At 50.8% G+C, this 53,255-nt stretch overlaps 1 protein-coding gene and 1 long non-coding RNA gene across 6 annotated transcripts; both read right to left on the minus strand.

The window, feature by feature from the left end:
• Positions 1–525: 525 nt before the first annotated feature.
• LOC135179731 (uncharacterized) lies at positions 526–2,944 on the minus strand. 5 transcript variants are annotated; one of them, XR_010304090.1, is made up of 4 exons: positions 2,907–2,943; positions 2,499–2,676; positions 2,174–2,363; positions 526–1,583 (listed from the first exon to the last, which is right to left on the minus strand). It is a non-coding gene; the product is annotated as an uncharacterized LOC135179731 (long non-coding RNA). The 5 variants fall into 5 exon arrangements; XR_010304091.1 differs by having other exon boundaries at positions 2,174–2,358; positions 2,473–2,676; XR_010304089.1 differs by having other exon boundaries at positions 2,473–2,676.
• Positions 2,945–12,124: 9,180 nt separating this feature from the next.
• On the minus strand, positions 12,125–43,804 carry LOC135179393 (myosin-3-like). Its single transcript, XM_064151155.1, has 41 exons — positions 43,733–43,804; positions 43,610–43,662; positions 42,893–43,104; positions 40,002–40,145; positions 39,762–39,918; positions 38,464–38,491; positions 38,274–38,382; positions 37,648–37,740; positions 36,954–37,017; positions 36,765–36,863; positions 35,390–35,493; positions 34,433–34,571; positions 33,812–33,930; positions 33,493–33,642; positions 32,887–33,057; positions 32,089–32,398; positions 31,841–31,917; positions 30,737–30,824; positions 29,679–29,796; positions 26,214–26,337; positions 25,990–26,126; positions 25,657–25,912; positions 24,648–24,890; positions 24,099–24,275; positions 23,873–24,018; positions 23,695–23,785; positions 22,746–23,135; positions 22,513–22,639; positions 21,599–21,717; positions 20,388–20,584; positions 19,456–19,639; positions 18,293–18,458; positions 17,142–17,266; positions 16,645–16,950; positions 16,356–16,559; positions 16,094–16,219; positions 14,630–14,800; positions 14,434–14,538; positions 14,266–14,361; positions 14,006–14,143; positions 12,125–13,267 (listed from the first exon to the last, which is right to left on the minus strand). Exons 3-41 carry the CDS (start codon positions 43,094–43,096, stop codon positions 13,244–13,246), a joined length of 5,826 nt encoding a protein of 1,941 aa, XP_064007225.1. The 5' UTR covers positions 43,097–43,104; positions 43,610–43,662; positions 43,733–43,804; the 3' UTR covers positions 12,125–13,243.
• Positions 43,805–53,255: the final 9,451 nt, after the last annotated feature.

The raw sequence follows: 53,255 nt of genomic DNA on the forward strand, positions 1-53,255 counted from the left end.
CTGGAGCCCAAACCCAGAGCTCACAGGGCTTGAGGAGGCTGCTGGAAACACTCTGAACCCTGTTCAGGAGAAACCCAGAGCCAGATGGTGGGAAATGATGTCCACAGAGGCACATTTGAAGTCTTGCCTCTCTGGGGAGAGGGTACCAAGGAGGAGTGCCCCCAGTGGGACTTAGAGAATAGCTGTGTTCCCCAGCAGAGGGGGATCTTGCCAGTCAGTCTCTGGGGTGCCAGGATGCCTTTGTGGTGTCCACCAGCTCAGTGGCTGTCAGTCATGGCTAACACAGGGACAGAAAGATCTGGCAGTGACAAACTCAGCCTTCTCAAGAGAGCTCCTCTAGGTTTTTGCTGTTGTGCAGGATGTGGATCCAGGAGCAAGGCATGTGGCCATGCAGTCAGCCAGTGAAAGGTCTAATTTGAAAGAGAGGTGGTCAGTAAGTTGAAGTGTCTCCAGTTGTGAACAGACACTCAGTAGTGCATAGGGGATTGAATTTAACATCAGTCGATTCTCATAAGCCGGCATCAGAGACCTTAAGTGGGGTTTTTTTCGGTATGTGGTCCAAGTCCCAGGGTTGTGAAGCACTCCTCAGTATGAAAGAGGCTTTTGTCTGGGTTTTGAACTTCTCCAAGGGTGGAGAGTTCACAATGGCTCCAGGAAGTGTCCCAGTGCTTGGTCACTCTCACAGCAGAATGTTTTCTTAGTTTTCAGAGGGGAAGCTCTGTGTGTCAGTTTGTGCTCTCTCTCTTGAGGTGGCACTGGGCACCAGTGAAAGAAGCCTGACTCCACCCTCCCTTCAGCTCTTCACACACACTGATGAAGTGTTTATAAGCCACAGGGCACCACACAGCTCAGGGCCCGGGCCACAGCCATTTAAAGGCATTTCCATTAACATTTTTGCATCCAAAGATGTGGTGGAGGTTCCATCCCTGGAGATATTCAAGGTCAAAGTTGATGGGGCCCTGAGCAACCTGATCTACTTGAAGATGTCACTGCAGGAGGGCTGGACAAGATGACTTTCAAGGGTCTCTTTCAACTCAATGCGTCCTGTAATTCAGTGAATCCCCAGCCTGGATGCCTTTGGACCACACCATGTGGTTTAGCATTGCAAGGAGCTCCTCCCCATGCTGCCACTCAACTTGGACCTAGCCACAGGCTGCAGTTTCTTAGGGGTGTACCTGCTCTAAGTGGAGCTTTAGCTATGAGCCACAGCCTCCCCAGGGGTGTACCTGCTGTAACACAGCCTTACCCACAGCCAGTCACTTGGAGCTGCACCTGTTCCAGCGTGCCTTCAGAGATACACCTGCTGAAGTGTGGCTGTACCCACAGGCACAGACCCTTCAGAAGTAAACCTGCTCCAAGGTGACCTTACCCATGGCTACAGTCCCTCCAGGGGGGTACCTGCTCTATTCTGGGCTTACTCATGGCCACACACTTCGAGATCTCCAGCATGACCTCATGCACAGCCATTCATGCTTTGAAGGGTACTTGCAGCATGGACAAATCCACAGCCACAGATGCTTTGAGGTGTACTTTCTCCAGTCTGGATTTATCCTTGGGCCATGGTCCCTGCAGAGGTACACCTGCTACAGCACAGACATAACGAGTCAGAGACAACGCAGGATCACAGGATGTTAGGGGCTGGAACGGAGCTCTGGAGAGCTTCTAGTCCAACCCCCCTGCCAGAGCAGGGCCATACAATCCTGCACAGGTCACACAGGAACACATCCAGACAGGGCTGGAAAGGCTCCAGAGAAGGAGACTTCACAATCTCTCTGGGCAGACTCTTTCACTGTAACAGTCACTGCTCTGGGACCCTTACAGTGAAAGATACTTTTCTCCTGTTGAGGTGGAACTCACTGTGCTGTAGCTTCCATCCATTGCCTCTTGTCCTATCTCAGGACACAGGTGAGCAGAGGCTGACCCTGTCCCTTCTTTCCTGACCCCCAGCCCTCAGGCATTTATAGATACTTATTAAATCCCCTCTCAGTCTTCTACCAGGGCTCCTAGGACTGTTTTGCAGAGCTACTTTCCACTCAGTTATCAGCCAGCACACAGTGGTGCAAGAGGCTGTTCTGCCCCAGGTTCAGAGCTTTGCACTGCTGGACCCAGTATTGACCTCTGGGTTTTGATCCATGGTGACTGAATGAGGGAAGGGCTTGGGGATGTTTGATACCTGGACTCCAGGAAGCCTTTGATGCCATCTTCTACAGCATCCTCTTGGAGAAACTCATGGCTCAGGTGGGTAAAAAACTACCTGATGGCCAGGCTTGAAGAGCAGTGGGGATGGAGTGAAATCCAGTTGGCAGCTGGTCACCAGTGGTGTTTCCCAGGGCTCAGCACTGGGCCCACTCCTGTTTTCTATACTTTGAAACAGAAGCACACACAGTTTGAGATAACAATTTGTAAAAGCCTCTGGCTGACAAACAGCTCAATAAAGTCAAATCCCACATCTCATCATAGCCATCTACTGACCTGGCTTAACAGAGTCAGGATCTCACCTGGTACTGAATGAAGCCAGTTTTAACTTACAGCACAACACAAGACAGAGTTTTAGCCACTCTGACATAAAAGAGTGTCGATGAAATTTGAGTTTCACTCCATTTTCTTTGCTAGGGATTCTCAGACGTTCCCTCCGTGGCCACTCAGTGCTTCTCCGGACCTCTCGCAGATTCGTTCCTGGAATGGTCAGTGTTTCACAAGCAAGCAGAAAGAAACGGCTGAACAGAGAGGAGCTCAGCCTGAGTGAGGAGGCACAGCCAACACCCGTGCTTACAATGGTACAATGAGCATCAAGTCGAGCATCAAGTCAAGCCCTGCATAGCCCTACCTAGCCGGGGGGCCCACCAGGCCCCCCGGCCTTTGAATCCCCTCCACCATTCACCCAGTGATGCACCACAAGGACTCACCGGTGATGATCCGAGGAGGATCCCTCTGCCCACAATGGGCAAGCTTGGGGCTTGCCTCTCCTAGGGCTCATTAAATAGGGGAGTGGGCAGGGAGGGCAAAGTGGTCACACCTGGGATGGGAGGAGACTTCAACTGAACCCAGGTGCTCTGAGTTTGGGGAGATTCCAACTGAACCCAGGTGCTCTGGGTTTGGAGAGACTCCAGCTGAACCCAGGTGTGCTGGGTTTGGGGAAAATTGATGGGAAAGTGACATATATGGTGGAAAAAGGGAGGTTGTGCTGAAAGGAGGGAGATAAAAAGGGGAAGATGGGGGGGGGGGAAGGAAAGAGATGGAGAGGAAAAGAGGGAGATGGGGAAAGCAACATCAAAATAATAACAAGAATGCAAACTGGACTGCAGTGTTTGCACTGGAAGGAGCCTTCTCATCACCTACCCTTTGTCATTTCTGCTGGGAGTGGCAGTCAGACATCTTCACCAGCTCACTGTGTTGGCTGGAGAAGAGCAAGTCACAGCTGTCTGAGAGGAAAGAATGGGGAAATAAAGAGGAAAACTAAGAAATAAAAAAGGGAAATAAAACCAAATCATAGATATAAGTATATGTATGTATACAAAGTGTGAGGTCTTTCAGCAAGTTCTCCATGGGACAGCAACGTGCTCTTGTGGCACCTCAAAGGCCAGAAGATCAGTGTGCCAGGTGGCAGGATGCAAGGCAGTGAATGCTCGAGGGGAGTACTCTGGGGTTTTTGGGGTTTGGGGTTTTTTGGCAAGTGGACTGCCCCAAAACCAAAATGCTGAATTTGTGTACACCTGAAGCTTGATGGTCTCTTTCTGTTTGGTGAGATACTGGAACAGGTTGCCCAGAGAGGCTGTGGCTGCTCCCTCCCTAGAGGTGTTCGAGGTCAGGTTGGTGAGGCCTCGAGTGACCTGTTCTAGTGGGAGGTGTCCCTGCCCATAGCCGGGGGAACGTCTTCCTAACATCCAGCCTGAACCTGCCCTGGCACAGCTTGAGACTGTGTCCTCTTGTTCTGTCCCTGGGTGCCTGGCAGAAGAGATCAACCTCACCTGACTACAGCCTCCCTGCAGGCAGTTGTAGAGAGCAGTGAGGTCTGCCCTGAGCCTCCCCTTCTGCAGGCTGCACACCCCCAACTCCCTCAGCCTCTCCTCACAGGGCTGTGCTCCAGGCCCCTCCCCAGCCTTGGTGTCCTTCTCTGGACACGTTCAAGCACCTCAGCATCTCTCTTGAATTGAGGGGCCCAGAACTGGACACAGTACTCAAGGTGTAGCCTAAGCAGTGCTGAGTCCAGGGGCAGAAGGACTGCACAAAACAAGGTCCTGCACAAAACATGGCTGGGAGAGTGATCCAGAGCACAGTGTTGTGATGCAAGACACAAAGCTCATGAAAGGAAAGCTGACCTGTTTGGTCAGCTGGCCTAAGCACTCCTGAAAAGGACTCTAAGCCACTGAGCTTCTGCTTTGGGTTTGTTCTGATTTCCAGAGCTCGTGGGTCACACCCAGGCATCCATCACTTACATGGCACTGGCACAGTGGCTTCCTAACAGCTCCTAACAAAGACACCATCTCTAATCTGACATTTCACTGCAGTTTGCCTGTGCAGACCCCAGTAAATCACATCAGGGGAGGCTTTGCCCTGCTTGTTGTGTCCAGGCACAGCCAAGAAGAAAGCTGTCCAGGGAAGGACCTGTTGAAAGAAGTGCAAATGGCTCAATGCAGAAAGAGGAATTTGACATTCCCTGCCAGCTGTTAATTTTCTGTCAACCCTGTTTCCATCTCGACAGGACTGGACTCCACTGGGACGAGAAGCAAACCACAGCAGAATTAAAAGTGGAGTGAAAGCCATCTCTGGAAGTGGACTGTCCTGCACAGCAATGCAGTGTGGGCAGTGCACACTTTCCCCGTGGAGGAGAAAGGATTCAGCTGTGTTCAAAATAGATCCTTCTGCAGACAGAGATCAGGCAGCTGCCTCCTTGTCTGGCAGCCCCTGAGGTGTGTTTTCTTCTCCTGCCCCCCTGGTTAGCTGAGAAGGAAGGGGTGAGAGGGTGGTTTGGCAGCACAGCCAGGCTGCAGAGCAGAAATGGAAGGCCTGCAGGCCGGTGGGAACCTCCCTCTCCTGTGTGTTCAGGGCCATCAGGCTCATCAGCTGGAAACGTGAGTATGTGCCTTCGTGGCAGGAGGTTTTGCAGTAGGAAAGCTGTAACCCAGTGATCCCAAAGCTCCTAGCCTGGGCACTGCTCCCAGGCTCTCTGCTGCTCTGCCTAGAACTGCTCTCCCAGACAGTGTCCCAGGCAGGACTCTGCTCCAGTGGGTACGAAGATGAGTGTGCTCACTGCAGACAGGGTGAGACGAGGGCACGAGGTGTTGGAAGTGTGGCCAGCTGGCTGTGGGAAGCTCTTAGCCCCTTTGCTTAGCACTGAGGAGTCCTCATCTGACCCAGTTTGTCCAGTTTTAAGCTCCCCAGTTGAAAATGGAAGCCAGCTAACAGAAGAGGGTCCAGCAGAAGGCCAGCAAGATAGAAGAAGGTCTAAGCAACCCGTGCTATGAAGGGGGTTTGGGGGCATGTAAACAGGGAAATGAGCTGCAGTACACGAGGGGCAACTAAAGACAATGTGCTGAGCTGAGTGGCAGGCACTGCAACAAGGGACAAGCACCACAAACTGTGGTTAGACATGAGCAGAATTCCTGGCTATTGAGTAATGCAGGAATGGCACAGGCTGCCCGGAGAGGTGGTGGAGCCTCTGTCTGAAAATCCTGGCTGATGGAAGCCATCACTGGTCTGACACAATAGATCTGCCTGAAGTGGGAGGCTGAACTGAATGAAGCCTTCCAGGTGTTCCTTCACAGCAGCATTTCCATGGCTTTCACATGGAGGTTCCCTTTACCTATCCAAAGCAGACAACTCTTCTAAGCTAAACAGAGAAGGCATCTGCTGCTTGGTGTCTTGTACAAAGAAGCTGACTCTGGTGGTTCAGCACGAGGGTTAAGCTGCCTGCTCCCCCAGCACAGGAGTGAGGGCAAAGATAACACACACAACTTGGGCTGAGATAAAAAGGCAAGGAAAGAGTTTGATGTAACGTAAGATTTCACAGTCACAATGCATAATTACCTTAGCTAATAATCTAATTAATAATACAAGTTTAGCTTAGCCTATTTGCAGAAGCAGCACAGCAAAATGCAGGGGTTAAAACAAAAGCAGCATCAAGGAACCCCAGCAGCTGCTCAGCTCCCACTCATCTTGCTGCCATCCCTGCAGAATAGAGCAAAACCCAAGAATCCAGGAGCAGCAACTGGAACAAGAAGCCTCCCATGTTACAATCTGAACTCCAAACCTCATCATACTTTCCTCCAGCCAGCACTTCCAGTTTTGAGGCTGGCCTGGCTGCAGTGTGGTGTGGATAACAGCAGCAAGCTCAGCTCAACCCATGACACAGACATTTTCCTGGAGTCCTGAAAAGCAGCTTTGCTTGGGTGGACTAATGGGCATGGATCTGTGATCTCACTGCAGTTAATTGCCAAACCATGGCCTTCCAAAATGCCACTTCTCATCTCTGTCATCCAGAAATGTCCTCAGCAGAAGTAGGGTTCAGTGTCATTCAGTCCTTAAAGAACAACAGCAGTGACCTGTAGGCTGAGTAAGAACCGTGGAGCTCCTGGGGCAGCAGAGTGCATCACATCAGAGTGAAGTTCCCAAGGTGAGGAGCAGCAGGGCAGGCAGAGTGATGCAGGAAGCTCCTCTTGTTGTCACAGGCTGGACACACTCACAGTGGTACTGCTATGCTTGTAAACACTTCCCCAGGTACAGGAAGTTAGGAATGTGATAAAAGCTTTTTCCATTCTGAGTCACTGGGTCCAGCAGATGGGAACTGGATTCAGGAGCTGGACTCTGGAAGTGGATTCAGGAACACAGGGATGGGAGGCAGAAGGGACAGAGTCCTGCTGGGACACTGGCCAGGGAAGCAGAGGCTGGAGCCTGGGGATCCCTCAGCTTGCTCCTGAAGATGCCCTCCATGGGCTGCAATCCCTTGTTGGGCAGTTGAGGGTCCCCGTCCTGCCCGCTCCCTCCTGCAGGCGACACCTCTGCCTTCCTGCCTTCCAAGGTGTGGCACAAGCTGTGGCAGTGCCCTTAGTCTGCACAGGAGCAAGTCCAAAGCAGAGCCTTTCTGCATCCCAGCCCTTGTCAGGAACTGTCCCCACTGGATTCTCCCTGCTAGCAGCAGCCCCTGGCTGTGCCAAGCTGGCCTGAGCTGCAAAAGTGCCTCAGTGAGCAGAGCCTGAGCTGGGCAGGGATAGCTTTGAGCAGAACTGGTTCTGCTCCAGCTCACAGCAGGACAGTCAAAAAGTACCTGTAGGACGCAGTGTACAGCAAGCATCACCTCTGTGGCTGTTCCTGACCATAACACAGCACTCCAGAAAAAGAGCTTGCAGGATGTTCCTGCTAACTGCAGGGGGTTGGAGTGGATGGGTCTAAAGGTTTGTTCCATCCTAAACCATTCTGTGACTTTACATCACTCTATGAGTGGCTGTGCTGGGTCAGAGAAGCAGATGGACTCTTACACTTGGGACTTCCTCATCATCCCAAACTCCACAGATTCCCACTCTCTGCACCATGTCATGTGCCAAAGCCATCTAGAGCACAGACCACTTCAAGCTAATGAAAAATGTCTGCCTGGATGTGCTGCTCCTCTGAGCACAGCTCAGAGCCATGGAGAAATGAAGTAGACCCTGCAGTTAATTACTGGTGATTATTACATCCTGCTTCAACTTAGCTTGCTGTGTGGACTGGGCTCCAGACCCTCCTAAACCACTGTACCTATCCCATAACACAGGGGTTAGATACCAGTGTCTATGTGTTACCAGCTGTCTCTAAACACTGTGTCCAACAGGTGACAGACCTGGTGACAAGCAGCTTCCTTGGACGTGCCTCTGAAGCCAGGTTCCTCTCATTTATAATCACAGAATTAAGCAGGTTGGAAAAGACCTCTGAGATCATCAAGTCCAACCTAACACCTTCTAATTAACTAAACCCTGGCACTAAGTGCCTCATCCAGCCTCCTCTTAAACACCTCCAGGGATGGGGACTCCACCACCTCCCTGGCAGCCCACTCCAATGCCAATCTCTCTTGCTGTGAAGAACTTCTTCCTAACATCCAGCTTGAACCTGCCCTGGCACAGCTTGAGGCTGTGTCCTCTTGTTCTGTCCCTGGCAGCAGAGCCCAACCCCCACCTGGCTACAACCTCCCTTCAGGTAGTTGTAGACAGCAGTGAGGTCTGCCCTGAGCCTCCTCTTCTGCAGGCTGCACACCCCCAGCTCCCTCAGCCTCTCCTCACAGGGCTGTGCTCCAGCCCCTCCACAGCCTTGCTGCCCTTCTCTGGAAACGTTCAGCACCTCAACATCTCTCTTAAACTGAGGGGCCCAGAACTGGACACAGTACTCAAGGTGTGGCCTGACTAGTGCTGAGTACAGGGGCAGAAGGACTGCCCTGGACCTGCTGGTCACACTACTGATACAGGCCAGGATGCCATCAGCCTTCTTGGCCACCTTGGAGCCCTGCTGGTTCATGTTGAGCTTAGTGGTTTCCAGCAGGAGTGAGGAGGCTCCAGAGCAGCCCAGCCCAGCCAGCAGAGCAGTGGAAACAGGTCCAGCACAAACTCTTATCTGGGGGTGCAGAGATCCTGATGAGTACTAGGGCTGTGCTGCTACTCAGACTCCTCATGTTCCCAGAAGAGCTGGCCAAGGATGTGACATTCAGGATGTCCTTCCTGTCACCCACCAAAGCAGCTGAGGAGCTCCTGTTACAGAGCAGGGCTGTGGGGTGGGCAGGCCAAGACACCTCCGGGTAAGACAAAGAAAAAAAGAGAGCAAATGGCAAAAGGGGGAGGGAAGGGGAGGAAAATCAGGATTAGAGGCATAATATTAGCAGTGGTGGCAACTGCATCCTAAAGAGGGCAATGAGGTGATACCTTCCCAGGCTGCCACTCATCTGGGACAGATCTGGGCAGATTCCAGGGCTGTAAATGGAAATGCACTGCTGTGGAATTTGTGTCAGCCCCTTCGCTTTAAGCATCAGGCTCCTCAAGGGTAAGAGAGCCCTCTGGAGTGCCCCAGAGCTCAGAAAGCAGCAGTGTCACTGCAGTGAAGGTGCCCGCAGGGCACAGCACTTCTCCAGGGACACTTTCCGAACTGACTTCTGCAGAAACCTTCCTTTTGCACGCTGAGGAAATCTGTCCTCACTGGTTTTCCTTGGCAGACAGATTGCCTTGGCTCGCAGCCTAAATCTTCCCTTCTGAGATGCTGAGGGAAAGGTACAAGTCCCTGCTCCTCCTGAAGGACAAATGAGCTGTGTAAGGCGGCACAGCTCCAGCAGGAGCCAGCAGCCTGCCTGCTCCGCGCCTCAAACAGCTCCGTGGCCTGAGAAAACATATCCTAAACCTGCTGCCAGCTCTGGCACAGCCTTCCTGTGTGCTCAGCTGCCTTTCTGCCAGCAGCACTGTGCCGACACCGCGGCTGTGAGCTCTGAGACCACAGCCATGAGACCCTAACAGCAGGGCTCAAAGGCTTCCTCCTGCCCTGGGGCTCCTGACAGGAGCTCGCAGTGTGAGCTGCTGAATTCGAGCTTAGTGCCCAGGAGGTTCTGAAGGAGAATGTTCTCAGCCACCTGCTCTGCTATTACTGGAAGGCTGCGTGTGAGCTGAGGAGACCCCTGGCTGTCCGTGTGGGACAGCAGCTCTATATGAACCCATCGGCTGCATCTATTTAAAACTGCCCCTCAGAGATGCTCATTTATGGCCTCTCCGGGCTGCTGTTTTCCTTAAGACCTCTGCACAAGTGCTTATCAGGTGACAGGCAGCCTCGCTCCCAGGCAAGCTGATCCTCCTTCTCCATGAAGCAGTGACCAATTCATCCCCCTCGCATCAGTGCCCCACTTTAACCCTGATAATCCAACAGGCTTTAGAGCAGCGGCTGTCAGTGGCGACTCTTCACAGCTTCTGCCCTCTCTGGGTACATCCTCCCCTGGTTCAGAACCGCTGATTTGCTGTCTTCCCCCTTACATATCTGCTCCCTCCTTCCAGCACAGGCAGGAGCAGATAGCACCACCCAGAGACACTTCACTTCTGCTCCCATCTCCTCCTCCCCTTCTAAGTTAGTTGTGTTTTCTCTTGGAAGATCCTTCAAAACCCCTGTGCCTGGGTAGTAGCCAGAGGCTGGGCTCACAGAGTAACAGCTTCTGTCACTGTGGGGTGGGGCAGCAGCAGCAGATCAAAACCTGGGCCACTCTGCAATCACACCCCTGCCAGGGAGACCAAGAGCTCCTGCGACTGGTTGAGCCCGACCCAGGCTGGCTTCCCTGACTGAGGAGCAGGATGGGGCAGCTGAGGTCTGGCCATGTTTAGAGGCTTCCAGACTGCATCAGAGGACTGTCAGTAGTCCCTGCAGTCTTCAGCCCTCTGGATGTGTGGCTTTTCATTGCCAGCTCCCAACACACCACATGCCCCTGGGTTGGGAATCACCTCAGGATGCTCCAGGTGCAGTCCAGGCAGATCCTCACAGCACAGCAGCAGGCATGAGCCACAGGCCATGTGCAGTTGCAATGAAACAACAGGTCCCTTCACAGATTAAATGCACTGAATTGCTCACAACTTAATTAAGCTTTACAAACCCCTCTGTAGGCAGACTACGAGGTAAGCTCTCATTTGCAGACTTTCATTGCAGTGGGTATCTCCTGACCTCTCGTCCCCAGAGCTGACCCAGTGCTGGCATCTTTTCCACCTCCGCATCCTCTGCCACTTTATCCCTTATCCTCACAAACATCCCTAGCACTTCCCTCCTCCCAGACTCCTCCCTGCACTCCCAGCACAGCTTCGGCCCCAGCTCAGCACTGTAGTCACCCTCCCTTCAACCAGCACATTGATTGCTTCCACAGCAGCAGTTACACCAAGGTGAGTTTGGCAGTTCACAACACATGACACACTTGGGCCTCAGCTCTGTGTCTGATCTGAAGATGGTCACAGGCTGCCTCTGCTCCACCTGACTGGAAGAGGAGACAGAATCACAGAATCACCAAATCAACAAGGCTGGAAAAAAGCTCCAAGATCAAGTCCAGACTTGGCTTTCTGCAATGCTGCTGGTCCTGAAGCAAGATCAGAGTAGTCCTTCCTCTGACTTCCTCAGCAGGGAAGGGATTCATGGACTGGGGCTTCTACTGATCAGCACAAATAAGTCTTCAGGTCCACAGGCATTGTTTTAATTTTTCAGGTTGCAAGAGAAGTGGTGCCCCCATCCACCCCAGACTGAGCCCCAGATGATCCCTGGATGCATCAGGGCAGCTGCTGTGCTCCCCAGGGGACAGCACATACCAGCAGAGCATGGTGAGCACCCAGGAGCTGGGCTGGCACACATCATGGCATGCCCTTCAAAGGGGCCCCTCCTGATGGAGACCCTTCCCAGGGAGAAGTCCCTCAGGCCTGCTTCTGCTGGAGAACATTTCAGCTGAGCAAGGAGCTGTGTGGGGCAAGTCTCTGTGGGGCAAGAGCAGCATCTGCTGTCTTGGCTCACAAGGCAGCTGCCAGCTGCTCCGTGGCAGCAGGTTGTGCTGAGCTATAGAAGGCAACCTGCCCGCCCAGGAATGTCTTCCAGAGCTATTAGTGGCAGCCTGGCAGCTCCACAAGCAGGCACGACCCCGTGCAGGAGTCTTGCAAGAGCACAGCTATTTTGAGCTGAGACACTGAGGAGGGAGGCAGACACATGGCAGCCTGAGCCTCATGCTGGGGGCCACCTCCAAGGGTCTCTGTGCCCTGTCCCCTCCTCTGGGAGTGACTCTTGTGCAGGCTGATGGGGCACTGGGCTGGGCCTCAGAGCCCTAAAGGTAGGAGCCAGGAGGGAGCTGTGAATTTGCCCAGGACACAAGGCCAGGTCCCACTGCCACCAGCAGTGCCTGGTGGTGTTCATGGTGAGTTGTGCCTGAGGGTGGGCACCAGTCCCTGAGCTTTGGGCACACAGCTCCAGCTGTACATTCAGCCCCATCCCAGAGAGCGAGAAGATCCCAGAGTGTCTGTCACTGCCTGCAAGTGGAACACAAACCCTTTGCACCTCTCACCACCTTTATCTCCAAGTGGTTCTTTGAGTCCTTTTCCTCCTCTCAGCCATCACAAATCTCCTCCTCCATTTATTCCCATTCCTTTAACATCACTTTCCTCGCTGTAGATTTCTTACATTCCACTTTATTTTTGTATCTCATTTATTTTTTATTTCTGTTTCATTTTCATTCATTCAGAGAAACCTGATCTGGACATTAAGAACTCTGGGGGACAAAAACTCTCACTCTTCTGGAAAAGCTTTCCAGCTGGAACAACTAGTCACCAGTCTCCCCTGGGAGTCCACGCTCAGCTGGAGCGATGCACAGCAGCAGCAGTAGCAAGCAGGAGCAAGTGGTCAGGGATTGACAGTACATTAGGTAGCTGATAAAGTGTGGCCACTAAATGCAATCCCTCACCCTCAGGGGATGGATCTGATGCTAGTTCTTGGAAGAAGGCCCTTTGGCATCACCCCAGCCTTCTGTGCCGTTCCCTGGCACGTCCAGCACGGTGCAGATGAAGACTCAGCTGGTTCAGCAGGCAGAGCAGAGGCACAACTCCGCATTCATGCAGACGTTATTGTTCCAAAGGCTATTGTTGCAAGCAGATCACTTGGTAACTGTTCCCAGTGTGACAGGCATGTGAGACATCCAAGTTCAAGTCCTCATCGACTGGATGGGTAGCACACTGGATAGCTCAGAAGTGTGCCACCTTCCTGAGCTGTGGTTTGACTACAAAGAGGTTAGAAATGCTTGATTCATAACAGAGGTGGCTCCCAGGCTGGGCTAGCCTCGTTGTCCCTTGCAGAGATACAGCAATGCAACAGCATGAATGGTGCAGTTCTGTTCACACTGCACGTCTGATGTCCCACAGCTGCTCATGCTTACTCTCAGCCTCATTTACCAAGGTCAGGATACTTGCTTTCAAGCAGAAGGACTGAAGGAAGCATGCCAGACACCTAGACTTTGATGTAGAACAAAAATGGCTCAAACACAATCACAGCACCAGTAAGACTCCAAACCACAGTTTTGACTATGCTTAACTTAGCAAGAAAATTAGTCTCTCATGAATATCAACATGTGGAGCATCTGAAGTTGTAGATGTCTACTTTATTGATGCTGGCACAGCAGCAGTGCGGTACAAACTGTGTCCAGAAGCAAATGGAAGATTACTTCCTACCAGTGTAGCTCTAACTACTGCAAATCAACCGCTGGAAGGAGACTGTAAATTGTGCTTAGCCCAGAAGAAGCTCATTTTTCACCTCCTAACACCACCTGGAAAGAAGAGGCTTTGTTTAGTCCGCACACATCAAGCTGAGTCTTTCAGTCCCTAAAAACTTCTGTCTCAATGCACCATCCCCTGAGGGTGTGCAGGTGGAACTGACTGGTCAGAAAGGACAGATCTCTCTGCTGGCTCTTCTGCAACGGTGCTTAAACAGCCCACACCCTCATCCTCTAGCACAAAGAGTATCCCAGCACCTCCAAAAGTGAGCATAAAGCATAAAAGAGAGTGAAATGATGCATTCATCCACTGAGGCAGGCATCACAATGCTCAATTTTAGCCTTTCCAGAACAGAATCCAGAACTTGTGCCAGGTGCCCAGGCCCCACATATACTGCACAGTATCTGGCTTCTCAAAACAGGGTCAGGATCTGTCCTTTCTGAATGATGGCTGTACCCAACTAGCAAAGCACAGAATCACAGAAGGTTAGAAGTTGGAAGGGACCTCCAGAGATCAAGTCCAACCCCTCTGCCAAAAGCAGGATCACCCAGGGTTGTCTGAACAGGAATGCATCCAGACTCCACAACCTCTCTGGGCAGCCTGCTCCAGGGCTCTGTCACCCTCAATGTAAAGAAGTTTCTCTCACGTTGAGGTGAAACTTTCTCTGTTCAAGGTTGCATCCATTGTTCCCTGTCTTATTACTGTGCACCCCGAACCGAGATTGACTACTGCCTGCCTTGCTTAAGCAAACAGCCCAGCCTGCAGCCCTGCCTCTTGCAGGGGACACCTACCTTAGTGGAGGGGACTTGTCGGGTTTTAGCTCTGAGCTTGTTTGCTTGACTCTCAGCAACATCTGCCCTTTCCTCAGCCTCTTCTAGCTTATGCTGCACTTGTCTGAACTTGGAGAGATTAGTATTTGCTTGTTCATCCTGAAATGGCAAAACAAAAGGAGCTACAATCACCTGTCAAGATGCTGGGGCACAGAGCCAAATTCTAAACTGCCAGCCCTAGAGAATGGCAACTCAGCATTTGCTGCAGGGGAGTGACTCACAGCTTCCTCAGCCTGCCTTTTGTAAGACTTGATTTTCATCTGCAGTTTATCTACCAGATCTTGTAACCTCATCATATTCTTCCTGTATTCTTCACTCTGTGGAAAGGGAAGGTGCAGTTATCCACCCTTGGGAGACAAAACATGAGGAGAGTCTCTTTCTGTACCCACCTGGAGCGTCAGCTCTCTAACGCGCCGCTCATGTCTGCGGATGCTTTTCATTGCCTCCATGGACTGTTTGTGCTCTTCCTCCAGCTCAGCTTCCAGCTCTCGGATCTGGTGGGTCAATCAACAGCTGTCTTGAGGCCTCACACAGGACTCAGGGCAGAAAGGCAACTTCCATACCCGTGGTCATGCTGGTACCCACCCTGGCCTCAATCTTCAGGAGCTGTTTTTTGCCTCCCTTCAGGGCCAGCTGCTCAGCTTCATCCAGACGGTGCTGCAGGTTCTTCACTGTCAGGTCCAGGTTCTTCTTCATCCTCTCCAGGTGGGTGCTGGTATCATGCTCCTTCTTCAGCTCTTCTGCCATCACTGCTGCCTTGAAAAGGAAACAAGACAAGAAACTGGAAGAATGTGAAAGAACAGTGCATGCATGTGAGGACTTAGTCCTGGCTCCTTCTGACCATTCCTGCCACCACATTTCCTGCTTCATTTTTTCCTGTGGCATGATAGTGGCAGAGATACAGTAGGAAAAAGGATGGGGAAAACTCTGCCTCGCTGCACACATGGAGCTTGGAACACCAGATAGGGTAAAAGCTCTGACCCACTGTGTGGTCATTACTGTGACCTTCACTGACCGCAGGTGCCATGGGGTACAGCAGCAGCTACAACAAAGCCTGGGAGCAAGGCATGGCACAGGTGGAAATCTCTGCACAGGAGATCTGAAGTCTGCACTCCTGTGTGTCCTGGGATTGCCACAGCAGCCTGCAGGGATAGTGCTACAAGGGGTGAAACTGCTACAAGGTGTGAAACAATCTATGTCATTTAAGACAAAGCTGGGACGTGTGTAACACTCGAATGTTGGATTCCCACACAACCTAATGAAGCATTTTGGTGAACCATCAAGGGACAGGAGTTACAAATCATGTAAAATTCAACAAATTGCTTTGGCAGCCAAACAGCTGAACAAGTCTGAATTGAAAAATGTCAGAATAAAATAATGACATTAGAAATGTTGTATATATTTAAATATATCTCTGTGTGTGCTTCATTGCAATGCTGTTTCTGTTTCATTCAGACTGAACATAAACGGGCAGTAGTAGCAGTACCAGTAGTAGTTGCTGTTGTTTTATAAGCAGCTGGAGAGGTTTTCCCTCTATTTTACCTCCAAATAATGGTCTTAAGTGTTAAGATTTTGTTTTGATCTTATACATTATAAATCATTGGCAGGTTAGGCCCCACAACACCCCAGCTGAGCTTCACTGGCTGACCTTGCACAGGAGGATGAGGTAGCAGTTTGGAATTGAAACACACAGTTCTCATTTGAAAAGATCTGAAGCAGGATTTTGGGTTAATAAATATTTCAATAGGTGTCAGTACTGCAGGAGGGTTTGTGGTTCACACCTGCAGGCAGCACTGGAGGAAGCTGCTCCTTTTATCCTGGCTAACTGGGGGGTTAGTTCATTACAATTCTGACAGCCTCAGTAGCTCATCTGTCAGCAGCACAAGGTCCCTGGTGCTCCAGTCCACCTCTGACATGTAACTTCTTCATCCAGACCCACAGAACAGCTCTTTGGGCAGCTTGTGACATGAGTATTTCCCCCAGCTCCCAGCAGCAATGCTGTTGGGAAGCCCTGACAGGTCAAAGATAACCACAGAGTAACATCCTCACATCTGTCACTGCCTTCTTTGCCCGTTCCTCAGCACTTCTTGCTTCATTGCTAACATCTTCCATCTCAGTCTGGATTTGTGCCATCTCAGCTTCCAGCTTCTTCTTTGCATTAGAAATGCTGGTGTTCTGCCAAGGAGAAAACCAAAGGCTTTGAGTGTCTGCCTCTGCTCTCCTACAAACACACACCATGAATTCATTAATTCATTCTTACTCTGTGAACCTCTGGACCCAACACCACATCTGTCTTAGCACAGCAAAGTACCTGGGTATGGAGTTGCTGCAGACGTTCAGTGGCATCCACAAGCTCCTGCTCAGCCACTTTCCTCAACCGCTCTGTTTGCTCCAGGGCTGCCTTTAGATCCTCAACTTCAGCCTGCAGCAGGTTTGCTCTGCGCTCCACTGTGGCTACCTGCTCCTTCAGGTCCTCCTGTGCTCGGACAGCATCCTCCAGGTTCAGCTGAGTGTCCTAGGGATGAAAAGCCAATTTTGTCCCAATTCATTTCTTGGATACTGTGCTTAAAAATTAATCAATCAGAAAGGCAAAACAAGACCTTAAGTATTCCCTGGATACTGAGCAGGTGTTTCTGTGCCTCTGCAGCCTGGCAGTTGGCATGGCTCAGCTGGATCTCCATTTCATTCAGGTCTCCCTCCATCTTCTTCTTCAGCCTTAAGGATTCACTTCTGCTCCTCATCTCAGCATCTAAAACACCTTGCATTGTCTCCACAGTCCTTTGATGGTTCTTTTTCAACTGGCTGATCTCCTCATCTTTCTCAGCTACCCTGCTGTTTTCTGATTTAATCTGAGCCAGCTCTTGGTTGAGACCAAGGATTTTGACCTCTTCACGCTCAAGAGCTGCCTTTAAAAAGAAAAGAAGAAAAGTGAGCACAAAAGTAACATTTCAGAGAGCATAATCATGGTGATGTAACTCAGTGACTCCACAGAAACTCCCAAGGTTTGTGGCAGCCACCCTTGAACACAGGCACTGCAAGGAGAGAGAACTCTTCAGATTGTTCTCTCTTTTTTCCAGTAATAGTTAAACTAACTCACCTCTGCCTCTTCCAGAGCTAACTGCAGCTGGGATTTTTCTACTTCGGCTTGCTTTTTTGCTTTCTCGAGGTCTCTGATCATTTTGCCCTTCTCAGTAATTTGTTCAGTCAGATCAGCTACTTCCTCTGTGAGATAAGAACGACATCAGCCTGTGGAATCCAAAAGTGCTGAGCGCCATGCTTTGGGACTGTCAACCCCTCTCTTGTACACCTGCACATATACATCTGCATGCACACACACATCTGGAGAAGAGAAGGCTCTGAGAAGACCTTATTGTGGCCTTCCAGTATTTGAAGTGGGACATTTTAAGCTGTCAGGCAGTGATAGGACTTGGGGGGAATGGATCTAAGCTAGTAGAGGGGAGATTCAGATTAGATGCTAGGAAGAAGTTCTTCACCACAAGGATGATGAGACACTGGAACAGGTTGCCCAAGGAGGTGGTGGAAGCCTCATTCCTGGATGTTTTTAAGGCCAGGCTAGATGTGGTTCTGGGCAACCTGATCTACTGTGAGGTGTGCTTGTCCACAGCAAGGAGGTTGGGACTGGATGATCCTTGAGGTCCCTTCCAACCCTGACAATTCTATGATATGTTTACAAGGTTGCGTGTATGTGTACAGACAAAACCAGATACAGCCATCTGGTACAGGATGCCACAAGCACCAGGGGCATCAATGTGATTTCATAGCCCTCCTCGCAGACAGCCTGGAAGACATCTGCATGTGTTTATGTCTCTGGATGCACCAGTTACACTACATATCTTGTCATTATATGCTCAGAGTGTACCTATAAAATTCACTGTCACGAGCTGTACAGGCTCTTGAGGGCATCACTCTTGCTCACTCTCACTCATTCAGATGTGAGATCACTTAGTCTGTGAGTGGCACTTGGACACTGTTGATCCCTGCAGCAGATAATGCAGAGCAGGACATTTGCTTTCTTAGCTTAGTCACTTCACAAACTTGCTCAGCAGATAATGCAGAGCAGGACATTTGCTTTCTTAGCTTAGTCACTTCACAAACTTGCTCAGCAGCTTCTGGCTGTAAGTTCTCCACTAACATGGAGACAGTGGTGTGGGCAGAGTGCTGTGACAGTGCATGCCTGGCTGTGGCAGGGCTGAGAGCAGCTATGGGGCAGCCAGAGCCAACACTTACGCTTCAGGGTCTTGTTTTCCCGCCTGGCTGTTTCCAGCTGATCCAAGCTGTTCTCGTAGGCATTCTTCACCTTGAAAAGCTCCGAGTGCAGCGAACGTGAGTCCTTAGAGGAAGTCTCCCACTCCAGCTGGCTCTTCTCATACTTTCCCTTCCATTCTGCCACCACCTGGAAGAGAGGCTCCATGTGCCAGTTCCTGTGGCTGTGGTGGTTTTAGAGTTAACACTCTAGCTGCACTTGACAAGTCAAATAAAGAATTGGATCAGATACAGAGGGACAATGACAGGTAAGTCTGGACCACTCCATTTGCTCTTTAGGATAAAGTCTGCTGTATAAACCATTTTTTCCCCTTCCTGCTCTTGCCCCTCACTCCTCCACCCTGACTCCTGCTGGTTGATCTTGCATGGCTGACTGACTTCTGCTGGACGTTGACGATTCATGATGGATGCACGATAAATTCAGACTGGATGTTAGGAGGAATTTCTTCACCATGAGGGCGGTGAGACCCTGGAATGGGTTGCCCAAGAAGGTGGTCAAAGACCCATTCCAGGAGGTGTTTAAGGTCAGTCTCAATGAAGCTCTGGACAGCCTGATCTAGTGTGAGCTGTCCCTGCCCATGGCAGGGGAGTTGGAACTAGATGATCCTTGTGGTCCCTTCCAACTCTGACTGATTCTATGATTCTGCTGTTTGATCCTGCATGGCTGCACTAACCTTGGCTGAGTAGACAGCAGTGGGCCTGATTTCCCTCTGGAAGAACTATTCCTTTGTTCCTCTGCCCACAGGGCTGGGTGGAATGATTCAAGAGGTTTTCTGCTGTTATTTTCTGGCTTGTAAATAGTTGTAAATAATAGTAAAGACATGTAAATATCTTTTGTACATGTGCATTGCATTCTATGCTTTTAGGTTTTATCTTGCTGTAAATACATAGCTTTATCTTACTTCTGAACCCTCTGAGCTACTCTGGTGGTTTTATTTTGCAAGGTAATTTTAACCCTCCCACAGTGGCTGTCTGTAGTAGATAAATGCTGCAAAGTCCTATTGCCATGCTTTAGAGGGCCTGATAAATGTTAGACGCAGCTTGATTTCAGCATTGACTTAAGTAGGGAGTATTAGTTTGGCCTTCTAGGAAGGCTGAACCTAAAAGATGCTGTGCTCACTTCTCACCTTATCGAAGTTCTGCTGCTTCCTGTTCAGGGCAGCTGCTAATGTGTTTGCTCTCTCTACGTCCACTGTCAGATCCTCCACCTCCCCCTGCAACTTCAGCTTCTCCTTCTCCAAGGTGGCGCACTTTGAATTCACAGTCTCTGCCTGCCGCTCTGCTTCTTGGAGATGCTGAGACAGCTTCTTCCTTAAGGAATATAAATAAACCAAGCATGTGGTGAACAGAATCAGTGCATTGCAGACTTCATGGAAAGAGTGTGGTACCAGAAGTAAATTTTTACAGAATCACAGAAACATTCAGGTTGGCAAAGCCCCTCAGGACCACCAAGTCCAACGGAGAGCCCTTCTCTGAAAGGTTCACCCTAAGCTATATCCTCAAGCACCACATCCAGATGACTTTTAAACACATCCAGGGTTGGTAACTCCATCATCTCCCTGGGAAGCTCATTCTAATGCCTGAACACTTTTGCTGGGAAAACAATGTTCCTAGTATCTAGTCTGAACCTACTCAGTGGCAGCTTGAGGCCGTTCTCTCTTGTTCTATCACTAATTACCTGTAAGAAGAGACCAGCACCAATCTCTCCACAACCTTCTTTCAGCTAACTGTAGATAGAGATGAGGTCTCCCCTCAGCCTCCTCTTTTCCAAACTAACCATCCCCAGCTCCTTCAGTCACTCGTCACAAGATTTATTCCCCAGGCCCTTCCCCAGCTTCCTTGCCCTCCTCTGCACTCACTCCAGCACTTCCACAACTCTCTTGTAATGAGGTGCCCAAAACTGAACACAATACTCGAGGTGTGGTCTCACCAGAGCACAGTAAGATTAAGTTAATTAACCCCAGCAAAATAATCATGGTCAGGCTACTAAAAGTAGGTCTGTGTCCCTGACAATGCACACAACTCCTGCACTGATCAGCTCTGTTCATCTACCACCTACTTGGCCTCCTCCAGCTCCTCCGTGCGCTGAATGGCGTCCGTCTCATATTTGGTTCTCCACTGGGCCACTTCGCTGTTGGCCTTGGACAGGGCCCTCTGCAGCTCCCCCTTGGCTTCCTGCTCCTCCTCATACTGCTCCCGCAGCAGGTCACAGTCGTGGCGAGCAGACTGCAAGGCGTGGGCCAGGGCGTTCTTGGCCTAAAAAGGAGCCATAACATCTTGTGCTTATGCTAGCTGTGACCAGCAGGTGACACACTGAAAATATGGTCCGTGCAGCTCAGGCAGAAGATGAAGGACCAGAGCCTCTACATGTTTAGGCAGCTACCTTCAGCTGCAAACAACTTCTCTCAACAATACCTCTGGAAAAGCCCCAAAGCAGTGCTTTCACCTAGATATGTGCTGCAGCTGTTCTTCCCCAGGGATGAAGAAGCAAAACCAATCACACAGATCACAGAATCACACAATTGTGGAGGCTGGAACAGACCTCTGAGACCATCAAGTCCCGTCTATGACCTGACACCACCACACCAACCAGACCATGACACTGAGTGCCACATGCAAGCTTGCCTTAAACACCTCTAGGGACAGCAACTCCACCACCTCCCTGGGCAGTCCATTCTAGTGTCTAATTACCCTTCATGTGAAGAAGTGCTTCCTAACATATAACCCCGAGGAAGTGCTTCCTAACATCCAACCTAACCCTAAGGAAGTGCTTCCTAACATCCAACCTAAACCTCCCATGGCACAGCTTCAGGCCATGCCCTCTCATCTTGTCACAAGTTGCCTGGGAGAAGAGCCTGACCCCCACCTTATTACAGCTTCCCTTCAGGCAATTTTAAAGCATAGTAAGGTCCTACCTGAGCCTTCTCCAGTCTAAACCACTCCATCTCCCTCAGTCTCTCCTCATCAGATTTTCACTCCAGTCCCTTCCCCGGTCTCACTGCTCTCCTCTGGACCCACTCCAGATCATGGCTTTTGAGTTAAAAGGCAATGAAAGTGTTCACCAAAAGCCAATCCCACATTAAGCCAATGCATACCACCTGTCAGAGCCCTCCTTAGCAAAGCTCAGCACTCTGAGATGCCCTGCCCAGAAGCCATGCTGTTGGGTTAGGCTGCAGCAACAATGCTTAGAAACTTCCCAAAGTGTATTCTAATGGAACTGAGGCCCTGGCAGGTTTTGAAGCCTTAGCAGATGCTCAGAGTCCACACTACCTTGCTCTCTTCCTCCAGCTGCCTTTTAAGTTCTTCTATTTGTTGTGCAATCCCCTGCTTGCTCCTGGACAGTTGCAATGCTACAGCTTCTTTCTCCTCCAGCTGATGGCTCAGCTCTCCTGTGACAAGAGAAGACAAGCTGGCAGCACTGTCTGGATTGAACAGCAGTCAGTAACAAGTGCAATCACACAGTGGTGTTTAGCACAGCACTTTTTACCTTCATGTATATATTTCTACCACTCTCATTGCATAGCTGGTTTTTACCATGTCATCTTTACTCTTGGAATGACAGTGGTAGAGGCTGGAAGGGACCTCCAGAGATCATCAAGTTACAGGATCATAGAATCATAGAATAGTTTGGGTTGGAAGAGACCTCCAAAGCTCACCCAGTCCAACCCCCCTGCATTCAGCAGGGACATCCTTAACTAGATCAGGCTGCCCAGAGACCTGTTGAGTCCCACCTTGAATATCTCCAGGGATGGGATCCCAACCACCTCTCTAGGCATCCTGTTGCAGTGTTCCACTACCTTCATGGTGCAGAACCTGTTCCTAACCTGTTTCTGCATTCTTGGAGAGAATGTGCAGGTCTGACAGGCTGCCCAAATCACTTGGGACTCTCCCAGGTTTCCAGTCCCTCCAGCATGGAATCAACAAGCCATGTTACACCATTCTGGGAATTAGTTACCTAAGCAGATCCTGCTTGCCACTGGCAAGTGGCTCACGGACTTTAAAGTGTCACTCATGAACTCATCTCCTTTGATTTACTCCTAACGTTGTCTGTGCCTCTGCGATGAGTCTGGAAGTAGCCACCCACCTTGGGAACACTTAGGTCTCACTCACACTACACACCAGAGGATGTGTCTGCTACTGCAGAAAGCAACCACTCCCTCACTGGCCCCCTGTGTCTTCCTTACCTGACTCTGCCTGGAGCTGGGCTTTCTGCATCGCCACCTCATGCACGTTTCTCTGGTTGTCCTCAAATTTGGCTTTTATATCTCTCAGCTGATCCTCCAGGGTGCGGTGCATCTTCTCCAGATGAGCCTGAAAGAGAAGGAAGTGTGGCTGGGGCCTGTGCTGCGCCCGTGGGCACACACTGTGCGCGGGCAGGAACCGGCACCCCCCCGGCACTGCGCTCACTAAGAAGCACCTTGGACCTAGCGATGGTCTCTGTCCTACTGGCCAGGTCATCAACCTCCATCTTGAGCTCACTCTTCTCCTTCTCCAGCTTCTGCTTCACTCTCTGCAGGTTGTCGATCTGCTCCCCAAGCTCAGCGGTGCTGTCCGCGTGCTTCTTGCGCAGGGCGGCAGCCGTGGCCTCGTGCTGCAGCGTGGCCTCTTCCAGGTCACGACGCAGCTTCTGGAACTCTGCCTCTCGCTTCTTGTTCAGCTCCACCTGAGCAGTGCTGGCTCCTCCAGCCTCCTCCAGCCTTGCACTGATCCCCTCCAGGTCACGAGCCAGCTCGTCACAGTGCTTCTGCGCTTTTACCCGCGTGGCCTTCTCGCTCACAGCCTCCTCCTCCAGCTCTGCGACGCGGGCCTGTGTGGTGAGGAATCACAGCATCACAGCGTGTCAGGGGCTGGAAGGGACCTCCAAACTCATCCAGCCCAACTCCCTGCCAGAGCAGGAGCACCTAGAGCAGATCACACAGGAACACATCCAGGTGGGTTTTGAATATCTCCAGAGAGGGAGACTCCACAACCCCCCTGGGCAGCCTGTTCCAGGGTTCTGTCACCTTCACACAGAAAAAAAATCCTCCTCATGTTTCCACGGAACTTCCTATGCCTCAGCTTCCACCCATTGCCCCTTGTCCTGGCACTGGGCATCACCCAGCAGAGCCTGGCTCCAGCCTCCTGCCACTCATCCTGCACATCTTTATAAACACTGCTGAGGTCACCTCTCAGGCTCCTCCTCTCCAGCAGCACAGCCCCAGCTCCCTCAGGCCCTCCTCCTAACAGAGATGTTCCATTCCCTTCAGTATATTGCAAGGTGTGGAGGCAGTGGCTGTGGCTGGTTACCAGCTATGGACAAGCATTGGCTGTGCTACCACAGATTAAGCGAGGAACAGCACTGGTGAAGCCAACATAAAGTCTCTTGCCTGCAGTTCTCTGATCTTCTTCTGCAGTCGAGCACCTGAATTCTGCTGCTCCTCGGCTTTGTTTTGCATCTGGTGGAAATCCAAGTCCTTCCTGTGGAGGAGATGTTCTTTCAATAAACACAAAGCACACCCAGCTCAGCACAAGCAGCGAGTTTGTCACTAATGGCTTTTCTCATACTTCCTTAATTTTTCATCCAAGTGCTGCTTAGCATTCTCCAGATCCTCGATGGTTTCCTGGGCAAGCTTCAAGTCTCCCTCAAGCTTTCTCTTTGCATGTTCAAGATCCATACAACCTTTTCTTTCCTGTTCTAAAAGTCCTTCAGCCTGTAAGACAGACAGATGGAAAGGTGACTGGTGGAGCAACTGAAGCATCTCCCCTTTCTCCGTGTGAGAAGCACACTCACTTGGTTCACTTGCTGCTCCAGCTTCATTCTGGCTTTGGTGAGGGTGTTAACTTTGTCCTCCTCCATTTGCAGGTCATCAAGTGCCTGCTGGTGGGCTTCTTGCAGGACCTTCTTCTCCTTGACTAACTTTGCAATGGTCTCATCCAAACCTGTCATTTCTTCTGTTAGATTTTTAACCTATTGTAAAGCAAAATGCCTTAAGTTCATTGATCATTTATGCAGGCCAGTGATCATTCACAGCCAACGAACCCACTGCTGGACTACCAAAGAAACTTCAGGAGCTGCACTATCTGGTCAAACTGCACAACTTCTCTGCTTATGCATCAACCTCTCTGAAGTCACAAAGCAATTCTGAGCTTTCATTTAGATGCATTTTTGTGTGCACACTACAGATGGCCAAATTGAACACCAGGCCCACAGAGCTCCTTACACGGCATCATGTTCCTGTCCAAGCTGACTGCACCTTGGTATCCTACGCCTGGATAGAGCAAGCACTGCTAAATGTGCACAAGCACTGTTAAATGTGCAGAGAGCAGAAACAAAAAGCACCTTGTTTTCTGTGGCATGCTTTTCCTTTTCACCCTTGCCCAGAGTTAACTCAAGATCATCAATGTCTTTCTTCAGCTCAGAGCACTCATCCTCCAGTTTCCTCTTTCTGGCTGCCAGATCAGCATTTATCTCCTCTTCATCCTCCAGTTTTTCCATGATCTCCTTTATCCTTGCCTCCAGCTGGAACTTCACTTTGATCAGCTGGTCACATCCTTCTTCTGCGTCAGCCAAATTTTCAGTTTCCTTCACAGAGGAAGCAGAAATGTGTTTCATTGTCACCTGGGAGCTGACAACTGCAGAAGTCACCTGCTCACATTGCAATTGAAACATCAAATAGCAGAATTCCCATTCCAAAAATTGTTTGGGTTGGAAAAGTCTCCCAAGAGACAACCATGAACCCTACACCACCATGCCCACTAAACCGCATTCTGAAGTGCCACAGCCACATGTTTTTTAAACACCTCCAGGGATGGGAACTCCACCACCTCCCTGGGCAGCCTGTGCCAATTCCTGACCACTCCTGCAGTGAAGACATTTTCCCTCATCTCCAACCTAACCCTCTTCTGGCACAATTTCAGGACATTTCTTCTCCTTCTATCGCCTGAGACTAGGGAGAAGAGACTAACCCCTACTTGCCTGCAACCTCCTTTCAGGGAGCTGTAGAGATCAATGAGGTCTCCCCTCAGTCTCCTCTTCTTCACACTAAACACCCCTAGATCCCCAACCCTGTTCTCCAGACCTTTCACCAGCTTTGCTGCCCTTCTCTGGACATGCTCCAGCATCTCCATAATCATCTGAGAGCGAGGGGCCCAAAAATAAACACAGAATTCAAGATGTGGTCTCAGCCCTTCCCTGAACACTCCCTGAAAACTGATGTGATCTGAGGAGTCAGATCTGGGTTTGAGTAGTGCAGAATCACAGAATATTAGAGGTTGGAGATCTCCAGAGAGCATCCAGTGTCCCCCCCCCGCCCCCGCCAGAAGCAGGATCACCCAGGGCAGTCACGTACAGCCTGTACTTGCAGCTGTAGCTCCTTTTTCTCTTGCACCAGAGTTCCCGTCTTTTCTTCCAGTTCTTTCCTCCTGGCCTCTGATTTAGCCAACTCTTCTTTCATTCTCTCAAACTTTTCCTTCATTGTGGCCAACTCTTTCTCAGTTCCCACACTTTTTAAGAGGGGTTTCATCTTGAAGAACAGCTTCATCCAGGGCCAGTGCTTGACCTTCATGAACGCTCGGATGTTGTACTGGATGCAGAAGATGGACTCCCTGAAACGAAACTGATCCCTCAGTAGTGTAAAGCAAAGCACTTCTCTGAGAGCCCAGAGCTGGCAGAAGACACACACCTCCGGTCAAACATTCTCCTCATCTCCAGCCTCCTGAGGTACCCCCTGCATAAGGCCTGTGTCTGCACAATCAGCTGCCCCAAGCAATCATCCCGCATCTCCTCCAGGACCCCCAGCAAACCTGCCTTGAAGAACACCTGCGAAGGAAAGAAATCAGTCACTGCTGGGCTCATACTTCAATGCAGTGAATGATTTCTCATGGTGGGGAAAAAGGAAGTGCTTACCTTAGTGTGTCCAAATTTGTACTGAGTGTGATCTATCTCAATGGAGGACAGCAGCTTCTCGCACGCCTTCCTGCTGTCCATGAACTGCCCCTCCGGAATGGCACTGGCATTCAGGAGGCAGTACCTGGCCAAAGGGAGAACCAAAGCTTAGCTGTTGGCATCATTTAGCGAGCAGGATGCCACAAGAGCAGCTGGGACTGTGAAGGTGCAGAGGAAGGTTGAGTTTGTCTCACGCTCAGACTTGAACATAAAAGGTTTCATCTCAACATGAGGAGAAACTTCTTTACGGTGAGGGTGACAGAGCACTGGAGCAGGCTGCCCGGAGAGAATCACAGAATCACAGAATCAACCAGGTTGGAAGAGACCTCCAAGATCAGCCAGTCCAACATAGCACCCAGCCCTGTCCAGTCATCTAGACCATGGCACTAAGTGCCTCATCCAGTCTTTTCTTGAACACCTCCAGGGACGGTGACTCCACCACCTCCCTGGGCAGCCCATTCCAATGGCAAACACTCTCTCTGGCAACAACTTCCTCCTAATATCCAGCCTAGGCCTCCCCTGGCACAACTTGAGACTGTGTCCCCTTGTTTTGTAGCTGGTTGCCTGGCAGAAGAGACCAACCCCTCCTGGCTACAGCCTCCCTTCAGGAAGTCATAGACAGCAAAGAGGTTGTGGAGTCTCCTTCTCTGGAGACTTTTAAAACCCACCTGGGTGCATTCCTATGCAGACTACCCTAGGGGATTCTGCTTTTGGCAGGGACGTTGGACTTGATGATCTCTGGAGGTCCTTCCAATTTCTAATCTTCTGTGATGCCAGCCCTAAAGGGCAAGCCAGTAGCAAGCAGGTTCAGTAGGTTCCTAGCATGTGTTACATGGATGGTTTGCTCTCTGGACCACAGAGACTCTGCTCCTCTCTGTCACATGCAGCTAGGGGTGCAGTGCTCTGGGTTAGCTGGAAACTCATAAAATGAGTGGATTTTCAGAACAGGGAGACTGCTGCACTTACCTGATCTGACCTCCCAGAGTCCTCCCACTGCCTTGTTCACCCAGCCCTCAGCTTGTGATCCATATACTACATTATCTCTTTTTGAAACACAATGTCAATCTGATTTGAAGCCTCTGGACTTTGATAGTGAGCTGCTGACCCTCACTGCTACACTTCACTGCTACCTTGACAACAGCTTTTTTCAGCTCCCACCCTTGGATGTTTCTGTGTTTCAGATGACAGATCCCTACCTACTCAGAAATCTTTACTCCTGCAGCTTCTCTATGCCACAATCTGTTACCATAGCTTCATGAGTTAAATAGTTTGATTTAAATCTCTCACTGCACTCAAGTTCACATTTATCCTGCAGCTCTTTTCTGAACCATATCCAGCTTCTTGCATCCCTCCCCAAGTGTCTGAGGCAGAATCAGACAGGGCATCTAGCAATGGACTTCCCAGGCCTATGTTGAGAGACTATTCCATCCCCTCTTCTTTCATCATGACTTTGGTTGCCCACACACAAATCTGCTCACCCACATCCCTGCCTTGGGAAGTCTTCATTAAGCACCCACGATGCCACTTTTCACTTCCAATGTCCCTGCTTTCCAGGCCCCTCTCCTCAGTGCTGTATATGTGCTGCACTCTCTTTGCTCCTAGAGATCTGACCCTACATTTGCCTTTGTTCAGATACAAGTAGATGACCTCAGCTGGGTTGCCATGAATTTAGCAACCCTTTGGAAATGTCTTATCTGCATAGCAGGTCCTGAGTTAAACTTGTTTGGTCGTGGGGTTTTGTTTATCTGTGAATGAAGGTAGAAATGTTGGCAGGTAGAAGTGTGAGCCCAACGCAGAGGGCCACCTGGCACTAATTCAGATGTCCTGCTGAAGTCTGTTTTGTAAAATGGAGCTACATTTGTGAGTCAGGCTTTGTAATGACATCAGAAAAGGGGTATTACAGAACTACAGAGATTGGAAGAGACCTTTGAGATCTTCAAATCTGACCACTCCCCGAGAGCTCACAACCCCAGCGCTGCTGCTAAGCCACTGCCACTAATCCACACCCTTCAGCACCACATCTACACAGCTTTTAAACACTTCCAGGGATGGGGATTCCACCACCTCTCTGGGCAGCCTGTTCCAGTGTCTGAGAACCCTTGATGGAAAGAAAATTTTCCTACCATCCAACCTGAACCTCCCCTGGCACATCTTGAGGCTGTTTCCTCCAGTCCTATCAATTGTTGTACATGAGAAGAGACTAACCTCCACCTGACTGGAGCCTCCTCTCAGGCAGTTGTAGAGGGCAATAAGATCTCCCCTAACCCTCCTCTTCTGAAGACTAATCCTCCCCAGTTCATTCATAAGAATTCTGTTCAAGGCCCTTCACCAGTTTTACTACTCTTCTAAGCAACTAAGCTGATGGTGTGAAACCACTCAGCTCTGCTCTCTGATCAATTTCTCTCCAGTAAAACCATTCCAGTTGGAATTATTTAATACTATTCAAACTCCTTCTAGGCAGTGGTTAAACACAGGATGTGGTACACACCACCCTCCTCTGCATCTTTGTTTGAGATTTGTGTCAGATGTGATCATCTAAGCAGGTGAACCTGAAGTGACAATAGGTTTTGGCAGAAAGTACTCAGGAAGGCATGGGTGGGCACTGCCCACACAGCTGCTGCCATTAGATCTGTCTTCATACTTCCCATACTTGTTGAATATTAAAATAGTCTTCCCCTATGAACTGTCCCACTGACATGTTGCTTTTAATGAGAATCACAGAATGTCAGGGGTTGGAAAGGACCTCCAGAGATCATCAAGTCCAACACCCCTGTCAAAGCAGGATTGCCTAGGGCAGGCCACACAGGTGGCTGTCCTGGTTGGCTTCAAAATGCTCAAGAGAAGGAGATTCCACAACCTCTCTGGGCAGCCTGTTCCATTGCTCTGTCACCCTCACAATAAAGAGGTTTCTCCTCATGCTGAGGTGGAACTTCCTGTGTTCTAGCTTGTATCTATTATTCCTTGTCCTATTACCAAGTGGCACTGAAAAAAGCCTGTCCCCTTCCTCTTGACACCTGTCCCACAGACATTTACAGCCATTAATGAAATCCCCTCTCAGCCTTCTCTTCTCCAGACTAAACAACCCCACTTCTCTCAGTCTTTCTTCAGAGAAGAGATGTTCGAGTCCTTCAATCATCCTCTTAGCATTTTGTTGGACTCTCTCCAGTAGATCCCTGTCTTTCCTGAACTGGGAAGCCCAAAATTGGACACAGTATTCCAGAGGTGGTCACACCAGGTCAGGGAAGATGTGGAGAAGAACCTTCCTGGACCTGCTGGACACACTTTTACTAACGCACCCCGGGATGCCATTGGCCTTCTTGGCCACAAGGGCACACTGCTGCCCCATGAGAAGGCTTTTGTGAGAACAGAAGTAGTCTTCTCGCAGATGTAGTGGGCTGGAGCAAGCCCCAGAAGGTTGTCACAGACCTTTGTTTAAAATCCCCATAAGGTATCTTGTTAGGAAATCCCTTCCTGCAGATCCGGATGCCTTCCAGGACGCCGTTGCACCGCAGCTGGTGCAGAACAAGCTTGTGATCCATCAGGCCTGTGACAGAGCAACATGGGGACAGAATCACAGCATGTCAGGGGCTGGAAGGGACCTCCAAACTCATCCAGCCCAACTCCCTGCCAGAGCAGGAGCACCTAGTGCAGATCACACAGGAACACATCCAGGTGGGTTTTGAATATCTCCAGAGAGGGAGACTCCACAACCCCCCTGGGCAGCCTGTTCCAGGGTTCTGTCACCCTCACAGGGAAAAAATTCCTCCTCATGTTTAAATGAAACTTCCTATGCCTCAGCTTCCACCCATTGCCCCCTGTCCTGGCACTGGGCATCACCCAGCAGAGCCTGGCTCCAGCCTCCTGCCATTCATCCTGCACATCTTTATAAACACTGATGAGGTCACCTCTCAGGCTCCTCCTCTCCAAGCAGCACAGCCCCAGCTCCCTCAGGCTCTCCTCCTAACAGAGATGTTCCATTCCCTTCAGCATCTTTGTGGCTCTGTGCTGGGCTCTCTCCAGCAGTTCTATGTCCTTCTTGAACTGGGGGACCCAGATCTGGACACAGTATTCCAGATGCAGCCTCAGAAGGGCAGAGTAGAGAGGGAGGAGAACCTTTCTCAACCATCACAGCCCCTCTAATCCACCCCAGAATGGCATTGCCCTTCCTGGCCAGCAGTGCACATTGCTGGCTCATGGTCAACCTCTCATCCACCAGGACCCCCAGATCCTTTTCCCCTTTGCTGCCTTCCAACAGTCCCCAGTCTATACTGATCCCTGGGATTGTTCTTTCCCAGGTGCAAGACTCTGCCCTTGCCCTTGGTGAATTTCATTCAATTTTCTCCTGCCCAATCCTCCAGCCTGGCCAAGTCTCGCTGAATGGCAGCAGAGCCACAGCCTTCTGGTGTGTCAGCCATACATGGATTGGTTTTGGGCACTGGGCAGTTGGCTTCCTGCCAAGTTGCAATCGATGATGCATGACTTACCTGGGGTCTTTGTTTCATTGGGAATGATACAGCGCACAAAGTGAGGGTGAGTCGTTCGCAGGTTGGACATCAGCTTGTTGAGGTTTTCCTGTACAAAGGAGATGATTTTGCAAGTCCAAATATTGCCTCATGGCATAATGCAAACACTCTCAGTGTCATTTGACTCTGATGAAAAATTAATGTTCAGAACTTTTCCCTCAGTCTTGTAGTGACTATTCTGCAGCCCCGTGTAGGCACCAGTATAGGGAACAGTGCCTAACAGTGGATACACCTGAGCAACTTCCTTACTGTCTGAGAATGAAAACCTGCCCTTGGTGGCAGGAAACCCCTCATAGGAGCTGCTGGGTGAGGATGAGGATGGAGGGAAATGGACAATATTCTGAGCTACCAATAGAGGTACTTCTTTATTAAATGGATTTTTGGTCAAATGGGTGAATGGGTGTTTGCTTTATTAGCTGGGTATATCAATGGTGTGTATTTAAGAGAGAATTGAGCCACAAAATCAGTGTTTGCCTGTGTCATCAGAAGCCATCAGCTCTGCAGGATAACTTCTGTTAGCACTGCATTTCTTTGATCACCTCAGGCAATAATGACATGCTCTGAGTAGGGCCCATATCAGCCAGGTGGATGCTGTACTCCTCACCCTGCCAGGAAAGGCTGACCCTGCTCTTGGCTCCAAGATACAGATGAGTCACAGCATCATCAAAGGGCAGCAACACAAAATTTGTGTGGTCCACACTGACTGCAAGGTCCTGGCAGCCACACAACAGCCTGCATCCAGCCAGCCACATCCTCGAGGGTGCCAGTTACAGCCCAAAAAGGGAGGGATGCTGTTAGCATCAAAGGTCAAAGCCCAGACAGCCCTTGGGCTGTCTTGAAACTGCACAATCTGATCAAAGCCTATGACTTCCCTTCTCCACCACTGGATCTCATCAGCAAAGCAGAAGTCACATTAACCTTTCCCAAATCTCAAAGGTAACTTAACACATTATGACAGGGCAACAGAGAAGGTGGGAATGGTGAGCTACCACAGAGGGGTTGGACAGGGCTGCCTTCTCAGCACTTTCTGCAGCTGGCCCACGCTGGGCCAGAGAACACACCTACCCGAAAGAGCACAGAGACTGTTTGGAAGGAAGAGCCCTTTTTCTTGGTTCCTTTCTTCTTAATAGCACCACTTTCAGCTGGAAAATGAGATGAAGGCCCAACTGAGGTACTGCTGGAGAGCCCTTTGGCAGCATTATAATTGTGCATCTAACACACAGCACATGAAGACTGACAACACTGATTCAAGTCAAGTGATAGCTACAGCTGGGAACACCAAACAGGAGCCATAATCCTCTGATCTTACTCACCTTCATCTATGGAACCAAAGGTGGCATAAAGACTGCATAAAATTTTCATAGACGACTTCTGGTACAACCCAATGACAGTTTCATTCAGGGGGTCCTTGTTCTTCTCCAGCCAGCCAGTGATATTGTAGTCCACTGTGCCAGCATAGTGCACCAGGGAGAAGTGAGCCTCAGCCTTGCCTTTGCCAGGTTTGGGCTTCTGGAAGACGTCAGATTTGCCCAGATGCTGGTCGTACAGCTTGTTCTTGAAAGAGGTGTCAGTTGCCTTGGGGAACATGCACTCCTCTTCCAGGATGGAGAAGATGCCCATGGGCTGGACAGAAAAAAATGTGGCTTTCAATGCAAGTTATAACGACAGGGAGTGAGTGAAACAGAGAAATAGCTTGGGAGGGTCAAGCAAGCAAGATTTTTTGTGAACTGCTGGCAAGATATTCAGCCATAAACAGGGTTCTGAACTACACAGACACTGGCTGATAAAGCAAGCAAGCCAAGCAAAGTGTATAGTAACTCCTAAGGGACACAGCAGTGGCCTCTCCAATATGCAAAGACAGAACTGAGCTAAATATGACAATGAACTGACCATGTACAGTGATGTGGAAGAGAAATAAAAGTGTCATTTCATAAGGCACAGTATGTTTGCACTCAACATAAGGGTTATGTTTAAAGGAAGGGATGAGGTAAGGAGACCTGGAAGCTTCCCAAAGAGCCTGTATTGAAGGCACTTGGTACAAACACTCTGAAGAACCCCTTCCAGATCAGCTGCTCTGATCTGTGACTGCACAAGCTGTGCCAGAAACTCACCTTTTCTATAAGCTCAATGCAGGCAGCCAGGTCCATCCCAAAGTCAATGAACTCCCACTCAATCCCTTCCTTCCTGTACTCCTCCTGCTCCAGCACGAACATGTGGTGGTTGAAGAACTGCTGCAGTTTCTCATTGGTGAAGTTGATGCAGAGCTGCTCCAGGCTGTTGAACTAATATTTAAGTAATTGTGTTAATATTGTTAAACTGACTCCACTCAATTTATTTCATAGAGTTGTCAAGGCAAGGTCAGTCAGACTGTCCCTGAGGGGCTCTGATAATAGCATAAAGGATGTGTCATGGGCGGTCCAGGCCTGCAGAAAAGTTGTGCTGTGCAGCACATGGTTGATACAGCCTGCATAAGTGACACTAGTGTCACTAAACAGCAGTTCTGTGGGAAGGAAGACAGTAGCTTCATGGCTACACTTCTGCTGTTACTTTGCTCTTACAAAGTGGGTGATAGATCTACAAAGGCAGAAGTGGCTACAGAGAGATTTGTCCCGCTCTTGAGGACTGCGTTGGGGTGAGGAGGAGAAGTCAGAGAAGTGAAACAACACAAAAAGCATTTAAAGGTAGCCAGAGTCCGAGAGTGCTGTGTAAAACCCAACCTCAAAAATCTCAAAGCCAGCAATGTCCAGGACCCCGATGAAGTGCTGCCGTGGCAGCTTCGTGTCCAGCTGTTGGTTGATGCGCATCACCATCCACAGGAAGAGCTTTTCATAGACTGACTTGGAAATGGCATTCACTGCCTGGTGCACCTGCAAGGAGATGTCAGGGCACCACCAGAGCATTGCCAGCACTCCACCACCCACGGCTTCTGGCTGCCCACACAGTGCACTCACAGGCCTTAAGGTCCTGACTGTCCTCAGATCTGCACCACCCCTGTCCCTTAGGGAGAGGACATCCCTGCTGCCCCCTGACACCCACCTGATCCACCGTTTGGCCTCTCATCACGTACTCATTCCCCACCTTCACCCGGGGGTAGCACAAAGCTTTCAGCAAGTCTGCCGAGTTCAGGCCCATCAGGTATGCAGCTTTGTCAGCCTCTGCAGAACAAAGACAAAGCTGGAGGTCTTTCTTCTCAGCTGGGACAGACCAAGTGCATCAGAGCCAGCCAAAGCTCCCCCTGGTACCTGCCAAAGTGCTTGGCTTTAGTCTACCCACACAACTTGACCAACTTTCTCATTTATGTTGGGGTAGTCCTCATTACAGCAGCCCCAGCAGGTCTGGTAAAACCAGTGAGTGCCTTGCGATGGGACAACACAGTGGTTTTACCTTCAAACCACTTCTCTGCAGTGCCACCCAAGCAGAACAAATCTGTATGTGTTACCAGAAACTGGCAAACACCACAGTGAAGTGTCCCAGGCACAAGGTTCTTCAGCAGAGGTGTCAGGAATGAAGTGGATGCAGGTGGTAAGTTGAAGGCTGAACTCCTGCTTTTGTGTTCATCAAAGATCAGCTTCTTCCCTGGAAGACTTTGTGCATCTCTAGTGAGGAATCCTATGAGAACAGCAGGAAATTGACCTCCCCAAGCCATGAGGGCATTACCTTCTGTGCCAGCTGGCTCTGCCTGCTCCTCACGCGGTTTCTGCTTGAACCTCATGTTCCCATGGTGCAGGATTGCCCCTGTCACTTTGTAAATCCCCACTCTCTCACTGGGGCTGAAGCCCAAAGTGTGAATGGCTGCCTGTGGACCAGAGAGATCAGCTGGTTGTAACGGTGGAGATGGTAAGAGTGATGTGATCTGCCCTTGCTAAATGTACTCACAAGATTACACAGGATTGCAGGATGTTAGGGGCTGGAAGGGACCCAAAGAGATCATCGAGTCCAAACCCCCTGCCAGAGCAGGACCACACAATGTAGCTCAGGACACAGAAACACATCCAGACAGGCTTTGAAAGTCTCCAGAGGAGACTCCACAACCTCTCTGGGGAGCCTGTGCCAGTGCTCTGGGACCCTTAAAGTAAAGAAGTTCCCCCTTGTGTTGAGCTGGAACCTCCTGTGCTGCAGCTTACAGAATCACAGAATTAACCAGAGACCTCTAGGATCATCAACTAACCTATCACCTAACCTTTCCAATTAAGTAAACCATGGCACTGAGTGCCTCATCCAGCCTCCTCTTAAGCACCACCAGGGATGGTGAGTCCACCACCTCCCTGGGCAGCCCATTCCAATGCCAATCACTCTTGCTGTGAAGAATTTCTTCCTAACATCCAGCTTGAACCTGCCTCAGTGCAGTTTGAGGCTGTGTCCTCTTGTTCTGCCACTGGGTGCCTGACAGAAGAGACCAACCTCCTTTCAGGTAGTTGTAGAGAGCAATAAGGTCTCCCCTGAGCCTACATCCATTGTTCCTTGTCCTATCCCAGGGAGCAAGTGAGCAGAGCCTGTCCCCCCTCTCCTGACCCCCAGCCCTCAGATATTTATAGACATTCATTAAATCCCTTCTCAGTCTTCTCTTCTCCAGACTAAAAAGCCCCAGGTCACTCAGCTTCTCCTCATACTCACATCTGTAGCAGCAAGCTCCTCCTGGTCATCAATGCTGGCCACTGAAATCTCCCCTTGGCTGATGAAGGGGTAGTCGTATGGGTTGGCTGTGATGAGGAGCAGCGCTGGAAAGCAAAGCACCGAGTGACAGTCAGAGCCCGGCTGTGAGAACAGAACAGCAGCTCAGCAAGGCCTCACAGGCTCTTTGTGCTTTTACATCCCCGTGCTCCTGGGTTTCTATTAAAAGACAGGACAGGGTAAAGCCACTCATGTGCCCTCCACTGAACGAGCAGGAGGTCCCAGACAGGTTCTCAGTCCTACCAGACTGATATGCTGTGAACCGGCAGCTGAGCACTAAGCACTGGCAGTCCAGGGCCAAGGGCCATCCACAGGCAGTTTTTGAGCAAGATCCTTTGAGGTGACACTCATACATGCTTGTCCTCACACACTGCAGTCACTGATCTATCCCCTGCACCTGCTGGGGCTGTGTACTAGTGCACACGGCTAGCACAAACCAAAATTCACAGCTCATTTTCAGTCCTGAATCCTGCGGCACAGTAAGAGGAGAAGGGAAGGTGTGCAGTGGGGTTGGGCAGTGTGCAGGGGAGAAGCTCTCCATACACTGGACAGAGTTCCCTTCACATGGCATTCTCACTAGGAGGGAAGAGGGAGGTGGTAAACATGCAGTGGGAGGATGGGAATAGGAGCTCCACCCTGGGAAATGTTCTGTGGATGGTTGGGAAGGCAGTGAAGTGAGGATGACCGCAGCAGTTAAGTGTGTGGACCAAGGCTTTGGGACAGATGTGGGACATGGGTAGGGCAGGCCAGGGCAATGGGAAGGGGGAAAATGCTGGAGGAGCTGTACTAGAAGTGGGGATGAAGTTTTGTCCACAGGATAAAGAGTTCAGAGAGATGTTTTTAAATCAGGATATCTGCCCACCCTGCACCCAGGGGGGTTCTCACCTTTCTATTTGATCTAGCCCATTGAAGTTGGAGTTTCCACAGCAGCAAAGAACAGCAAGGGGTAAGGCAGAGTAAATCAGCCACCCTTGCAGCTCACCTGCACACAGTTTGCATCACACCTGACCAGGGAATATAAACTGGGAGTGGAGTAACCCCCAGTAGGACACCACTACACAGAGACAGAAGTGCTGTGTCCAGCCTTGCAACCCAGTCACGCTGGGTAATGGAACGGGATGGCAAAAGTGAGCACATGCTGGAAGCTTGGGTGCTCTGCACATCCTGGGCCATCTGTCAGAAGGGAGCTGGGTGATGTGCCATATGGTTCTAGGCCAGCAGGTGCCACTGTGCCCTCCCTCCTGGAGCTGGCATGCCTAGGAAAAATTTCCCCTGATGGATGTGCTGCAAAATGTCACCAGGTGATGGCTGTCCTTACCAAGCAGCTCAGGCTTCTTATTGGAGAGGATCTGGTAGAAGATGTGGTAGCTTCTCTCAGCTTTCAGCTGGAAAGTGACTCTTGACTTTTCCAACAAGTCTGTAAGGTGGATGCACTCAGCAGTTTTTCAGGCTCCTCTTTACTTCAGGGTAAAGCAGTATCCCACCCCCCAGCTCCCCAGGTACTCACAGGTCTCAATGTCACCAGAAGCCAGTTTTCCAGAGGTACCAAAATGAATACGAATGAATTTACCCTGACAAGCAGACAGAAGGTAGTGATCAGTGCAGCACTCCCAGGACAGCACATTGTAGTGCTTTTGTCTCCTGAATCTCAATGACAGCTGCTCCAAATCAGTCTGAATTATCTTAGACAGGCTAAGATTAATCAAGGTGGAGAGTTTGGTTCAGCCCACACAGTTATGAGGGGGCCTACATGAAGGCTGCAGAGGGACTGTTTGCAATGGCCTGCAGTGACAGGCCAAGGAGCAGTGGCTTCAAACTAGAGCAGAGCAGATCTAGGCTGGATGTTAGGAACAAGTTCTGCACCACAAGGGTAGGTAGAACACTGCAACAGGTTGCCCAGGGAAGTAGTTGAGGCCCCACCCCTGGAGATTTTCAAGGTGAGGCTCAACAGGGCTCTGGGCAACCTGACCTAGTGGAGGATGTCCCTGCTGAATGCAGAGGGGGTTGGACTGGATGAGCTTTGGAGGCCCCTTCCAGCCCAGCCCATTCTGTGACTCTATGAAGCAGCCATAAACACACTGGCATCTGACAGCCAACCAGGAAATTTGTCAGAAAGAACATTTCTCCCAGGCCAGAGCTGTAGGTAACAAGCAGGCAAACAGGATTGGAAATGCAAGAGGGCAGAGACAAACACAACTCACAAAGCGTGAGGAGTTGTCGTTCCTCACAGTCTTGGCATTGCCAAAGGCCTCCAGCAGTGGGTTGGCACTGATGATTTGATCCTCAAGAGTGCCCTGCAGGAAGAGTGGGATAATTATTGAAAAACACCAAGGGCTCTGTGATAGGGAAAAGTGCCTACACTGCAGACAGCAGGCTGCATCTGCAGCAAGGTGCCCTTCACTAGAGCTGGGCACCACTACTGCAGTCTTCTTGACTGCAACACCAAGCAGCAGCACTCTGCACAGCTTGAACTCATTCACTTCTCTCTTAGTCTTTCTCCCATGGTCACAGCTCTCATCTCCCAGCCACAGGGACAGACTGGGCTGCAAAGAAACTGGAGCCTCTGATGCTTCCCAGACACCAGTCACCAAGACCTGATCTCAATTCAGGTGAGGCAACACCTGACAGTGAGAGGTAGTTCTGGTTGCTTGTATCTGTTGTGGTTCTAGCTCCTCACCAGCACCCAGGCTTACTGCTTTTTGTGAGGGTGGCTGCAGCTAATGAAAGCTATTTCATGATTAGAACTAAATGGTTGTCAGTAGCACTGTCTGCAGCCCCAAGCTGACAACACTGAACTGCCCCTCTGCCAAGCCTTTCTTCATCACACCTTCATCCAGGACTTCCTCTTCTTGGCCAGGTCCCCACTGGCTGCAATTGTTGCAAAGTACTGGATGACCTTCTTGGTGTTCACAGTCTTGCCTGCACCGGATTCTCCGCTGCCAAAGCAAAGTGTGGAGTGAAGAGTTATCTGCCCTCACGTTGCTGGAGACAAAGGTCACAGTGACAGAGGTACTCACGTGATGAGGATGGACTGATTTTCACGATCTGCCAAAGGGAAAGAGACCTGCAGTCAGAGAGGCTGCAGGCACCGTGCTGGTTCTCAGCCTGTCACCTAGCGCCCAGCAAAGGGCATGAAGCAAAACCTCTACAAGCAAAACTGAAAAGAGGAATGGTTTCCTTTCCCTCCTCTCTGCCCCTCCCCATGCTCTACTTTCTGTCTCCTCTCCTCCACCTTTGCTCCATCCTGTGCTCTCCTTTTTCCTTCTGTTTTTCCCATTCTTTACTTGTATTACTGCAGGGCAGGACTTGATGCAAACTAAACCTATGTATTTTGGTGAAAATATTTCTTCCACTCTGCCAGCTACCTGCTGGTGTGCTGAGCAGAGACACCCCGGAGAATGTGTCCTACCCAAATGCAACTGCCTTGTGCAGCAGCTTCTGTCAAGGTGCTTAGCTCAGTACTTAGAGCAGAGACACAGACACAGTGCAGAACACTTGAGAAATAAAATGTCTAACTCAGGAGACAGGGAAAACTGTCTGGAGCTGGTTTTACATCACCTAGGGATAAAACAAGCACATCTGATTCCACAGAGCTGGGAGCCCAAACAGATAACCTGCAGCATGACATAGAACAAGGAACTGGGTCAGCATGCTGTAAGAGGTGGCAAGGGCAAGTGACCCTATGGCAGATAGAGAATGGCCTTTGCCATAGAATCCTTCAGGTTGGAAAAGACCCTTGAAATCATCAGCTGCAACCATTAACACCACTCTACCCAGTTCGCCACTCTACCATATCACTAATTACCACATCTAAAGGACCTTTAAACTCCTCCAGGGATGCCAACCTCACCACCTCCCTGGGCAGCCTGCTCCAATCCTTAATGACTGTTTCAGTAAAAAACCTTTTTGTAATGTCCAGCCTAAACCTCCCCTAGTGCAGCCATTCCCTCTTGCTCTATCACTAAATAACTGTGAGGAGAGACTAGCACCAACCTCTCTCTACTGTTCATTCAGGTAGATGTAGAGAGTGATGAGGTCTCCTCTCAGCCTCCTCTTCCCTCAGCTGCCATCAGAGCCATTCTCCAGACCCTTCACCAGCTTAATTGCTCTTCTCTGCACCCACTCCAGCCCATCAAAGTTTTTCTTCTACTGAGGTGCCCAAAACTGAGCCTGGTGGCCTCATCAATGCCCAGCACAGGGCGACAATCACCTCCCTACTCATCCTGTTCATACTTCTGCTGATACAACCGTACAAGGCAGGATGTCTGGCACAGGTGCTTTGTCTTGTGAGTCTGGTCACTACAGAAAAGCTCACCAGTCAGCATGAACTGATAGGCGTTGTCAGAGATAGAGAAGATGTGTGGAGGAGCCTCCTGGCGCTTCTTGCCTCGGTAGGCCAACACCACCTCCGGGTTGTACACCGGCAGCCACTTGTAGGGGTTGACAGTGACACAGAAGAGACCCGAGTAGGTCTGTGGGCAAGGGAGACAGAAGAGGCACTGAAGTCCATCTCCAGGCAGCTGGATTTTCTCCTTTGCCAGGGGAAGGAACTTACATAGATCAACCAGGAGCTGTAGCGGTCCTTGAGGTTGTAGAGGACAGCAGGTTCATGCAGGTGAGTCAGCATGGCCACATCCTCAATTCTGTCAAACTTAGGTGGGTTCATGGCATACACATCAGCAGGCTTCACAGCAACTGTCTGTGATCCAGAAAGGAAGAGTTAACCTTGACTCAGCAACTCTGTCTGCTCCTTCCACGTGTACCCACAGAGATGCAGGGCAGCAAGGACCTCTGACAGGCTGCTCTGAGTCATGGCTTTGCTCGAATCAGCTGTGCACAACCAGGCAGGGATATACAGAGCAGGCACTGCTGCAGTCAGGAATTCCACAGCACAGGCAAATTAACAGGATGTAAATGTACTGCCCTGGAATAGCTACAGCCTCACAGGTGCTGGACCAGACCTTTCTACACATTACTGCTGCTTATGAGCCTCCGATGTCTGCTGTTCACAGCTGCAGTAGTCAGGGGCACAGCTGCTGGCCCTGGCTGCCTTTCAGGCTCCAAGATTCAGATTGGGCAGTACTGGAGACAGGACACCAACAGCATTAGGTTCATCAATCTTTCCTTGCAACAGATTTGTTTCACCCCTGCCTGCTGCCATGGCTGATTAAAGAATGGCTCTGGTTCCACCAAACATCCCTGCCTGCTGGGCTCATGCTGCGGGTGCCCATCCCGCCATACCGCAGGGACCTGTGGATGTGGGGGGCAGATGTGCAGCAGAGCAGATAGACACAGAGGGCAGCAGCTCATCCTGGCCACACTCAGACATGAAGGAGCTTGAAAACCCTGTTGTCTCTTCTCCAGATTACTCTTCCCATTGGTCTCAGCTATTGCTTTTATGCTGTAACTGCTGGTCCCACGGACAGGTCCAAGATGACTACTCCAGTCCAATGGAGGAAATCATAGACTCATAGAATGGTTTGAGTTGGATGGAACCTTAAAGATCATCCAGTTCCAACCCCCTCCCTGCCATGGGCAGGGATACCTCCCACTAGCCCAAGCTGCTCAAAGCCTCATTCAGCCTGGCCTTAAACACCTCCAGGGAGGGGACATCCACAGCCTCCCTGGGCAACCTGTGTCAGTGTCTCCCCATCCTCACTCTAAAGAATTTCTTCCTTGTCTCCAGCCTAAATGCAGTCTAAGTGAAACAGGGTTACTGTAATCATCATCAACAGCATTTCCAAGCTCAAATCCTGACTTCTGGAATGAACTTTGGCTTCTCCTGAGAAAGCAAGAATTACAGGCACAACTTTCCAAAGCAGCTTTGTGATGTGTCCCTAAGTACCTTATAAAGCATCCAAACATCCAAGGAGAAAGTCTCCATTTACAAGAGGTCACTCACACAGTGCTCCTCATGGGATATGACAGTTGGGGCTGTTTAGCCTGCAGAAGAGAAGGCTCCAGGGAGGCCTTAGAACAGCTTTCCAGTATCTGCAGGAGACTACAGGAGAGCTGGAGAGGGACATTTTATGAAGACATGGAGTGACGAGATGAGGGACAATGGCTTCAAACCAGGAGATGCTCAATTTAGATTATACATTAGGAGGAAATTCTTTCCTGTGAGGGTGGTGAGGCACTGGAACAGGTTGCCCACAGAAGCTGTGGAGGCTCCAATTGGCACGTGTTCAAAGTGTTCAGTCTAGTGAGAGGAGTCCCTGCCCATGGCAGGAGGGTTGGAACAGGATGATCTTTTAAGGTCCCTTCCAACCCAAAACATTCTATCATTCCGTGACACCTGCGAGTCACTTCAGAGGTTTCTAACCTAATGTCAGCTCAGTGCTCAGAACAGGAAGCTCTAAAGTATAAGGAATTATCAGAAAAGAAAGGGAGAAAATGAGAGATTGTTACATAGGATGTGCTGTCAGCTCACCACATCTTTGTTCCTGACTGCAGCTCTTAGAAAGGGTAAAATTGTCCTAGAAATGCTCCAGAGAAACAAAAATGGCCACAGGTATGAAGCACCTCTTCTGTGAGAAAAGCAGAACTTGACTGGGAAGGAGACACTTTTAGAGCCTGCAAAGTCATGGACAGCAGAAAGAGCCATGGTCATAGCAAAGAAGAATTACTGTCTCCTTATGAAAGCAGTAAGCTGAAATGATGAGGCTGCATACTGCAGAGAAAAGGAAGCACTTTACACATACTCCCATTTTAAATGGTGGAAATCTTTCGCACAGAGGTGAAAAGCAAAACTGGATATAGCAAAGCCAGTCTCCAGGAGAGCAGGACCTTATACACATCACCCTGCTGCAGGCGCTGTGCACTCAGGTCCCTGTGACTGCTGGAAGCTGGGGGTGGGCCCAGGGACGACAGCTTCACTCTTTGTTTGTTTCCTTAGAAATCTTGTGGCAGCCACTGCCAAGATGCTGGCTGAGGAGGTTCTTGGGGCTGCTGCAGCTCTTCTTACACAAGTTATCAGGACAGAGCTGCTAAGACATTTCAGCCTTTTTGCAAGATTAACACCTTGGAGGCTCCTCTAGAAACCTGCTTGCAGTCAGTGACACTGATGTGACAACTTCACACACAGAGGGGACTTCAGAGGCTGCCTGGTCTGTCACCAGTAAAGGAAGGAATTTGTCAGCGGTCACGGCAGTGTTAGAGGAGAAAGGGTTAAAAGCAGCAGACTGGCAAGCGACAACCCAGCCTGCTTCAGAGCACTGACTGATCACTAAAGGCTAAACCAAGAAGGACTATTCAATGGATACCTTCATCCCAGCATCTAGAGCAACTTTCCTCTGGAGGCTGCACTGGTTCCAGTCAGGGCAAGGCTGGGCAAGGCAAGTGAGTTGCCTGAGCCAGTCTGGTGCTTTCTATGTCCCTTGCACTCCCCAGCAGACACCCAAAAACCATCAGTAGGGCAGGAAGAACAACCAGGAGGCATGCACTTACCCTGCCATCCTCTGTCTCAACAGTTATCTTCCCATCCTGTGCAGCCTTGATCTTCCCTTTGGTGTACTCCACCTCGGGGTCAGCCACAAAGCAGAAGGTTTTGGCATCAAATGGCTGGTTCTGGGCTTCTATTCTTTCCTTCTCTGGTCTGCGCAGGTACGGTGCAGCCTCACCAAACACCTCCATGCCACTGTCTCTGCTCATGGCTGAAGCTGAAAGACAGACCCTGCTGTGGTGGTCCCTGTGTCAGGTCTCAGAGTCAGGCAGAGTGGATCAGAACATCCATCAGCCCTCACAAGCTCTGGGATGTTTGCTGTGATCTGAAGGGAGATATCTGACATTCCAGTCTGGAATGTACAAGAGCAATGATGAAGAGCAGCCACCCTTCACTGCCTCAAGGAAAGGAGACTGCTGCCTGAAGGAGCAGAAGGCTTTTCTAGGGAAGTGTGGCAAAGTGTGGAGGGGTCTCTGAAGGGTTCACATAGCCCTTTGTAAGACTGAAGCCTGTTTTCCTTACAGTTTTCCATTTATGATTCCCTCACTCCCTTGTAACATGGACCCTGTCCTAGTGCTCTAGTGGGCAGCCAAAGCCAGTAGGAAGGGACATGTGCCAAAGACCATTAGAGTAGCTCCTGCAGTGGGGAGAACTGCCCATACTGAGTGCAAGAGAACATCCAGTTTGGGCAAGCTGTTGGCTTTCATGCCTTAAACTCTCACCTTACCAATCAGTTGACAGAGAGAAGGCAGGAACAGGCTGACATCTCTGATGTCTGAAAAGAGAACGAGTGGAAGATCAGACTCTAAGCTACAGCCTCCCCAGACCCAATACCTCTCACTTACCATAAGCAATCACTCCAGCTGAGGACCAGTGAAGTACCACAGGCACCAGTCCTGCTCTATCCAAGGAGCAGCCCAACAAGGAACCTCAGCACCGCAGTGCTACAACCTTGTGAAGCTCCAAGCACGAGAAACAGCACCTGTGGTAAGAGCCCTCCAACTCCTCAGTCACGGTGTGGCCATGAGCACAGCAAGGGCATCAGGAGCCACCACCAAGAGCTTTCTCCCTGACAGCTTTTATAGGCTCAGCCCAATCCCTTGGCTCGGCCCCTTCCCTATATTTGGAGGGAAGGGATCAATGCTGCTGCCTGCTCACCATGTCAGGTTCATTTTCTGCCATATACAGTAGGTAAAGAGAGGGGCTGCTCTTTTTTCCAATTTTAGTAACTCTGGGACCTTACTGTCCTTTGTAGACTCTTTGTTGTGAGTATTTCTTCTGCTGGGAACGTGGCCTTCTGCCAGCTGAGACCATAATTGGCACTTCACTCATGCCTGCTCTCACCTCTATGTCAAGGAGACCTGCCCAGTACTGCTGCTCACAGGATGCCTGGGCAGGGATGCACAGTGGCAAGGGAATGCAAAGCAGCTATCTGTGGGTGGAGGGCAGGGCCACGAGAAGGGAAAAAAGGTGATGAGGATTCATACAGGATCAGCTATGCCAAGTCTCCTGGCCTCCCATCACTGCATGGGTCAGGGAGGGTGGGCAGAGAGGTTATGACTGAAGTCTGATGTGACAAACCATGGCAAAACAGAAGCTAATCAGAAATAACAACACCCAGATCTAGCCAGGGATGGACATTTCATTAATCTCAAGCCTCAGAAATGTAGCTTCAAATACTGCTTTGGCTGCCTAGGACACTGACTACCCTTGCTGCCAAAAGGAGCTGCAGCAGCCACGTAACACCAGGCTGTCAGGTTCTCAGACACAACTGACTACAGTTCCCAGGTCAGAAGGACATTGGTAAGAAGACATGGTAGCAACCAAAATGCTGGGCACTAGCCACCTTTGGATGCCAGCTAGGACAGTGCAGCTCTGCTCCATCCTGAGCACTCGTGACCCAGAGCACCACCGGCATGTGTACGCCGGGGCTGCAGGTCTCACCACGCCAGGGAAAGGAGGAGAAGCAGGTTGTGCAAGGACACACTGCACCTCTGCAGCTCTTGCTTGGCCAGCACACACTGAGGACTGGCAGAAAAGCATGGGCAGCAGAGGCTCAGACATCCCTCTCTCTGCCCCAGAGCAAGGACGGGCCATAGGCTTCCAGGACCATCACCAAGTCTGCTTCAGCTGACATTGTGTGCCCTGAAGAGCACAGGGAACCAGTGGGAATCAGCATGGAGAAAAAAGAGACTGTAGTGAAATCATCCAGCTGTGCACGAGAGGCTGGGGGTAGGCAGGGCCCAGAGCTGAGCTCTCTGAGGTCAGGGCAAAGCACTGTGGCCAGCAGCAGCACAGACAAGCTTCTGCTGGGTCACTCTGCCTGGCATAGCAACCTGCCTTCTCAACTGTGCATTTTCAGTGAGACAAACCCTCACTAACTCTTGCAAAGCTAACTCATGAACTCTTTTAAGGGGGGTAAGAAACTCCTTCAGGCCAGGGTGGGTGTTCCAGGCCTCAGTGCTCTCTTTGGCTGGCACAGAGCAGACAGGGAATGGCTCCAAATGGAGCTCAGCTGGCAGAGCAGGGGAGGAGAGGACATGGCAGGAGCAATGGGAGCATTGGTGCCTGCATAGATAGAGGTAGGTCCTGGTGCATGAGTCTTCCCCACCCTGAACCATCCTGCCTATTTTAGTTGTCTTCTGTTCACTATCACCTGTTTGCCCTTTTGGGCAACAGACATTCAGTCAAGGCTGTGCCAGCTTTCCCCCACCAGAACAAAGCCTTGTGTGAAGAACAAAGCCTGGTGAGAGGCCAGAAGCCTACCCCAAAGAGCTCCTGCCACCATCCCAAGCACCACACCCAGCTGGAGCACATTGGGGGCTCCTGCAGCTGCTTCTGTAGCATGGGGGATGCCACCTTTCAGACACCACTCCTGCACTGCTGGTGTTTGCCCAGGGAAAGCTGGCCCCATGGCCTTGCAGGAGTGTCATTGTCACTAGTGTTTCAACAAACACGTTCCCTGTCACCCTTAATTTCATTTAAGGTCACTAAAAATGGACAGCTCATGAACCATGACTTCCTAGAATCCCCCTAAGCCTGCAGGATGAGGGAAGGCTTTTTTTAGCAAGCAGCCCCTGTGATCGGCCCTTTGAACTGGGCACAGTGGGTGGACTGAGAGACTGCACAAAGCCCAGACACAGCAGAGCAATTAGCAGCCAGGACCTTTGTCCTGAACTCTCCCTGTGGCTCAGCTGGAGCCTTTCCTGCACCCAGCCATGCCCACAGGCCAGCAGCCTAGGCGCTGCTGCCCCAGCAGCTGTGGGCTCAGAGCAGGCAGCCAGAGCCACTCGCTTTGTTTGCTCTCCCTGGTCCCAGCCCCCCAGCTGGGAGCAGAGGACAGGAAAAACACTGGCAAGGAGCAAGGACCCATAGGTAGCCTCTGCTGTGACCCTGCTAGCCATGGGCACCTGCAGGTGCAGCACCAGCAGACACTGGACCCAATCACAGAATCCTAGAATGGTTTAGGTTGGAAGGGACCTCAAAGCTTATCCAGTTCCAACCCCCCACCACAGAACCCTCCCACTAGAACAGGTTGCTCAAGGCCTCATCCAACCTGGCCTTGAACACCTCCAGGGAGGTTGTGGATCATGGCACCACAGAATATGACCAAAGATCAAAGATCACATCCTGTAATTCTGTGATCCACAACCTCCCTGAGCAACCTGTGCCAGTGTCTCACCACCCTCACTGCAAAGAACTTCTTCCTAACATCCAGTTCCAATCTCCCCTCTGCCAGTTCAAACCCATTCCTCCTCGTCCTGTCATTACAAGACCTTGTCAATAGTCACTCCCCAGCCCTCCTGTAGCCCCCTTCAGATACTGAAAGGCCACTCTAAGGTCTCCTCGAAGCCTTCTCCTCTCCAGGCTGCAGGGTCCCAGCTCTCATAGCCTGTCCTCATAGCAGAGCTGCTCCAGCCCTCTGAGCATCTTCACGGCCTCTTCTGGACTTGCTCCAAGGGTTGTCAAGGCCTGAACAGGCAGCCCAGGGCAGTGGTGGAGTCCCCATCCCTGGAGGGGTTTTGAAGCCAGGTAGATGTGGTGCTGAGGGCCAGGGTTTAGTGGTGACTTGTCAGTGCTGGGTTAAGGGTTGGACTGGACGATCTGAAAGGTCTCTTCCAACAAAACCAATTCTGCGACCCTGTGATTTTTCAAGATGTAAAACCTCATCAGAAGGTAGCCTGGAGCAAGGGCTGGGATATGAAACTGTTCCTGACACACTTTGAGGCAGCAACGCTGAGCAACTTGGGGAGTGTGGGCAAATCTGCACATCCTGACTGAGTGGATTTTTCCTTTGGTCTTGAGGACATGTATTAGACTCTTCTGGCTCCAGACCTTGCTGTGTTTTCCCTTGTCTGTGCTTTGTAGCCCTTGGCTGTTTGACAAGATGTGTGGATAGAGACAACAAAGCTTCATGCTTGGGCACACCACACACAGGCACAGCTGAGAGCAGGCCAGGATCTTTTCAACAGTGGAAAGCAGATCCAAAACTAAAATGAGGCCAGGTCAGCGCTAGTGCCAGCCTGTGCCACACTGATCTGATTTGGTTGCTAAGATCACCTAACTCAAAGCATCAACCTGGGACCCAGCAAGACCCACTAATCACCCAACTCTCCTCCAGAGACCTCAGAATGTCTCCACCATGCTCCGGGGTTGTCACTTCTTTTCCAGAGGTGAGTGACTTTGCACCTCACTCACCTCTGCTTAGGTGCAGAAAGTAGGTCTCATACTCCTTAGTCAGGGGATCACATCAGAACAGCTTCCTGTGCACAGGGAAGGCAAGGGAAGTCCCAGGAAAAGAGGAGATTTAGCACAAGTCCCTGGCCAACAGTGCCCTGCTTCAGCTTTTCACAGGCAGAGGACAGTGAAACACCTTCCTTTGTCATCAAACCATTCCTGGGGCACATGTAGGTACACACGTGCTTGCAAACAGCCCTGGGGAGCAGCAGCTGCAGCCCTATCTGAGCTCCATGCTGCCAGCACCATTTGCAGACATAGATGAAGGTCACCAGTGAGCTGCATTGCCTTGCAAGGCTTTCCAGCCCTGGTGTTGCCAGTGGTCTTTGATCACTGCCCTTCATTCAAATGAGGGCACTGGGGGCTCAATATACCCCCAGCAATTAAAGGTGGATTTACTGGTTGCTGTCCATCTATTTTTGCACAGAGAATTTTGGGAGAACAAGCAGGTTTGGACGCTGGAGCTGAGTAAGTTCCCTGGCATGCTGAAGGAACCTGCTTTATTAAACTGGTAATGCACAGCTTAGAGCAGGGAATGAGCTGGCTCTTGCACAGAGACAGATGCAGCCCTTCCTGCCCAGGTCCCCCCAGCACAGCTTCTCCTGCTCCCAAGAACACAGATGCAGAGCTGCCAGGAGCCAGGGGCTGGATACTCCTCAAGCAGCATAGCTTGCTTGAAAAAGCTGTTTCTGTTTGAACCCAAGCAAATCTTTTCAGCTGTCTTTTAGGGGGAAAATAGTTCACTTTTTGCTCTTCTTTTTAAGCCGCTCAACCTAAGGGTAACCCAGGAAAACTGCCCCACTTAGTGCTTATCTAACAGGAAGGAGTGTGGCCATTCCCAGCAGCTCCTGAGCAGTCCCAGCACACAGTGGCTTGGAGGACAACTCCTGGGTCTCCCAGCTGAGCACCCCACCCCGGTAGCAGGGCCTGGAAAGCCTTGGCTGTAGCCAGCAAGCTCCATGCATCCCAGCAGGCTGCTCACAGCTCTTGGACTCCTCAGCAGCTCCTGCACTGCTGCTTTTACCTGATTGAAGATAGATCCAGATGTGCAGGTGGAGTTCGGTAGAGCCAAACTCAGTGCTTCACCTCCAGTCTGCAGCTACCCAAGAGCATGTGAGAGCCTCATTCTCCCCTCAGTGCTGCTGTGGGCTGGTGGGAGTGCATCTTCATGAGGTGAGGTCAGTGTTTGGACCACACAGGTCTGATGAAAGAGAAAAGACTCAGAAAATGCAGATACCTGTGAAGTTAATGGAGAAAGGGAGAAGGAGCAGCAGTATCTCAAACCACATCTAGCCCTGATCCAGTACAGGGGTGAGGAAGACTCAAGACTCACTTTCCTCCTCTGGCTGCTAGCAACTATCAAGCAGCAAGGATTAGATGGTTCTGGGTGGCTGCAGGAAGACTCCATCTTTCAGCCAGCCTTCTTTAATAGCCAAGCACCTTTTCCACTGAACCTCAGTGCCACTAGCTGCAGGTTCTGAAGGACTGCCAGGACAACAGCTCCATTGTATCACACCCTGCAGTGCTTGGTGGTGCTGGCTGGCAACACTCCTCGGTCCATCACTGACAAAATGCCATCAAGCAGGGCTGCCTGTGGCATTTTCATCAGTGTTGAGAAACCTGAACTCTGAGTGCTTTGAGACTCCCCAGAATCCATCAGCTGAACCTCTGTGTGAGCAGCACAACACTACTCATCCCATGGGAGTGGGCCAGGAAAAGCAACAGTGCTGGGAAGAGCCTGGAGGAACACAGAGCATGTTGCAGCCACCATGGAGAACACATGAGCAGAGCAACAGCCACACAGCCAGGTGTCAGCTCAGGTGCACACCTCAGCTCCCCATGCACCCTACTGTTGCCCCTGAGTCTGTGCCATCCCTTGGCCTCATGCTAGTGTTTTTTGGTGCCCTTTGTACAATCTGCTCTAACAGCAACCTCTCTGCTCCCTTCCCATACCTGGGAAGAGGGATCTGATACATAAAGGCAGCTTCCCATCAAGGAGCTACTGAAACAAGCACAGAGTCATAGAATCAACCAGGTTGGAAGAGCTCTCCAATCCTCTTCCCTGACCCTTGTAATTGCAGCTTGCTCTCAAGTCATGTTTTGGTGGCTTGGAAGTGCTCCTGAAGTTGTCTTCGTCTTAAAGAAGGTGCTAGTACCAATCTGTGCTGGGTGGAACATGCCTAGTGACTGCTCAGACAGCATCCCAGAAGCAGCCCACAGGCCCCAGCGCAGCAAGTTCCCAGTCAAGAGACTCATCAAGCCTTGGAAGCACGGGGACCCAGCTGGCAGTGTCAGGAAGCATATGCAGCTGACTGATGTCTGTGGGTCTGGAGCCTACCAGGACACTGCACTGTTTCCAGCCAGCAGAAATGGTTTACTTTCCATCCCTCACATGAGTTATTCCACTGGATGGGGAGTTTGTTTGGAGGCAACAGGTAAATCCAGCGCTACTGTGGGGAGTACCTCTTCTGGAGCATCCCTCCAGGGTAGAGCAGGCTATTCTGCCTGGGGTCAATCCCAAGGGATTAAAGCCATTGCCTTCATTCAGACATACAAGGGCCTGCAGCCCAAGCACTCTGCAAACATGTGTGGCACAGGCTGTAGAGAAAGATCTGCTCCAAAAGCACCTGGCCCCTGCTGGGGCACGGCTCAAGCTCAATACAAGTGGAGAGCAGAGCTGCTGAGCAGCTCCTGAGCAGAAGAAGCTTGCTGGGAATGAATACCGAGGAGCAGGCACTGACTGGGTCAGGCCAGGAAGCGCTGTTCCCTCTGCTGTACTCAGCTGCTTGGGGCACAAGCTGGTCAGCTGCAGCACATGGTTTTGGAGCTTCAGAGCAAGTAAAGTTCCACGTCACAGGCCATTTGATCCAGGTCAATTCTCCTTAAGATCAAAACTGGATTTGGGCTGAGCCCTTGTGGCTATCAGGACTGGCACTAGGAGTATTTTCAAGCTGGCAGTGCACATGTGACCAGGCATGGAAAAATAAAACCCACTTTGGATCTTGCCCTGATGACTGTGGGCTGATGCCCAGTCTGGCTCCCACATGCTCTGAAGAGGTACCAGCCAAGACAAGGGCTTGCTTTCCTGACAGCCTTAATTTTTAAGCACAGAAGAAAAAGTTTCAATGAAGAGGGAGGAAAAAACCCAAAGAGGAATGCATTTGAAGCACATGAAAGAGGTGGTGACCTGGAAGGGGTAAATCACACCTGAACACCCCAACTGCCTTGGATGATACAATGGCCTTATCTGTGGGTGTGGGGAGAGCACTGGAGGCTGCTCAGCCTCATCTGCCACAATGTTCTGTGCCTTGGCAAAGAGATGACGGTCTGCACAACTCGGCAACTAGAACCTGCCTGGACAATGATTCAGAGCATGGCTGTCAATGGGTCAGATCTGGCAGCTTCCCTGTGGAACACCCTGATCAATGCCCTGGCAGAGGCAGCTGCTTATAAAGTTTGTAGATGGTAACACAGGGAAAGGAGCAGCTGATGCCCTCTAGGTCAGAGCTGCCACACAGAGGTACCCAGACAGGCCAGAGGGATGGGCTGACAGGAACCTCAGCAAATTCAACATGGACTCATGCAAAGCCCTGCACACAGCAAGGAAAGTGTCCTTTAAAAACACACATGGGACCTGGTTGGCCAGAGGTATGAAGAGAAGAACCTGAGATCAAGACAATCAAGGGTCTGGAGCTGGCCACTGCACACAGCAGGAGAAGAGGCTAAGGGAACAGCGCTTGTTTGGTTTGCGAAGGAGAAGGCTTCAAGAGAACCTAACAGCATACATGGGATACCTACTGGGAGGTTACCCAGAGAATCAACTCAGGCTCTCTGCTCTGGTGCACGGTGAAAGAGACACTACTGATTGAAACAAGAGCTCAGATTGGCTATAAAGATGTGGGAAACTTTTTACTCATTCAGAGAGGCAGAGCAGCCTCCACCTTTGGAGGTTTTCAAGCCCTAGCTGACTAAAACCTTGAGTAACCTGCTCTGACCCTGCAACTGCCACAGCTTTGAGCAGGATCACAGGATGCCAGGGGTTAGAAGAGACCCAAAGAGATCACTGAGCTCAACCCCCCCTGCCAGAGCAGGATCATACAATCTAGTTCAGGTCACACAGGAACATATCCAGACAGGCCTTGAAAGTCTCCAGAGAAGGAGACTCCACAACCTCTCTGGGCAGCCTGTGCCAGTGCTCTGGGACCCTTACAGTAAAGAAGTTCCCCCTTGTGTTGAGCTGGAACCTCCTGTGCTGCAGCTTTTATCCATTGCTCCTTGTCCTACCCCTCAGTCTTCTCTTCTCCAGACTAAACAGCCCTGGTCCCTCAGCCTCTCCTCATCAGGCAGTGCTCCAGTCCCCTAATCATCTTCATAGCCTCCTACTGGACCCTCCAGCATCCCTGTCCTTCTTAAACTGGGGAGCCCAAAACTGAATGCAGCACTCAAGATGGGGCCTCACCAGGGCAGAGTAGAGGGGAAGAACCTCCCTTGATCTGCTGGACACTTCTTAATGCACCCCAGGATCCCATTGGCGCTCTCAGCCACAAGGGCACATTGCTGTACCATGGACAACTTGTTATCCACCAGCACTCCCAGGTCCTGCTCCACAGGGCTCCACAGGTTGGACTACAGAGCTCCTGTGGTTCCTTCCCACTGGAGTTATCCCATGAGCTGGACTGCAAGTGAGCCATCAGGCCCTGCAGCCATATAAAGCCACAGTCTCTGTGCCTCTGCAGCCCCAGGCTCTGCCCGTGCTGGTGATGAGACCATTCCTAACACGGGCAGCCTCACCCGTGCAGATTAACAGCAGCCCTCAGTTCCACGGCTACGTGCACAGCGCAGGGAATGCCTTGCCTTCCTTGGGGGGACAAATGGAGCTGTCCCTCATTCCTCAGACATCTTGGCCCTAGGCTCCAGCCATGGATGGCAGCAGCCCTGCAGTCAGTGTCACAGCCCCAGCTGCTCCGAGAGGCGCCAGTTGTTGCTGGTATTTTAGGGGAAAAGGCTGGGGCATACACAGCAGTGCCCTGCAGCCTGGCCTCTGCCAGCCTTGTATTCTACTGTCCATCTGCCTATGTGGTCCCCAGGGGTCTCCAGAGCTTCACCTTCACAGCACCAGCCTCCAGCTAATCCAGTCCCTAAGTGAAGTTCTCACCTCTTGGGCAGCTCTGCCTCCTCCTCCTGGTAAGCATCCAGCACAGCCCCTGGTCCTTCTGCAGAACATAGAATGCTTTGGGTTGGAAGGCACCAGTAAGCTTATCCAGTTCCACCCCATTGCCATGGGCAGGGACACCTCTCACTAGTCCAGGTTGATCAAGGTCCCATCCAACCTGGCCTTAAATACCTCCAGGAAGGGTGTATCCACAACCTCCCTGGGCAACCTGTTCCAGTGTCTCCCCACCCTCACTCCAAAGAATTTCTTCCTTATCTCCAGTGTCAATCTCCTCTCCTCCAGCTCAAAGCCATTGCACCCTTTTCCTGGCACTCCCAGCCCTTGTCAAAATTCTCTCTCCAGCTCTCCTGTAGCACTTTCAGGTACTGAAATGCTGCTCTAAGGCCTCCCTGGAGCCTTCTCTTCTCCAGGCTGACCATCATTATTTCGTTTGTCCTGCCACTGATGGGCAGACACAC

This window comes from Pogoniulus pusillus, chromosome 11 (genome assembly GCF_015220805.1).
Source record: "Pogoniulus pusillus isolate bPogPus1 chromosome 11, bPogPus1.pri, whole genome shotgun sequence".
Classification (NCBI taxonomy): Eukaryota; Metazoa; Chordata; class Aves; order Piciformes; family Lybiidae; genus Pogoniulus; species Pogoniulus pusillus.

What these genes read in the sequence shown, in the direction of transcription:
- LOC135179393 (XM_064151155.1), bottom strand. Translation starts at nt 43,096, where the DNA reads ATGAGCAGAGACAGTGGCATGGAGGTGTTTGGTGAGGCTGCACCGTAC. An exon ending in TTGAGACAGAGGATGGCAGG is followed by an intron (nt 40,146 to 42,892) that starts GTAAGTGCATGC and finishes TCTGGATCACAG; the next exon opens with ACAGTTGCTGTGAAGCCTGC. An exon ending in GAGGCCAAACGGTGGATCAG is followed by an intron (nt 33,643 to 33,811) that starts GTGGGTGTCAGG and finishes ATCTCCTTGCAG; the next exon opens with GTGCACCAGGCAGTGAATGC.